Below are 72,089 nucleotides of genomic sequence, written 5' to 3'. Positions count from 1 at the left end.
CTTTTGGAGGGGACTTTAAAAAGTCTGAAAATTAAATTTCACACAAAAAAGCTTGCCATAAGTAAGAAAAACATTTGTCCATGTCTTTCTTTGTTAGAAAGATCTTTCCAGCCACTGCTTTTTTCCTTCTCCAACTCTTCTCTTTCCTCTGCTGCACTATTACCAGTGCAATGCAGCAATGCTCTACAGATGACAGGAGGGTTTTTGTTGTTGTCAGGTATGAGTCCCCAGGGTGCACATTTCTAGGTTTTCACAACACTGCCAAGGACAGTGGTTTCTTTGCTTTTCCAACAGCCCAGCAGGAGCACGGTGTGGTGCTGGTTTCCTGGGCATTTGCCTGTGCCAAGAGGGAGTGGAGTCACCTGGGTTTACAGTGCCGGGCGGCGTCTGAGACTAGGCCAGCTTGTCCTTGCCCTGTCTCCGAGCCAGCCCTCAGTTGTGTACGTAACTGCCCTTCGAGTGCTGTTTGCATAAGGCTTTGCATGTGCTTGATACCGGGTTTGAGGAACAGCCCTTAGCTTTTCAGAGGAAATCAGAGAGCAGTTTGCAGAGTTCCCAGTGCTGGGCTGCCTTTCCAGCCTCTCAGCCAGGAAGAGCATCCTTGCTCCCCTGCCATTGCCAACCCAGGTGGGCTTCGCTGGTGGAGTCCTTTGATATCTTGGTTGTAAAGAACATATTAAACCTGCTCAGAGGGAGGAACTGTTTGCTTATGGGTGTGAGGCAAACTGGTTAAGTCTCTAAGTTCGTGTGCAACATACCAAGATGACAGGTTTTCACTGAGATTGGATTTAAGTAATGTATGTATGTAAATGTATGTAAATCCAAACTTTTGCAGCAAACTCCTGTTATGATTTTTGATGTTAAAGATGACTCACTTATTACAAAAGGGGAACAATTTTAAATCACCTTTGCTATCCACAAACAAACAGTACATAAATTCCCTGAGCCCCAGCTCCTTATACAAGTAACAGTGCATCCTATCAGTCATACACAACAGCTGCTACCTGTGTTCCCTCTAACCACAGGAATGCAGAAAGAAGTTCTTAGAGCAAACAGCATACAGTTCTGCACTCCTTTCAATAAAAAAGCAGGGTCCATTTGAAGACAGTGTGCTTCAAAATCCATGAGCAAGACAAACCTGATCTTCTGCTTTTTGTCGCAAAATAGCATTATAAGTCACTCCAGTGTGGAAGGTGCTTTGTCCAGCTAGCTGCTGTGATAGGCTTCACCACCAGGAAGGCTTTGAATGGATGGCACTGCAGGTGTGGGGGAAGGGGACCTGCCCCAGCTGAGTAATGAATGTCCTATGGTTTGGGCTGGAGTCCAGAGGGTGAAAGTCTGAGCAGGTCAGGTTGTTGCTTCCTGGTCTTTATGGCTGGTTTTTCTATTACAAAAATGAAGCCTGTTGGCAGGCATGGGAAAGAAAATGTGCACTGCTTGGTGCCATGCTTTCCCTACCCTGAATCAACGTGTAGGTGTCCCTGAGTCCTCTCATAAAAACCCCATACAGCTGTAAAATGAGCACATGCACAAAAAATAGCCTGATGATTGTAGAGTTTTACTGCTGATAGAATACAAAAGAGAGAAAGGTTTCATTTTGTTGCTATCTATAAAGACAGACCAGAATGGACCTTCTTAGGCTTCCATTTCTGTTTAGCTAAGTGTAAATTGGCAGACTTCAACCTCTGAAAGGTTGTAACAGAGTGAAGCACTGACCTGTGAGTGCACTGACCACAGACATGCACTCACAGGTCAGTTCCTCATATGTGTACTTTAAATACAACTCCCCAGACTACTCAGTTCATGGCCCTGAAGCCTGAAATTAAGTAATCGGATATAAGGTTTTGTGTTTGTCAGCCTGGCCTCCTCCAGCTGAGCCTTGCAGTAAATACATTGGATTTCTCTACATTTGAGAATTCCAGAAGCGAGACTGCCAGCCGCCAGCTGTGAGTGTAGGAAACTACTTATCCCTAAGATGGTAACAAGACAAACTGGCTCCCTTTTTTTTTCTTGCAGGATTGTCTAGCCTCATCAATCACATCTCATACTTGTAAACGAATTAACGGTTTTCCATGTCAACTGAGTTTTTGTTGCCCAAGTTCAGTGGTGATCACAAAGAACCAACGGAAAAGTTTGCACACATAAACACTGGGCACCTTGGAAACAAAACACAGGAACCTGACCTGCTTGTGCAGGATGTGAAACCAGATACTCCAGGGAGGGCAGAGACATGGTGGAGCAGCTACAGTCACTAGAACACACATATTCAAGGGTAGGCATTGCTCAGAAATGGAGGTATAATCCAAGTGACATTCATGGCTGCCAATGAATTCCTGAGAGTGGAAGGAGCAAGAGATGTTGTAGTTAATAGAAAGTTCATTTTGGTCCAAATAGTTTGGGGGAAGGAAGTAAAATCTCTGTTGGAACAGTGCTGAGAACTGGTTAAAGCACTTCCTTTCCTCTCTCAGCCATCACATAACTAAACCTGCAGCCTTAAAGCTTCCTTAGCCACCATGCTATTTCCTTTCTCTTTTCTTGCTGCTTCATGAATCTCCACCCAAACTCATCTTCTCAGGACTCTAACAGGATTTCTCCATGCCTTTCACTGGCTGGACTGAGCAACCTCTCATTACAGTCTGCAGATTTTAAATAATGCATTGGTAAGCTTCGCTTTTTGTTTGCACAATGTTTGAGCCATCTGTGCATTTCCCTTAGTTGGTGTAATTGTCCTCTTTGTTAAAAAGTATGCTTAACCTTTATATTTCAGGAAGACTAATCTTGGGAGGCAGCTCTAGCAAGAACAAGATGTCATCTCTGCCTAATATGAAACGTTTTCATTGTGAGAGCAGGAAAGCCTGGCTCTTACTGGAGGGCCTTAATGCCATCTTCCAAGTGACCCTCCAAGCACCCATCCCTCTCCACTGCATTGCCAGCACTGGTGTGGGGTCTCATCATGCATGTCCAGTTGTGCCTCATGCCCTTGAGGGGAGTGTCCTGCAAGGGCTGCCACAGAAAGAGCTTGGCCACCACCTTGGGCAAGTTCCATGGCTTTCTCTGTGCTCCATGGTCCTCCAGACAGCACAGAGCTGAGAGGATGAGGATCACAGTATCCTGCCTCATAGATAGACAGGAATTTTATCCCAGTATTGATATGCTTGTTTATGGTTGTAAGAAGTCTCAGGTCATATGAAGGAGTAGAAGAAGAATTTTTTTAAAAACTGAAAATCTTCCAGACTCAGAATAACTGAGGGATTAAGACATCCTAAATATATATTCCTGAGGGATTATACAGGTTGATAATGGTCTAATCCCTCTTGTCTGGAAACACAGATGGCTTTATAGTTAATGTGGCTCATTTGCCTTTACACTCTCTGTAAGTCTCTGACGTATGAAAGTTATCTGCCAAGCTCCACATCCATGTGGCAGGACCCTTTCTTACATCCAACACTGACCAAGGCATGCTTTTGGTGTCATTGTAGGAAAGTCCATACAAATAGATTTTTAATTTAGATTATATCGCTGTAATTGAAGGTTGAGGATTTAAAAGAGAAATGGACCAAAGACAGTGTTCACCTAACGCTGAAGAAGATAAAATTTCTAGGAGGTAAGCCAGGAGGCCAGTAAGAACCAAGGAGCACTCTATGTTTTGAAGAATAATAATGTGATTGCAAGTGTCTGTATGATGCAGGGCAAATGAGTGGGTTTAAAATGTCATCGTGTAGATTGAATTGAGACGAATCACTGTGATTTTCAAGGACCGTGTGTTTCTGGTGTGGAAAAAGCCAGCCAGTACTTCCAAATGCATGAATGTAGGAGTTTGTGTATTCAATTCTTCTCTCCACCAGGGACTCCTCTGCAGGATGCCTTTTATGTCTCAGATGTAGAGATTAAATGGAATTAAAAGGTCAAAATATTCATCAGTTTCACTAACAACAGCCCAGTGCTCATCTTTCTTGCAATGGCCTCATGGAGAGCTTCCCAATTCAACCTTGATGTTGTGGACTGAAGAGCTTGGGAAGGTGGGTAAAACATCAGGTGCTTAGGTAGTGTTAAGCTGTGTGCTTCTCTGCCTACACTGGTGCCAAGATCTGCTTTATGTTGGATATGGATGTGTGAGGGGAACTGGGGGCTGTAGGTAAGTACATTTAGGAGAAAGAGAGAACTGTGGACACCTTGGTCTGCTGTGGGTGAGAACTGCAGGTGTCTACAGAAGTATGCTTAAGCAACCCCCATCTTGACCTCACCTTAAATGTCTTGATCAGTCTCCAATTGCTCTGTTGCCTCAGCACAAGGTTTCCTGTTTCTCACAGTTTGAAGCTGGCTAAGCGCCAGGCACCCACAAAAAACCCCCCCATCTACTTATTTTCCTCTGCTATAGCTGAGCAGAGGAGGGGGAATTGAAAACTTCATTTTTCATGAGTTAAGGATTATTGAAAAAAAAAACCCAAAACTTGAAGGCAAAACAGGTTCAAAACTTAAACAGTATAAAGAAAATTTATTATTAACAGAATTAAAAGTAAAAAGGAAAATGAGAACCAAAGCAGATCTTCAGAACACCTTTCTTTCCCAGTCCTTCCCTCTTTCCACTGACCATGCAAGGAGACAAAACATGGGGTTTTGGTCAGTATTTCACTTCTTAAAAATCTTTCTTCAGTATGCTTAAGGAAAAGAGTTTCTTCTGCTGTGCTTTGGGATCCTTCCCATGGGAGATACTTCTCTGCAAACTTTTCTAGCATGGTTTTAACTTCCACAAGCAACAGTCCTGCCTGAACCTGCTGCAACATGAGTCCCTCCCACGGGCCAAGCAGTCTTCCCAGAACTGCCTAGCATGGGTCATTCATGGGTTTAGTCTTTTAAGGACGAGCTGTTCTAGTTTGGAAGCAAAGGTCCTCTCTCTTTGTTCAAGTTCCTCACTAGATTACAGCTTTTCAGGATCCACATGCTCCAGGATGAGCACTCTTCTTCATTGGCTGCCCGTGGATCTCTGCACCTCCCCATGCACCTCATGAATTACAGGGAAACAGTTTGTTGTATTATAGTCCTCACCACGGCTTGTAGAAAAACCTCAGCTCCGACGCCCGGAACACCTCCTCCCTCTCCTTTTTTCACTGACCTTGGTGTCACCATGTTGGTTTTCCTCACCTGTCCTCACTTTTCCTTTTTCTCTGACTTGGAAGGAAGTTGGTGTCTGTAAGTTGCAGTTAAGAGGTTGATCTCATCTGGGCTCTGCATTGGGGAATTGCTCACCATGTCTCTTGCTGCTGGCCACGTGGTCCCTGCTGGCACCGCATGGCCAGGCCCGGCCGCATGGTCCTTGCCGGCACCGCACGGCAGCTCCGGCCTCAGGACGGCCCCGGCTGTGCCATCCCAGCCTTGGGAGGGCTCCGGCCGTGTGGTCCCAGCCTCGAGAAGGCCCTCGCTGTGCAGCCCCCAGCAAGATGGGCCCCAGCGGCCTCCCACCAGGATGGACCCCAGTGGCCACCTCACTGCCCCTTGGGAGAAGAAAGAGAGCTTCCCGCGGTTTTTCCCTTTCTTAAATATGTCATCACAGAGGCGTTACCAACTTGAAACCTGCCCATTGTCAGAGGCTTCAGCGATTGGCTCTGTGTCGGACATAGAAGTTTCAAGCAGCTTTTCTCCCACCCCCACTAAAAACCAGGCTGTGTTAAACCAACACACTGCTTGAGAGAGGCTGTGAAACCAGAGCACTGCTCAGGGCTCAGCTGCTGCTTCTATCCTCCCCCAATCACATTAAGGACTTAGAAGTGTTACTGCTCTCTGAGCAGGTCTTCTTGCTACAAATGATAGATTAAGTCAAAATGTCATTGCTAACTTTGCTTCATTCTGCCAGCATCTTTGAATGAAGCTGATCAGAAAGTCACAATTCCTCTACTGACAGGATCTGGCAAGAATTAATCATTAGCTCAGTTTTTCCCTTGTCAGTAAACTTAGAGGTGCGTCCCACCAGACCCACTCTGTCACAGCTCCTGCTGAGTGCTCACACGGCAGCTGTGGTTTGGCTGCTGGGCCATAAGTGTGCCAGTGACATTCTGCTCCGTGACTTTTTTAAGCAGATCCAGATGGTATAATTTCCCTTTTTCCCTGAACCTGGCCAAGACAGATGTCTGGATGAGAATCAGCTGGCAGACAACCTGGCAAGAGGAGGTGTGAGGTGCAAGGTGTGAGGAGATGGGCAAGACGAGCAACCCAAGACGTAGTTGCAAGTTGTGACTGCACTGTCACAGCCCAACTGTGACCACCTTTGCCAACAAGTTTGGCCATTTTTTAGTATTTCCCAGAATCTGCTGTCTTTTGGATTCCCAGCTGATGAACTTTCCAGGCTATACAACATCTCAAGCAACAGGAGGACCCTGAATTTTCTTGGTCTGATTTTCGGGTTAGAGTATTGGAAGGTGCTGCCCTGGCAGTTGCCTGTGACAAGCCTGGTGAAGCATCCTCTTGGAGAGAAGCTAGGGTGCTGCCTGACCATGATGAGGGCATCAGCAGTGTCTCATTTATTTCTAGCTGCTTCTGTAATCTGTTCTACGTAGTCTACCTCATCAGCTTTGTCATGGCATTTGGGCAGCTCCCAGTAACTATTTGAAGTGCTTACCAGCCTAAGTCTGGGACATGGAAACAATCATAGCAGACTTTCTACTTTTCTGCAGAAAGTTTGGATTTGGCACCACCACCTTATTTCCTCACTTTTGTTTGTTTAGGTTTGAGTATTTTTTGCCCCTGCCCTCCATCCCACTTTTTTTAAATATAACTGCCTAACTTTTGTTTTGGGGAAGAAAGAATAAAAAAGAAATGCTTGGACACTCAGAGTTTCTGCTTAAACATTCCAAAATAGGTTGAATTGAAGTTTGTGTTTGTGGAGATCTTATCTGAAGAAGATAAACATTCAAGAAGCAACAAACTGGTTTTTTGAGATGAAATTATGTATTATATGTAGTTTTGATAGATATACAAAATCAAGGTTTTCCTGAGTAAACAGGCATTTGAATCAAAAGATTAATGATGTACAGCACAAGTCAGCTGCAATGGTGATTAATAAACACCTCCAGTGTGAGGGGATGTTTGTACTTTCTAGCTCTGAATTGCTTAAGTGCATGCCTAAAGTATATTGAAGAAGATGAGATGATTATCTTCCCTCAATGAGCATTTTAAAGAGCCGCTGGTAGAGCATTTCGTTTCAGAGGAATACCTCCAATCTGTACCTTTTTTTCTGGTGGCCCACTACTGTTTACCTTATGATGACAGGTATTTTAGATCACACTTTTAATTTACTGTTGATGAACACTAGCTGGTAGGTTAGATCAATGTATAAGGAGGAGTTTGCTGCATTGAGGCTTAACAAGGTGGTGTAGGACAATCTATTTATTCAATTTATAGTGCTAGAAACACACAGTAGCTACTGGCTTCTTCTGACTATAAAAAATATGTAGTTGTCACTCTCAGTACTGAGGGAACCTGAGCGACAGGAACCTCTATTTATTTTCAGTTTTAGCTTCCTTCATGCATCGCTGATAGTGGAAATGAAACACAGGAAAAAAAAAAAGGTGAAAACTCTCCTATAAGCTTCAGTGGAGCTTTAACATATTGCAAGAAGTTCCTGCAGGGATTTTCCATCTGCCTTTACCTACCGGGGTTACAGGAGCTTATCCAACCACAGCAACCACAAAGAAATGTTTTCAATATATAAAAACTTCCCTGAGCATTAGACCCTGCTAGACATGTCCTTTATCCTAAGATTTTAGAATTTGGGATGTTTGGTCTCCTACCTTGCAATCTTAATAAATTAATTTGATTTTCTGTGCGTTGTTTCATCTCCCTCCCACCAGTAAAAAGCAAGGAATGGTTTTCACAACCATTTAAGAATGGATGCAATGTACTATAAATTATATATTTTTAAAGAATACATTTTGTGTCAAAGAAGTTTTTTGTTCTTCTCCTCCCCACTTTTGTGCTGGTTACGCTGGTTACACTTTGTTGCAGCTTTAAAGTTTCCTTCACAGTGCCTTTTCCATAACGAATTCTGTTTCATCTGGCCTTTGCGCAGCACTGATTTACAATGAATATTTCCTTATAAACCTCCAAAGGGATGGAGGTGTCTAAATGAATACTTCTGTTGTATGCCCAGAGGGTACTTTTATGGTTTGGAAAACCTCAGCCTGCAGCTCAAAGTCCCAAATGGTGCATTCTCAGAGCATCCTGGTGTTTACAGAATGATGGTGAAAGGAGCAGAGATGTTTAATAAGACAGAGATGATTGAGATTTTGGAGCAAAAATAGTCATTGTGAGGTTGAGGGGAAGAAGAAGGCCTGTGCCATATTTGTAGCTTCTTTTCATGCAAACCTGCTGACATTCTGCAGGGAGGCAAATTTCTTCAATGTAGCTCTGCCAGCTGATTTTCAGGATCTGTGTTTTCAGGGACTCCTGTGAAACTCATACAATCACGCAGGAAAGGTTTTTAAATTAGTAATACAAACATTGGCAAATAGTTGTAGATTAAATCAGCTATTGCTCTCTGCAATAATCTCTTGGGCTCTATCTCCGTGGCCTCCACAGCACAATGCCCTGCAGACATGGCTCACATGCCAGCACTGCATATGAGCTTTATCTTGATCATAAAACTAGGGTGGGAAGGGTGACTAAAATGAGTCCCATGTTGCTTTACATGTCCATTTATGAGCCTAAAACATATTCACAATGAACATTGTCTGCATTTTGTCCCTTTTTGCCCTAGCCAGATGTTTCTGTAACCTGGTTGGCTGCTGTTAGAGATGGAGGGGCCAAGTGGGAATTCTCAGTGCTGGTGTCAACTGGAGGTTGGCGTCACTCGCTATTGCACAGCCGTGCCCTTTCGTGAGAAGTCAGTCGGCTTCACTGACAGCTGATCTGGAGCCAAGACACCAAAAGGTTAAGTCACATCTTCTCTGTGCCTGCTGCTGCTCAGTTTCCCATGGCATGGGGAGGGATGATCCTGTGGTCCCAGTTTACCCTCTTGAGTCCTTCCTGAGCATTCGCTTGGCTGCAGCGCTCTACCATATTAGGAATGTATGGAGCAAAGCCCAGGAGCCTGGATCAGGAACTCTCCTGTCAATCTGGAGAGCTGCTGCTATATTTAGTAACAGGCTCATGGGAATAGCAGCTTTAATGTGGGAGGGGGCTGCTGGAATGCCAAAGTGTGTTTGAATCCACTTGACTCTTGATGGAAACTCTCACACTTTGCTATCTTTAGAGGGTTTTGTACAGAAATAAATTACATTTCCCTATTTTTTTTCAATAAAAAGAAAAGCAATTTAGCTGCTGTATACCTCCACCACAATAGTTTTGATGAACACCAATTACAGCAGAGCAAAATAAAGCCCTTGTTAAATGTTTATTTACCCTCGTTTCACTCGCATGCAAACTAATCAGCAGAAGTGTATTGCATTTAAATGCAATTATGGCAGCCATTATAATGTGCACAACTTAGTCGTAGTGGTTATTTTTTTGTTTTTTCTTATTTTCATGTAATCATGAAGATGAGCAAAAGATGCACCTTGTGTTTGAAATGCCCAAATAGGAAAGTCAGATATTACTGTTAGGAGCAGGAAGATTTTAATTTGCAATTAGCACAATTTCCTCACTGTAAACAAATGAACCCCCTTACATCTAGTGACCACAGAACAAGAGAGACCCTCCTAAAATATTAAATTCATACAGGATTTAGTGTGGTAGCAGTCTGATGAATCTCATGTACCACACTTTAAGAGAAGTATACAGCTATTCTTCACCCAGAAAAGCAGCAAAGGGCAGCGTTTTGTGGTTTTCTTTCCACTGTCTACCTAGGCTAAGTGCTGTCTTGTGAAGGTCAAGTGACTCCTCTATGGTCTGATACTGAGTCAACAGCTAAACATGGAACCAGGATTCCCCTAGTTCCCACTCATCTATGAGTCACTCATCTACATAATCTCTAGGAAAAGCTTGTGGGGCCAAATGACCATCAGGAAGGCTGAGGGAGGAAATTCAGTTAAATCCCCTTGTAGAAATTTATTTCCTTAATGTATCCAGGCAACGGTAGAAGTTTGGCACTAACTGACCCATGGAGGGGTTGATTTTTCTTTTTTTTTTCCCCCTGAACTAGTTAAAAAGGAGAGTTTAGAGAGCTCTGTGATCCTGCTGGGGGTTTTGAACACCTGAACCCATTGCCCTGCCTCTCTGCAACACTGCAGTGTTACACCCATTCTGCCACAGCTCCACTCTCCAGCTCTGTAGGCAGTGAGCATGGCAGAGGCTGGAAAACCTGATGCAGCTCATGGCAGATACTATTCCTTGTTTTTCTTCTGGGGCTGGTCAGCTTCTCTCCACACATGAATATGACTGGATGCTCTTTCTCCAAAAAAAGACTATCTGCCTTTGTTTAGCATTTGTCTACTGCTACCTAGCCCATCCAAATATGCAAGATATACTTGGTGGATACATAGAGATTTATATATATATATATTTTGAAGGTATACACACACATCCACGTATGTAGTTGCTTTAAAGCCACTAGTGATCTTTGATAAGATTTGCTTATTTTTGTGTTTTCTTCATTCTTCATTTAGGAAAAAATACTTCTTAATGAGCATATGATTGGATAACAATATTGTCTGAGCAGTATTTCCATGATGACATTGTGACCCAAGCCTGCAATGCCAAGAAACACTCCTGCTCAGCCTCCTGCAGGCAGAAATGTACAGCCCAGGTTAGGTAATGCATGATAACCTGCCTCCTCCTGAGGCATACAGCATTACAGTAATTTGGAAATTACTGGAAATGATGGTACTTCCCATCCACTCTTGGAAGTGCAATGATTAACTCCCGGGTCCAGAACCACCATAGAAGAAGTTCCTGCTTTTTTATTGCACTTTTTTTGTCCCTCTAGTTATGACAGATGCTCCAGCTTTATGATGGAAACTGTTTTTATTCTAATGAAAATTCCTTTCTCTGGTTTCCTCCACTGACATTTCATGTGCATGCTTCTCTATCAGCATGGAGTTTTTCTAAAAATGAGAAGGTAAATACAGCAAAACAATGAGGAGACACCACAGCTTCAAAGGGAGTTACCTCAATTGCTGGCCTTTGACCTGGCATGTCAGTATCTAAGGAGTTTCATTAATGTTTCATTTTCCTTACAAGAAGTCATCCAATTTCTTTCTGTCTGAGCTGCTGCTGAGGAAAACAGCAAAGAAAATGATGCTTTTTTCCATTAAATTAGTTTGGGTTTTTTTCAAATCACACAGCGCTCTGTGAACAACCGGATGCGTATTGTGTGTATAGATAAACAATCATTAGTATGGTTTGTAAATATGCAATATATACCCAGAATGTGTCCTGAAATTTTTCATACTGTTGCCAACTGAGTGTGTCTCTGTCTGGAATATGAACAGCATTGGCCGACATGGGGAATCTGGGGATTCTGGATCTCCCTGCCTCAAAATAGAGGTTGTGATGAACTAAAGCACTCAGTAAACACTGCCATCTCCATCCACAGGTCTCCAACACGTGCATCATTGTAGGCAAGCAGGTGTTTATCTTTGGCTTATGGTAATTTAGCAAGTATCAAGTACAGTTGTTAACAGCCAGACCTCTAGAATGAATGTACGGCAGGGGTAGGAAGTGGGTGGATGCAGAGGGTTAGTCATGCTTACATCCTGAGTCTTTGAAGTCCAGGAATAATTAGTAGCTCTTGCCCATGGGTGTGTATCACAGAGATGCACTTGCACACTCTGGCAGGGTTCACTACTGCTCAAGAGCCACCTCCCCACAATGGGGGCTCACCCTTAGGAGTCAACACATCTGGGGAGACAGATGGATCCTGAGTAAGCTGTCTCTGGCAGAACACAGTGCCACACAGAGGATTAGTACAGCTATATTCAGTGCAGTGAAAGGCAGATGTATAGGTGCAGCCGCTTCTCTTCACCTCCTCTGTACTGCAGGTGACTTTAAAACAGAGTCTGAATGCAGCTGTTATGCACTATAAGAACAAATGCTTAAAATAACCTAAAAGCAAGGAGCAAATCACTTTGTGAAGAAAATCACTATGGATAAGCATCTTTCTGTTTTCCTGTGAAATGGTCATTCTGCTTAGCTCATAGTTGGTGTGCCGTATCTGTTGATTGCCTGTAAAACTGATGGAATGATGAATGCCTCTAGCAGTGTAGAAAGTCTAACCATCATGTTAAGCTGACTTTCAAAATAACTGTGTTGATCTACCTGACTGAACAGAGGCACAACAATTTCCTGAGCAGGAAGATCTTTAAGTTGGCACAGGGTGATTTACTAGTTCAGAGGCCTTGGTCAGTGGGATATGAAAGAGAAGTTAGGGAGGGATGCTTCAGAGGTGTTAGAAATGTTTCCTTCCTTTGTCACTGTTCAGCTCTCCTTTTTCTCAGAGTATCAACTCAACAGATCAGGAATTGCACTGTTCAGAGGCATTTGTTTGTGTCAAGTATCCAGCTTTGCTTCTGATCTTCATCTGCATCTGTCTGGGTTCCTGTATCACTTCCATTGATATTATCCATACCAGTAAATGAAGAAATGCGATCACAACTTCCACTTCTCTCCCAAGGAAATAAAATCTAGAATTTCTCCCTTTGTCCGATGACTGCAACTGGAAGAACTGTTGGAAAGGGCCATCCTGAACAATGCTCTCTTCCACTTCAGGCAGGGATGTTTTTTAGCTCTGAGAGAATTGTACATCACTGATCTGTTCTCCTCTGACTTTTCTCAATTGATGTTAGTCTTACTTTGCTCAAAATGGCATAGGATCCTTAAAACCAGGCTTCATTTAGTACATTTTATTGTATTTGTGACTGAGAAGATAGATAATGGAAATACTTGCTGAGAAAATAGGAGCCTTTGAGATACTATTCTTGGCCATTTATTTTAAAAGTTATCATTTCCAGTGAGCTTCAGATACAGCTGTAAGTTTCATACTGGAAAAGATGGGATTTTCCCATCCAGATATCTAGAACTGATCTGAGCTGAAAGAGACAATAAACACACCTTTCATCAGCAACCAAGAGGGTACTCAAGGTTTACCATCCCTTGTTTCAGTGATGAATGATGCCTCCAGTAATCAGTCCCAGAGAGTGTGAAGAGTAAAGTGAATAAACCCAGCTGCTCTAGCAGGCACAGGAAGTCTTTAGGTTTGGACAAAACACTAAAAACATTGTATTTTTTTTCCTATGTTGGGTTCTCCATTCTTGAGCAAACACCCGTCTCTAGGGTGGCAGGGAGGGATGTCCTCACCTTAGTCCCCCTCTACATCAGTCTTCCTCATGCCTGGATTGGTATGGCACTTATGTAGTCTTTGCTCCTGGCATTTAACCATGCCTTGGCACCCTGACAAAGTCTTCTTTGCTTTGCAGTCCTATTCCAGCTGTTCCAGGGTTTCTAGGCCAGGCCTGAACCCTGGAGTCCACAGACATCTCATTAGACAGCCTGCAACTCCATTGTTTCCCCTACCGCATTTAAATTAAGGCTGCTCAGAAGTTTTGCATGTGAAAGTATGAGAAACACTCAATAGCTCTTCTGTGTTTGTCTTCTGTCAAGTTAAATAATCTCTTTCACAGCCTCCCATGGGCTTTCCTTGAGACCAATGATCCCTACTGCTCCCCTTGCTGAACAGGGGTGTGTAGAATGGCACAGGCACCTGCTTACAGAATCACCGGAGCGAAAGTTTTCTTCAACTGCCAGCAAAAACTGCCTCACCCAGAACTTGGTCTGGCTCCAGACTGGATTTTCATTTGTTCAGCCATGGGCTGCTTGTCTTGTGTCGAGCAGCAACAGGTTGAAAAGTCAAATTGGTGTGGAAAATTCAAACTGGCAAGTATTAAGGTGGGATCTGGACTCCATACCAAAATTAAGGGCTTTGAGAAACTAGTGATCTGTAAAAAACATGGACAAGGGGGACAAGGGGGAGAGAGGCAGGACTTTCCAGAGAAAAGAGGTGATTTTATGTCTTACACACTTGAATGGATGTGAACTGTTCGGTCTCAGAGATGACAAATGAGGCTAAAAGTTCTGTTGTTTCCTGTGGAGGTTCACTGGGAGTCTTCAATACCCTGCATGTTGAGATGGGAAATTTTAGGATTTAAAATGTAGAGGGATCATCCAGGGGGAAAGATCTTTTTTTTGAGAGGCATGATTGATAGCTGAAATCCTAGGAACTACAGTCATCTGTTTGCAGAAAGCTTCCCCACAGCACACAGCCAGATTGTTGCCTTCATAAATATTGTTCTTTAAGGACATATTTGCTATATCATGTCCAGTTCACTATCATTTGCCAGCCTCATTTAACTTCATTAGTGCTGTGGCCCTGTTCATATTGTTTAAAATGCATAGTGTTTCTTGGGAATGGCACATATGAAATTATGCAAACTGTGTAGAATAGCTTCACCTCAAGCATTCAGCATGGATGAGTTAAACGGAATTTGAGAGAACTGCATTGTACTGACATGTTACATTAAGGTCAGTAATTAAGTAATGTGTGTGCACTAATACATGTAAGACAGTAAGAGAAATGGATGGTAGCAAGCACCCTTGCTCCCAGGGGTGTGTGGCCATGTAGGGCCATATTCCTCTCTGCAGCACTGCCTGCTTTGGCAAAATTAGAACAGAGCTACCTTTTTTTTGTTTCCTGTAGTGATGGCAGATATATATGCTTATACTGAGCACACTGCCATACTGCAACATTGACCAGCCATCTGCAATTTGGGTGAAATCAGCAGTGTCTGTTGATCTGAGATTTGATCTGACCAGATATCCAATAGATGCTTCAGATTAACACGAGTGTGTGTGTATATACTTATTTTTTAATCTTTCCAAACTGTAACTGTACCCTGACATTGCCCTCCCCCTAGCAGCATCAGAATGGTACTGATAAAGTATATCCATTTTACCAATGCAAACCAAACAAAATTTATCAAAAAAAGTGTGGGCAAAAAAGTGCATGCCAGCTAATAATTTTGATGGACTGTGGGCATTGCCCTTTGCTGCACAGAGAAGACTGGGTGTTCCAGGCTGTCCTTGCACATAGTCAGGGCTGGAGCAGATCTCAGGCCATATGAGTTGCATTAACTGGCTCTTATCCCACTCCTGGGTACAGGGAATAAGCGTTGTGGTGGTCTGTTCCCTTTCTTGCAGTTACAAATACAGCAGGGCATTGTGCTTGGCTTTAAAACACTGCAAGTGCTTCCTTGTCCCTCCTGAGGTGCAGATCACACCATCACTTCTGTGAGGTGAAATGCCTTCTGTGTCAGCGGCTTCTACTGAACCTGCTAATTGTTAAATATCTCTAATTGCCTTCTAACCTCTCTCTCCCTCCTTTTCCCCCCTTCCTTTAGTACATTGTCTGCTACTGTCCTGCTAATCCAGGGACCTACCCACATGGGAGTCACTCAGTTTGCTCCTGGATTGAGCACCTCCCTGTAACTTGCATTAGGTGGTTCAGAAGGGTAGGGCCTACAGTAACAGTCTGTATTCTTCCAGAAAGGGTGTGGTTTAGGTCAAAGGATAAGCATGTTGTTGTAAAGACTGTTGAATAGTAATTAAAACCATCGGGAAATTAATTGTTTATTCAATGAAGTGGAAGGCTGTGCTGGATTCCCTGGCAACAGACTGAGGCACTGTGTTGTGATGCAATTGCTCTCTTTCTCCTAAAGCCTAAGCACCAGCCAGGGCTGTGGTGTGAAACTGTCCCAGGCTCCCACAGCCAAGGTGGGTTGGGCTGCCTTCACTGAATCGTGGACTGTCACAGAGGGGTGGGCAGTGCCATAGCATCTCCAGGCTGTTTTGCCCTTCTGAGAGTTTTTCTCCCCAGGAAACCCCTGGTTGAAACAGTGTGATTCCCACTGCAAAGCTGCACAGTCTGACATTCAGAGTAGGGGACTTCCCTTCTCCAAAGTGCATCTTAGCCCTAAATAATGTCATATTCCATTAACTTTCCCTACCTTCCCCCCTTTTTATTTAAATGCTCTGATTCTGTGAATTTCAGCTGGGGAGGTGCTGGTTACTGGGTTAAATTTTGCAGTTTACCACTTCTGCTCATCCCATTGTGTTTAGGAAGATGCTGACAGTACTGGTCAAAAGGCCCCACTTAAATTTCAGTCATCTGCTGACACATGAAATGTTTTGGATGCCTTCTGTTGGTGATTTACAAAGCAATAAATGAAATAAAACTGAAGAAGGAACCATCACAAATGGCCATTTCACGTCTCCCTCTCTCTGTCTGTCTCTCACGCTTTATTGGTATAATTACAGCTCATCTCCCCATGTTCCCTTAGCAACAGATGAGGAGGTGGATGGCTGCCTGTCCGCACCACTGCCTTGCTCAGAGAACATGGCAAGTGGTGCTGCTCTGCCTTCTGCCCCAAGGTGGGATGCTGCCAGGAGGGGAGCTTCTGCAGAATGACCCATGGCCATAAGTACTCAAGACATGCTGTTTTGAAGTACCAGACAGGTTTCTCAGATGATCTCTTGGGGATTTTTTTGAGTTTTATAAGAAATATGCACACCATGTTGCTGGGTCTTGCACATTTTTTTGTATAACTATGTCCTTGATCAGAATGATTTGTTTTTAAAACTGCCACCCTAGCACAAGGGCCTGGCTTAGGTCAGCTGGAGAAGGGCCAGAAGCTTCCTGCACCTCTTCTCAACAGAAGGTAACAGCTGAACTCAATTCTTGGGCCTCCTAGGCTACCAAAGGAGGCAATCCCATTTCTAGGTCCTCAGACACCTCCTTCCTGGCAGGTGCTTGGTCTGGGGCCAGAGCTTCTTGCCTCTTCCACATCCCTACCTGGCAGAGGTTCTGACTCCTGTCCCCCAGGGGTCACAAAGATTGAATTGTCTCACTGTCTTTGTGGTATAACAAATAAAGTTTTCTACATCTTGTTATGCAGGAGTGGATTAGAAATCTCAATGGCAGCACCCACTTGTATTTCTTGAAGTCCCATCTTCAGATGTGTGCTTCCCCAGAAGTCCTGGCAGAGCACGACATGGGTCAGTTCTTTGATACTGATGGGCAGGAAAATTGTGAAGTAACAAATGATTGAATGCCATCTAAGCTGTCCAAGCAAAAGGGAGACAGAAAAAGGCTAGCAGAGTAGGCAGACACCAGCCATTTTATCACCTTTCTAAGCCCCTTGCCTGCATGTTTCTGTCCATCTGTTGTCATCTTCAGAGGAGGAGCTTGGTCACCACAGCTATGCTGTCATAGCTGCATCTGCTGTAGAGATATGAGGGTCAGGGAGAAAGCTGTTAGGCTCAGGAACAGGGAGCAGATGGGAACCATTGTACTCCATAGCCGCATACCCAGGACAATACATAGGTGTCATGGTGTGAACCGACGAGACACAGAATCAAAGTGTTCCTGCCCTAGGGGAGAAGCTTCCTACAGGGGACTGCCTTCTTAAAACATCTTACATGTAATTGATACCATATCACACATGCCAGTCCCTGGGCCCAAAGCCCAGCATCTGCCTGTGGCTGAGTCCTGCTCAGAAAAGGAGAGGAGGGGGTCACCTGAGAGTCTGTGCCCCCAGTATGGCCATGGTCTGCATTGCCTGAGGGCCCCATGGAAGCTGAGGGGAGAGGAACAGGACCTGTGTCCTACAGGTCCCATCATCCCCCAGAGCCCTGGATGGTCCTGGCACTTGGGGTGGCTGGCTAGAGCTGAAATCTGGCTTCTCTGCAGCTCCACAAGGCTGGGCTGAGGCTTGACCACTCCCTACCTGCTATTCCCTTGGCTAGAGCTCCTGTATTTACTTGCAGAACAAAGTTTCTTGTTTGGCAAGGAAGCACGATAGAAATAAAGGCCCAGATGTTCTCAGAAAACCCTAGTTCAGGCATTGTCAGTCTCATTCTGTTAAGTTTAAAAAGATAAAGCCACTGGTATTGAAAAGAGCCTTGTCAAATTAAATAAAACCTATCCCTCTCTGGAAATGAATCACCCCAGTTTAGACTGGAACAACTGTGTGTGCTGCCTGAGACTTACTTCATGTTCCCCTCTCAGATTTTAAGGTGCTCATACAGCCAAAGCAAGCTGCAGCTGTCTACTGTAATTCCGTGCAAACTGCAGGCTTGGGCTTCATTCCTGCCTGTACAAGGGCTTGTTAAAGGTGCAAGAGTTCAAAACATGCAGAGCTGAAAGGAGAAGACCAGATCTCAAATAGACAGGTCTCTGACTAAACAAGTTTAAAATTACTCACAGATATGCTTTATCTTTTTCAGAAATGTCAGAATAGTTCTTGTTTTTGAAGGATTGAGCATCAACCCTGCTTTCTCATCGTGTGGCAGCATGTGGGCTGTACTGGGGCATGCCTTTTCTGTTTGGTGTGTGTCTCTGGGTCTCCAAAACAGGAAAGTCTCTTGTTCTTGAGAAGGTAACATCGTTATATGGTTGTGTGAGGCTGGAGGAAGGTTTTCCATACTTCTACTATGGACAAAGTGACCTTAATACAAAATCTTATCATTTTACAATGCAGGGTATGCTGCAGTGCTACTCCATCCACATCTCTTCTCTGAGTCTGCTCAGTGTCATTACTGCCAGCTAAAGCCAACATAAAATCACAGGGAGGGAGTTCACTGGCAGACCAGAGTGGAAAGGAAGGGGAAAGTTCAGTCAAGTCTTGTTTCTGAGGTGAAATTTATAACACTTAAATTCTGCTGAGTTTTTCAGACATGAACAAACAAGCTCCAAGTACAGGTCCTGAAAACAAGACAGGGCTCAGAGACAACCCTGGGGAACCTCCAGGTGGTTGTTTTGAGGGAAGTGCAGTGCACATGGAAGACTATTCTGTTTGACTACTTGCTCCATTTCCTGGGTGGTTTGGAAATATGTTTCTCCTGACCTCAAAGACATGTAGGCAGAACTGAACTCCCTGTTTGTGGGTCTACCAGAGTTAGACTAGGGGCAAATAAAGACCTGAAATAGACCAGCTGTGGCAGCCTGACTGTGAACAGAAACCACCAGCTGTTGACAGTACAAAAACGATTCAAAAAATCTGTACTGCCTGGTGCAAGTTGGCTCCTTCCATCCAACATGAGTGACAGCTGTAGAGAAGTCTTTGGAGAAGCAGAGCATGCCTTTCCCATTTCCAGAACCAGAACCTGTCTTGGCTGACCCTGGCTGAGGGCTGCATTGGTTTATAAGCCAAATGCTCAGAGAGATGGCATAAGAATATACAGGATTGCTTAGGATGAGATGTGATTCCAAATCTCTTTCTAGTTCAGCTCTTTCAAGAGACATGTCAAGTGTGTCCATTCATCTTCCTGCCTTCTCACCACCAGCTCTTCTAGACTCGACACCAGAAGTGTCGCTGGTGCTGAGTAACTAGATCCCACAGAGTCAACACAAACACCATGGAACTTTCTTCCTTTGGAATAACACAAACACCATCAAGCTTTCTTCCTTTGGAACAACCTCCCTGCTCCCCGGGGAGTTTCAGAGACCTGATGAGAGGCACTGTTGGCTTTCACTGGCCAGCTTGCTGACAGAGGAGTCAGTTTGCAGTGCTTAGCCTTGGAGATGTGTTGAAATCATGGGATCTCCTAAAGAGCTGCACCATCTGCCCCTTGATGCTAAATAGCCTCACTTTTTGTGGTCCACAGGCACAAAAAGATAGTCCTCATCCCTTTCTAGGCTGCATCAGTGTTGACGCAAACTGTTTGTCTACATTTTGGAAGATAAAATATTTCCTAGGGTCAGCCACAATTCTTCCCATCTTCAGGTCTTCTGAAAGACTGGGACCATAGAGTTAGGAAGTATTTGAACATGTCTTTTTAATTGATCTAAGTGGTAGCAAAATTTACTTCAGGGGCTTAATTTGGGAGTAGTGTAAAATCCTGTGGTAGCCCCAACCCTAAGTAAATTGTAGTGAAATGTAGCTATTTCCACACCTGCAGAAGTGTGTCCATCTTCTTAGAAGAACATTGATCTCTTAGACATCTCAAATGCAGTGCAACGTTGCAAACTTTGGTCCTGCGATTTCAAGCCTCATATTGGCTCAAGAAGTGGCTGACTGCTTAGGCTGAAAGATATTTTAGTGAAAGGATCACCTTGGCCAAGCTGGTTTTTAAACTCTTTTCTAAATATCCACATACAACCCGTCCTGGCTATAACCCCTGGTTTTGATGCACTTTGCTCTTTTCTGCTATTACCTTCCTTATGCATGTTTAGCCAAAGTCACTGACCTGGCTTGTGCTGAATAAACTGTCTCAACAGGATTTTATGCAGCATCAGGCAGACCTAATTTGACTAAATAAAGCACATGCTGCCCCACAGTTATCTCAGGCACTGTCAACAGTGCCTGAAGCAACACCTATTTTCAATACAGTAACCAGAAGTACCATGGCTTATCTTGTATTATAGGTCCAAATTACATACCACAGAAGGAGACAGGAGAAAACCTGAGAGTGTGACATTCTTCAGCACAAGGAAGCCTGGATAAATCTGGACATCTCTACTGAACCTCTTCATGTAAACTACATCCCATTACAGAGCAAGTGGATCTGTAATAGTCTCCTTTGATCTCTGCCAATACATGTACTTAAGCATTGTACAAGCAACAAAAGAAATACATGTTGTTTTCTAACCTCCATCTGTACATGTCAAGGTCTGTAGACCTTCTAAAACCCACTTTCATTATGTGTGGGGTCCCAGCCTACACCTGTGTGTGATAATTAGAAAGTGACCCTTCCAGGCTGCCTTCTCCCATTCCTTGTTATTTGATCAGGTAAAGAAATACCAGAAAAGAAGAAGTCATAAGGATTGGCTTTTAAAATGGTTTTAAAGTGCCTCTTTGTTACTATGACTGGACCTGGGACAATGGTAGATGTGCCTCAAAAGTCTGCTAAAAATTAAAATGTGTATTGCATGTATCATAGGTTGTGATTGTAAATAGCTGGCCTTCAGATGAAAAGGCCAGCTCTCTGGGCATCTCAAATCTCTGAGATGGCTAAAAAAATAATTGGTTATATTAGTCAATGCAAAATACAAGCTCTAATTTCTACCTTTGTACATCGTTTATACCAGAGGATCTACATGTTTACACTAAGGGTATTAGATTTGTTGTAGGGCTTGCCTCTTCTCAGCATCTTCTTTGCTTTCTGGTGTGCTGGCTGCTCCTACCCAGAGAGCACTTGTTTGTGCAGTGCATGCTTGGACAAAGGAAAACAAAGGCAGACTAATTTTTCCTTGGCTGACTGTTCACTTATTTTATTTCGATATTTTCATTTCAATGATAGACTGGAATCATACTTCTGTCAAAAAAATCTTAGTGGTAAACACACAAAGCCCCTAAGTTTTTTAATTACATATGCTTAAATCTGGGGACGAAGTATCATCTTGCTGAATTCCACAGTCTCCTACAAGGCATGGACCCACTTTAAAAAAGTCATTCTAATCTTTTTTCTTCCCCTCTGGAATAAGCAAAGGTCCCTATTTTAACCACTCCTCTCAAAAACTGTTTTCAGCACAGTTTTCAGCCAGACTGTTTTCAGCAGATGTTATAAAACAAGAGGCTGTGTGGTTTGAGACACAAACCTACATGGAAAACTTCAGCTAAAAACCCAGGTGAGGTTCATAAACTAGTAAGAGCACATGGTCTAATGCTACAGTAATGAGTTTTCAAGGGCAGGATCTGATTAAATAGTTAAGATTTCAGAAGACAAATTGCTGGACACTTGTTGGAGTTAGGGGAATTAGTGTGGGGCAGATTCCATGGTCAACGTCCAGTCTTTTGTGAATGAAGGATTCCTCCTTTTTTTTTTCTTGAAATGATGGTACAATTAATATTTTACCGATAGACTGAATCTCTCCACAATCAAACCTAAATAATCTGCAGAGTCATGCACTGCACATATCAGTTTGTGTTGGTGTATTAACTACTGTGTATACTTCTATGTGTTACACCTTCTTACTAGCAATGTATGCTGTAATTAGCCTCCCTGGAGTCTTAATTCCGGAAGTAAAGTTGTAATTTCAGCTCATCTCTTTTCCAGTGTATGTACACATGTGCAAACACACATACACAAGCAAAATGTTCGGCTGCCAGAACTGTGTGTCTGAGGTGACAACTGTTTTAAGAGCAGACCACGATAACCATTAAGCTCAAGAACAAGATCAACTAGTATTTCTGAGCTGCTCTTTAACTTCTCACTCTGTAATTTGTCTAGTAATTTTTAAAATGATCATAGTGTGTGTCTGTCTCACTAAGGATATATGGGATTTCTCATGCTTACCAGGGAATAAGCAGCTCTTTGTCCCGTCAATGTGAATTCCTTCAGAGCAACTATGGAATCCCCATGTACTCGGCATGAGCTGATGGACTGTGGATAATGGATTTCTCCCTACCAAATTGGTGGCTTTTAAATTCAGGCTGCATGTGATGAAAGTCGTGCCATGTCCTGTCTTTAGGCTTAATTCCCTCTTCAACCTACTTTCTCAGTCTATACTTGTGAGAGATCAATTTTCCAACTGTCTTCTGGAAGATTAGAACTCCGTGATTAATATGTAAATTATTTTTGTTCTTTTTATTAGCTTTATGTGAATTATGTTTAACCTACTGGTTCTCCATATTTCCAAACATGTCATACTCATCCATTTCAAGGAAATAGGGTATTTGCTGACAGAATAATCAAATCCATACCACAAGTATCATAAGAGTAAGTGAGGGGAAGGATGTGATTATATGACCGGGGTGAGCTATCATGGCTTCAGTCTCACAGAAGTGTTCTCCTAGATTTGGCAGTGCAATGCAAGGTTTTCCTATGCAATTCCCAAGCAGCCCTTGGGAAGTAGCCCACTGTTGTCATTGCAGCTGTTTCATGGATAGTTCCAGTTGTTCCACTATTTATTTTGTAATCTCTTCTCCAACAATGAAGGTAGCCTAACATGTCTAGGGTAGAGGGAGACAAACATGACAAGTCTGAATTTCTAGGGAAAAACATAAGGTAGACACCATCAGCTTGTTTCTCCTTCACTCACCACCTCCCCTGCCTCTCATTTTAGCTAATCATCTCTCCATCCAAACCATTTTTCTGGTTAGCAGAAAATGGATCAAGTAACACATGCTGTGTCTCTGTCATGAGTCCATGCTTGAGGTCCCTGCCCAGATGCCACCCAAAAGATAGGAATGTCCCTTCTGCATCAGACCTAAGGGGACCTTACCCAAGACTGGGGATTTTCACAGCAGCGGATGCCAACAGAGAGAAATAACTGCATCCAGCATAGACATTTCCATCAGAGTTTGTCATTTAGGTTCCCTCTGGAGAAAAACTGCCACCCATGTGAATGTTTGATTCATGTACCCTAAAGCAAATGCTTAAAATAGGGCTAATGAATAGCTCCCCAAAATGTGTCTCTTTCTGTCACTGGAGCATGAAGGAGCCAGGTTGAGAAAGTCAGCTGTCCACATCTTGATTATCAGTGTCTGAAGTCAGGCAGTGTAAGTCCCACTCACACAATTTTTTAAGACAAAACCTTAGGTTTTCTCAAGGGTCTGTCACAAGGGAGGGAATAAAGGAAGGAAAACAGGAATATTATTTGAGTAAAAAGAGTAAATGCATAAAAAATTTTGAAATTAGCATTGTTGCCATGACTGTGCTGGTTATTCTACTTACGCTCTCTGAAATCCCTTGTCTTAAATATTTAAGGTGTATATTTTGGAGGCCTTTGCTGCATACTGCTGTGTCTATGCACTGACAACCAACAGAGGTTCATTTTTATTGGTCTTGTTTTAGGGCTTATGGAATGTGTATATTTTATTCCAGCAAGCTACTCTACAGAGAGGGTTGTTATTCAATAAACAAACATAGCCTGAAAGAAATAAGGCTTTCCAATGATGATTCTCTATCCAAGGTATTTTTTGGCATTCTGGTCTATACATAGAGAATATATAATGGCCCATCTCTGTTTTAGACCCTTGTCTTCCTGATGGAAGGCAGAAGGGATAATTCAAGCCTGATGTCTGGTTTGTATTAATTGAATTAAAAATGATGAGCTAAAAATGCTGTTTTCTGCCAGCTCTCCCTGGAGGATCAGCCAACATATGCATAACTATCTAGGTACTGAAGTTCAACAAATACGCACAATAAAAAAAATGGAAAACAAAAAAGCGAAAAAAGAAGAATTTGAAACTTTTTAAAATCCAAGTTGTTCTGGTTTTTTTTTAACAAACTTTCATGTGATAGTACATAGGATGGGATATTCAGGGATTTTCGTTTCAATGGGGGAATTCTGAATTGACACTTTTATGTTACTAGCCTAAGCAGGAGATGATAAGGTGCTTCTGTCACCAGTAAGTAGTAGTTGATGCAGAATTCATGTGGGAAAACTTCTTCTAATTCTGTTTCTGGCACTGAAGCAAGTCTTTCGTGAAAATGATGGGCAAAAACTTTGAAGGATAAGTCTTGGTTGTTCCTTGTTAGTCTCTTCTTTTCACATACAGGAGGACAGGACAAACTGAAAACCACAGGTCACTGTGAGAACCACTGCAATTCTTAAACCACCACGTGATTGCAACTGGTATAAAAAATAGGAATTTAATAAATTAATTTCATTGTATTTCCATATGAGTCAGCAGTGTGCCCTAGCAGCCAGTCAAGGGAGGTGATTGTCCCACTCTGCTCTGCATTGGTGCGGCCTCACCCGGAGTCCTGGGGTTTTGGGAGCCGCAATATCAAAAAGATATAAAACTGTTAGAGAGCTTCCGAAGGAGGGCCATGAGGACGGTGAAGGGCCTTGAGGGGAAGCTATATGAGAAGCAGCTGAGGTCACTTGGTCTGTTGAGCCTGGAGAAGAGGAGACTGAAGGGAGACCTCATTGTGGTCTTTAACATCCTCATGAAAGGGAACAGAGGGGCAGGTACTGATCTCCTCACTCTTGTGACCAGGGATAGAACTCAAGGAAACAGTATGAAACTGTGTCAGGGGAGGTTTAGGTTGGATATCAGTAAAGGGTTTTTCACCCAGAGGGTGAAACAGAGGGTGGAACAGGCTCCTCAGGGAAGTGGTCACAGCACCAAGCCTGATAGAAGCCAAGAAGCATTTGAACAATGCTCTTGGGCACATGGTGTGACTCTTGGGGTGCCATGTGTAGGGCCAAGGGTTGGATTTGATGATCCTGATGGGTCTCTTCTAACTCAGCATGTTCTATGATTCTATGATTTTTCATTTCCTGTCATTTCTTTTTTCTTAGAGTAATCTTGGATTATGAAAGCAAGTATGACTTGGAATACATGGTCTGTCTGGCTTCCTTGCAGAAGTGCTTTGCAGCAGCCACCACTGAGATGTGTTTGAAGTGGTGTGTAAGATACAGCATCTTTGTCATAGTTCCAGGAAGTAGACATAGGGAAAGGTATTTGTCTACAACATGTTACAGGCCAACCAATAAAGAAAGAAAGTCAGTCCTTGGAAGACAGTCCTATGGCTGAGGATTTTTAAATTAACTTGTTCCAAGACAGCAAAGCCAAGTATTTTCTCTTATGTCTAGTTTCCTGAATTAATGATCACCAGGGGGCTTTTGAAGGAGCATGAGTCAGTGGTTTCACTTGAGGGCACCAGATACACTCAAAGTAGAAATGAAGGCAAACTCTTTTAATGTGCTTTGGGGATAAATACAAACTAAAAAGAAAAAATCATGCTCATCCAGCCATCAGCTTTAAAATGAAGTATAAACAAGAAATGTCAGCCTTTACGCTCTTCAACTTTATTATGAATCTTTAATATTATCCTGTTCTTTACAGTCATAAAAATGCATGCACACATAAATAAATCACAAATATATAAAAATGTACTTCTTGTATATATGTGTACACATGTGTGTGAAAATTGGGAGTTTCAAACTGCATTGGGCACTTCTGACATGCTAACATATAAATAATCCCCACTGAGTGTACCAAGATTCCACCTAAAGCATTCATCAAGTTTCCTTTGAATCAGCGTAAGGAGACCAGAAATCTAGAAGAGTAAATGGCCACTTGTCACTAAATGATAACTCTCTTGTGATCTATGACAACTGGATGAAATTAATGTAAGACCAAAGACCCGTTAATTCAGATGGAAATTTTTAAGAAGCTTCATGGAGACTGCAAGCTGCTTAATCAGGGTGTTGCTCCTAAAGTCTGTCTGCACTTTTATAAAATAATCCTGTTAGCATAGCACATCTGGAATACATCTTTCAGGACTTTAATGCAATCAGAGGTAGAAACAGTATTTCATCCAGCTCAAATCTCTAAATCTGCTTGTTGTCTAGAAACACCTGGACGCCACATAATACTTACGGTCTATGCCACACTAGTAACAAGAGTTAGTTAGATCTTATTATTGCTGAGTGGTGAACCTTTTCATAGCAATAAAATATTGGGCAAGCTATTAAAAAGGAAATAATGGCTTATAGAAAGATTATGTATGGTAATGCTTTGCAGTGGCTATAAAGCTATCCACCTCCCATTTATCAGTGAGTCTGGTGATTACTTATCAATAGCAATTGAGCTGCAAAGCTCTTTCTGGGGATGAATAAAAACCTGCAGAGACCCAGTGATCCACACAGCCTATTTATTGTGGTCAGCCAATAGATTTTTGGAACCAGGGCTCACTAAAGCCAACACTGGTTACAAAAAGGGAGAAGGGAGAAAGAGAGGTGCAGGAACGTGTGCCACATAGACAACCGTTTTTACGTTCCAGGCAATATTGAGTCGATGCTATTTAGGCCTCCATTTGGCAAGGACTTAAGCATGTGCTTAAGTACAAGCAAATGAATAGCTTCAGCCTGTCACATGATGCTACTGGAAAGCCCCATAAACATCTGAGTATTAAGAATCATCTTGGCAGAATTTCTTTACATTTTCTATATTTTCTTTATGTATACTTTCCTTACATAATGCCTATCTCTTAAATGTAAGCAAGAGTTTTGTGAAACCAAGACCTCTGTAGCTGGATGTCCCCATGCACTAATTATTGCTAATTTGTCAGCCTTATGAATTATTTTGTTGACACTCAACAAGCACTTGAATTTACAGTCCTGTTCCAGCTTTTAGGAGAAGTTGGGTAGCCTTCTTTTTGCTTTCATTGTAACATATTCTCTCTTTCTGTATAAGCATATATAGTTTCATATGGTCTTCTCCTCAATTATTTAGTAGAAACTTTTATACTTCAAAATTTCAGATGGGAAAGCCTGGGGGAAATTGCCCAGCAAAAATAAGTATCTTTTTGACCCAATTGTTTTTGAATATGATGGTCTTCTGTTGACAGTAGTTCCTGGGCATCATTATGAGCCATGCTTTCAAGTCACTGATGATTTCCTAAATTAATCTGATACAAATAAATTCCCCATTACTGTTAGCCATATCTCTTTTCCTCATGACTAGGTCAGAAAGAGGAAAAAAGTGCCCATTGTGAAGTCCATAAAAAAATGTCCATCTATGAGAATTTCCACATCTTTCTATTCTCCTTATGATCACTCCTGTGTGGTACTACTCCTAGTCATTCCTCATTTTGGAATAACAAGCCTCTGATGAAACACAAGAGTCAGGATGGCTGATACAAATACTTTTTCGCCACCCCCTTTATGCTTCCCTGTGTGTCTGTGGAAAGAGGCTCTTCTGAGAAGGGCCAATGCAGGGGAATGAAAAAGCAGAGAGGAAAGCAGAGACCTGGGGACTAAGCAGTGCTGTGGTAGTCTCTCACTGTGCCATCAAGACAATGTGGATATCTTCTCTTTCTAGCACAAATGGGTGCTGAGTGTGTGTGTTGCTGGCACTGGCTCCGTGCATGCAGCCTTCATTTTCTAGAGCTTTGCAGTTCCACCTGTTCTTCAGAAAAGATATGTGTTGGTTGCATTGGCACTTTCCTTAATAAACCCAAGGCTTGCAGGAACATGGCAAAGATTACAGTCCAGTCCTCCCTGACCTGCCCAGGAGCCCAAGATGGGGAAAGACTGGACAAGGGCAGGGAGACCACAGACACAGTCCACAGTCAAAATCACAAACAGCTAATAAACTGGTAAGTTTGTCCCTATAATCACATACCCTTGATTTACACAGATAACACATTTCCAGGGTTCTGGTTGCCAGGGTACTCAGAAACTGGATTCATTGAAATGGAATGAAAACTCTAAATGGAATTTTTTTTTTTTTTTTTTTTTAAATTACACCCATATGAATGCATTTGGTAATACTTATTGCAAGTGACTAAGCAATCTTTTTTTTTGCAAATACCCAACATATTCTCTGTTGCATATAAAATTTCACTCCATATTTTTTGCAAAAGGGCAGGAAAAATCATAATATTTCTTTTTTTGTTGTTTCCTACAGCAAAAGAGTCCCTCTTTTCTCTCCATCTTTCTGTTGTAGGCAGAATCTCATTTCCCAGAGGAGTTAAAGCAAAGATACAATAATGAATATGTTATAAATTCCACCTTAGGACATGTTCTACTTCTAGAAAAGGAGTTAAAATTAGAAGTGTTCCTTCAAATAAAAGTGTGTGTCACTTCGTTTTAGAGGTCCTCAGAGTTTTGAACAGCTGTATGAACTGGGGAAGTGCTGAAGCATAAAGCATCCTAAAAACCTCTTCTGTGTGAGCTTGTGTGAGTGGAACCTGTAGGTACCTGTGGGTGTGCATGGGGAAATAGTCACCAGAAAACAGCAGGTCTAGGAGAGAAAAAATGTGGGCTCAGAAGGGTATGAACACACTGGACACTGGTGGACCTGCTTAATCTCTGAGAGCTGAGAAACTCAGGACAGCCAGAGTTGCCTGACGGTGTCCAAGGCCACCCCACTCTCAGGACGCCGCCATGAAGGTGCAAAGACCATATATACACATTATATGAGTAGGCAGCCCCGGGGGGGTTGCTCAAACACCCATCCAGAAGCTGTTGCACATCAGGATGATTGCCCACTCCTGAGTAAAATGTTGGGGCTAGAGCCTCCCTGCTTGGGCCCCCACCTGGGGGTGTGAAAATTGAGTGTACTGCCTAAATAAGTGCCTGCTATTAAAACTAGTAGTTTGGATTCCATTAATGATAAGAGTTTCATTGGTAAGAGTTGTTCTACAGCTATTTGTAGATCGTATTGGGATCTGCCTCCCCGGACTTGATTCCCGGAGGGACAATGAAAGTAGAGTGCATGCAACACCTACATGGTCCTTTACTGTGTCCTGATAAACTCCCCCACCAGAATCCATGTCTCTCCCTTCATACCAGGAAGGAGCCCTGGAAAGGTCACGCACACAATTGTTGGCAGAGCTAAGAAAAGAAGGAGTTTAGAGGAGCTTTAGTAATACATCTCTTTTTCCTAGTGAAGACAGTGGGATGGGTTGATAGGAGAACTTAACTTTGAGATGAGCAAAACCTATCTTTTAATTTTGGCAGCAAATTTATACCTTGACATGAGGCTTTCACAGGCAGAGATCCAATGCTGAACTCAAGCAAAAGTAAAGGCACTTATTGGCACTTAAAAATGTAGTGCTATGTACAAACAAATGACAAGAGAGAGCCCCAGCTCCAGGGGATGTACAGAATAGACAAGACAGTGTGATGCTGTCAAGGAAACCATAGCAGGCAGGGAAGGATTTGCTCAACATCACAAACATGGCAGGTCCTTTGCAGGGCAAGTGCACTGACCCAACTCTGGGGCCATGCCCAGTAAAATGTACTTACCTGTTTCTGTAGTTTTCTGATGAAAAAATCAGGTTTACCAGCATTTCTTCTTCATTTCTACCTTATCTTCATCTGACTTAATTTAAAATAAACTTAAAAAAAAAAAAAGTAATCTGAGTAAGAGCAAAAAGTTATCCAGTCTTGTCTCTCTATCTTGGTGTGGGTTGTATAAAATATAATTCCTGTTTCTTAAAGGGTGAATAGTAGTAGTGAAGAAAAGCATTCATGCACCAGGCTTCAATTTATAATGAATGTGTTTTAATGGGAAAGCAGTTTACTGCTTTGGAGTACATTCAGTTGAAAGTACAATGGGACAGCTTCTGTGATGGCTTTCTTGAAGAGCACAGTTGAGAACATGAATCATTCATGATTTATCATCTGCAATTGATGTCTTATTTATTCCCTCCTTTTAATTTAATTTACTTGTATATATGGGAGATTAAATCACACTTCTCCTGCTTAGGCAAAACATAATGTGAATGAAAGCCTAATCAGAGAGATGGCAGCAGCCTAAAACTGTTGTGCTGGGTAAAACACAAACAAGCAAGGTGTAAAAATGAAGAGGCGTGGTAGAAACCATCACACCCATAGAAAATGAGTGGTAGAATTATTTTAGGTAACAGTAGTTCACAGTTCAGTTGGGCTGGGTGCTGAGCTGCCTTGATAAAAGGTTGCTTAAGAAATGCTCAGATAAAGTCATGGTCTTGATATCACTATCTTTAAGGATATCCAGAACTTAAGAACTTGCATAATGTTCTCCTTATTACTGTCTGGATTAAGTGCCAGGAAACAGAGGCTCGAAATATTTACTTTCTCTGTGGTGTCTGCAGCTCTCATTCTGCAGGAGACTCCATGAGGATGGTGGTTCTCAAGAAACAGTCCATGGGTTTTGGTACTTTCAGTTTTAACACTTTGTTGCCCATTCATGGGCACGTATGTCCCACTTCCAGCCCCCTAAGCTCCTCCAAAGTCCATTCTGCAATTTGGCAATCACCATCCTTTTTGGCCTTGGCAAACTCAGCAATTCATGCCAGGAGAAGGGCTTCTTGCCATCTCTCAGCCAGCTCCAGCTACTCCCACACTACTGTGTTGGTCCCCTACTCCAACACCTCTTAAAACACCTTGCACTTGAGCTGTGCCCAGGACCTGCCCCTTCTTACCCTCACACAAATGCCAAAATGTCTGAGAATTGGGAGCAGGGAGAGAAGGGAAGATGGAGAGGGGCCAATCAAAGACCCCTTGGCTGCTAGCTCCCATCTTTCCCCAGGCAGGTGTTTCCTGTGCCCAGAAAGAGATTTACTACTAGAAAGGGATCCAGATCTGCAAAAAATATGCCTTCTGGCATGTAGCTAAAGGACAGACTTGTTTGCACTTATTTGGAATAGAGGTAATTTCTTTTCCTGGTATTTATAACTAGGTAGGATGTGGCTGCACCTGATTTTTCCTTGTCTAGATCCTGCTTTCACGTGGGCTTGTGTTATACTAAAAATGATCCAGACATGTTTTCTGATTGTCAGCCTGTTTGCTTGAATTTTAATTTCCCAACCAAGATAAGAAGCTTGAAAACTGATATCCCAGAGGGAAATTGGCTGAAATGCTGTAAACTACAGACTGTGCTAAAAGAAAGCCACCTACAGAGAAATATATCAGCACTGAACATATGTTTAAAATTGACTTTTAAAATAGATGTAACTGGGGATTAACTACTATCACTGTACTGGCAACTCAGCACTAGTGTGTGCAAAGAGAGCGTGGGGATTTTAATCAACTCATTCATTCATGTCAAATCTTTGTAGCTTACGTAAAAAAAAAAATTCAACTCTTTTGTATGTCCCTAAGTGCCCCTGACAGCTGACTATGATTTGATCAAAACACCTCTTTTTCTGAGTGCAACTTCCTCCTCCTTTAAAAATGAGCGGTTTTAAAGCATCAGACCTCTAGATTACTTCAATTGCCTTTTTGAAAGAAAAGTTTAACTTAAATATTAATGCTCTGGCTGAAGATGATTTATCTTCAGTGCTTTATTACTTACTAAACTCTCCATTGGTGAGGAAAAAATTTATTACAAGCAGAACCTACTCAATCAGCTGTTCAGGATTTTTGACACTCAGTGGAAAACATTCACAGAATCACTGATTAGTCCTTTTGCATGAGCACTGACTATTCAGAGGGAGACAATTGGGTCAGGCTTCCTGGAAGAACAACATTCATTGTAAGCAGGGTTTGCAAAGGAATGCAAAGGAGTCTTCTTTGGAGTCAATAGGGGTCTGGCAAATTCAGCTCACAAAGAGAAAAAAAAAGATATTTGGAAGAAATGCTCTTTGTGGTTATGTGGATTTAACCCCCCCAGTAATCAGGACATCTAATGAGCCCAGGGCTTGTGCCTGCAGGAGTTTTGCCAGTTCAGCTGTGCGTGGCTGGAGTCACATTGAACACAGGTGAGAGCTTGGCATAAGCCTTATGTATCCCTCCAGAGACCACCAATCCAGTTATGCCATAGACCAAAACACTGCTGTAGGAAAGGGCTCATATTCCGTTGTGTAATGCATTTTAGGGAGGTAAGTTCTTTGAATGGCTTTCTATTGTAACAAGGAAACCACCACAGTTTCCTCACTGTAGAGGAGAGAGGTAGTACCTCTGATCACACAGATACTTCAAAATATATGTATATTTACTATCCTCATCTGGATGTAAGTGGAAAAATCAATATGATTCTCTTACTTGTAATACTAAATATTGCCCCCAAAAATGCATGACCAAGTGAGACATATGAGATACAGCACTTAGCACTGAAGTGATCAAATTGCCAGGACACCCGTCTGCACGGGCAGTGTAACATCTCAATCCCAGTGATTTGTGTCTTTTAATACAAGTACAATATTTGGTGCCTAATACATTCCTCTGCTTTTGTTATGCTTGCCAACATTGATAGTGACTCACATTAAAACAAAGTTAACTCTTGACATCCTTCGCGAACTCCCACTCATCAATTAGAGACCATAAAGCTTCAATGTTTCAATGTGGAAATCAGTGAGTTTGAATGCTGGCTTGTGTGGCTAATGCTTAGCCTTCAGCACATAATCGGCTCAGTGCTAATGAGTTAGAATGGCTTGGATATGGCAAATCAAGCTCAGGCAGTGGCTTATTCCAGAAAGCTTCTATTTTTGGAGCAGCTGAACCATATAAAGACTTCACTGGTTATTCCAAATGAGTCTTGTTGATGCATTTCCCAAATGCCATGGGAGGTGGTTTTGCAGGAGGACAGTAAGAAGAGTAAGCAACCTGGTCTAGTGGAAGGTGACTCTGCCCATGGCAGGGGCTGAAAGCAGATGATCTTTAAAGTCCTTTCCAACTCAAACCATTCTATGATGTTATGACTCTAAGACTGCGTCAAAGTTGGCCAGGCAGGCAAGTCAGGCAGAGAACAGGTGACAGATGTTTTCCTCATGTCCTCTGCAATGTAAGGAAGTGTAAAGAGTGAGAAATATGGGCTCAGGAGGATAAGAAGAAGTACCTTAAACTTGCAAGGTGTGAGTTAAGAGAAGAAGTGGAGATCAGGGGAGCGGGGGCAGAGTGCATGTGTTTGTAGCTGAATGAAGAGCCTGGTTTAGCTGTTGAACAATCAAGGGTTCAGGACAGCATCTGTAAATGAGACAGAGAGATCCTCTGCCTCCAAAAGGAAACATAATGTGTTCCTGCTGCTGCATAGGTGGTAGAGTCCCAAGAGCCCAAGTCCAGCAAGTCTGGATATGCTTGGGACCACTGACAGAGCATCTCAGCACTGATCCAGCCACCTTGGTGGTGACTTCTGATGTGGACACAGGGCCCACAGAGCTGCTTTGCATTGCCTGGCACATACTGAGCCAGATCCTGTGTGTTCACAGGATGTTTTTGCTCTGCAGCAGCTGGGAGCAAGTCAGAGGGAGGTTTCTACACCTGTGGCATGGGTGTATTATATGCGTGCAAGAGCATTTCTAATGCTTAGCAGTGGCCCAGCAGATGCTGTGCCCTGTGGTGGCATGAGCCATGCTGGCGGAGGAGCAGGGGCTACGGGCTACGGGTCAGTGTGTGTCTGTCTGTGTGAGGTCTCAATTGAGGAGCTCACCTCCTTGGAGTTAGACATACTTGCCATTTTGGTCTCCTATCTGCTGGCTGTGTCTGAGATGAAACACAAGTTTAAACAGGAAACCATTGCGAAAATTCAGCTGCGGCACTGCCAGGCCTTTGGGGGTTGCCTTTACCCCACCTGTAGGACTCTTTGCACAGCCCAGCACTGTCTTGCTCATGGCCCCTGCTGGTCAGTGCCATCATAAAGCCATAAGGGAGCCTGCATTTCTGTGCCCATCCTCTGGGAGCTTCTCATGTCTCCTGCCTTTCTCTGGAGGCTGAGTGGAGGAGGGCCATGGCACCGTGCTGCTGGCAGAGAGCGAGCTGGCAGGGAACAGATCTCCTGAAAAATCACACTCCCTGTGCACACTTGTAGAAAGGCGTGTTGATCCCTCAACTGCATGCAAGACAGAACACGACTGTTTTCCAGGACACCTCCTAAAAGCCAACATCTGGCTAGCAGGGCTGCAGCACAGCAGATGCCACCTGGGTAAATGGAGCTGCTGGTCGGAGCTGGTTGTGAAGGCATGGAAAAGCAGCTGAGAGCCTGGCACATCCTTCAGGCCTCAGAAGCACATACAGACAGGGTTGTGCCTGCTGAGGTGAATCTGCTGCCTATTCTCACATGAGGGAACTCTCCTGGGTTGCCTCCACAGAGGGAGTTGCACACAGTGGCATGGCTCTTTTCATGTCAATGTAACCAGGTGGCACCAGTGTAGTTCCCTGTGGGGACATGGTCCTGGTCCCTGCCTCCAGGCTCCAGCTCTTCCATTCAGAAAGCGGTCTCCACATCAGCATCATGCCTTCTTGCCCTCTCCTCCCTCATTCATTGCTGTACAGCAGCCTCTCTGCCAGGCAGCTTGAGCATGGCACAACGAGGCACATGGTCAGCCCAGGAAAATGAGCAGGCACCATAAACCCCTTGCTGCTTTTTTCCCAAAATATTTCTGTTTTGTCTCTGAATAGTACCCCTTGGTGTTGTACTGCTGCACAAGATACCCTCCACTACGGGATCAACAAGTATTACTGGAGCAAGAAGAAAGCTTCCACTATTTTACAATGCCTCTCACTCAAAATGAAGGAAGATACTGTCATCTAAAATGATTCTGCTTCCATCAGGAGATTTCCCTCCTCGTGCTGTCCTCCATTTACAGAGTTGTTTCAATAAAAATTGAGCCATTGGCCATGTTTTCCACGGAAAGCAGGGTGTAAAACCATGAATAATGAAGCTGCTGAGGTTCCACAGGATAACATTTAATTTACACTCTTTATCCTGCTGTCTCTTTTCTTTCAATTGAATGAAGGAATAACTGATTTCATTAGAAGAGCAGAAAGAAAATCTTCCAGCCTGTCTTTTGTGCTAGATGCAGAAGAGTTTGGGCTTTTCTCTGGTCAAAGGCTACTGTGTAACACCATCCTGTATTTTCATCTTCTCATGTCTTCTCCTGGTAAAGTCTGCCCCTTCACTCTTCTCCCCAACTTTCATTGATGCTCTTCCCAGCTTTGCAACTCCGCCCCCGGCAGCTGCCAGCTGCCTCTTTTGCTGTTGTTGTTCTTCCTTACCCTACTTGTCCAAAAATCCATAATGAGTAGCTAAATTTCTAAGAAGATACTTAAAAAGCTAGTCTTAATAGTACATTTTTATTTCACATACCCTTCACTCAGCAGCGGATAAATCCAAAGTATAAAGAAATGCTTTACAGAACAGCTACAAGTAATTTGTGCTGTACAGATATTTTTGAATGAACCCATGCAAAAGTCACTTGGTTTCAAGTTTCACAATAAAATTTATTAACTTTGGTTGAAACTCTGTTCAGTCATGAATTAGAAATTTGGGTTATGCTTTTTCTTTTTTTTTTTTCTGACGAAGTTCAGCACTTTCACATGGTTTTGACATGAGATCAGGTAACCCTTTGAAGCCAATAGGTTCAGAGCAGTTGCAGTTTGAGGTTTTGAAGCTGTAAAAACAGTCTATACCAACTGGCAAGTAGATTTCTGGAGGTGTGAGGTGTGTTAACTGAAACAAGAAAGGTTTCAGCTGCACCTGAGTGCTGATGGCAGGCTGCACTGCAGTGCCCTGCTGCCTGCCAGCTGAGAGGGGGAGAGGTGTCTGGTCTGGCACAGGGCTGGTGTGCTGGCGGGAGAGCAGCTGTCACCAAACTTCACACCTGGGAGCTGCACCAATGATCTGTTGCTCTGACATCTCAAGTGCCATGCTAGGGGCTAAATAACCTGAGCATCATCAGCATCTTGTTCTTTGAGCTCTTTTAGGAGCTGCACAGGATAGGCAGGCAGGAGTGAAGCCCTAGGACAGGCTGGGGTCTCCAGTCCCCTCCAGTGCTCCCATTTGGCTTCACGTGCCCCGAAGCAAAGTGTGTCTGAGCTAATATTGTTCTTCTGCATGTCTTTTTCCTCGTGCTGACCAATCCCAGTGTACCTGTGGCACTTTGGTCTTGCTGGAGGGATAGGCATTGGGAACAGAGTTACACGGAAAAGAGCTTTTTCTTGCTCTAAGTACCGGCTAAGTGCTTGGTACCTGAACTTTTTGCTCACTGCCGCCATCAAGTCTCTGGAAACCAGTGTGCTGTGCAGTGAGCAGTTATCTGTGGCTCTACAGTTCCCTCCCCAGGGCATAGGAGAAAGAGGTTTTAGTTGTGAGAGGTGTGCTCTTCTCTTTTCCCTTGGATTGCTGCTGCCCATATTCAGCAAGACCTAGGCAAGGTGGGCAAGTTACTTTGTGTGGGTTTATGTGGGAAGATCAGCTGAGTTTAATTTAGGGGCGTAATTTTGTCTGCCCTTGTCATTTCCTTAGTTTATCAGAATATATTTTAGGCAAAATGAGCAATAAGAATAAATAAAGTTAGATTAATTGAACATTATGACTAGAAACACCTTGAAGCACATGCCAAAAAGTGTTCCCATGTTGACTCTACTTCAGCATAGCTTCAGCTGCGTGCCATGACCACAGCAGTACCACCATCAGCTGCTGCTGTTTCTTCTCCTCACCAACATCCTGCTCAAGAAAAGCAGAGGGAAGCCGAAACCCTGAGGCACAAGCAGCAGCTCCCACCTACCCTTCAAGTAGTATCAAGACCAGGAGGAACCTATGGTCACTTGGGTTTGTGTTTAAGGAATGAAATTTAACTTGAAAATCTTCCAGAAAGGGACTGCTACCAAAGTGGTAAGGAAGACTGAGGAGAAACACATGAAAAAGGAAAGAAAAGGAATGAAAATGTAATGCAGGAATAAGTAGGTAAATAAAAAAGCAAACCAGAACAAAAAATTAGTTGCCAAACAAGCAAAATTCCTTTCTTTATTTCATCTGTGCTCACTCCAGTCTAAGAGTTCTCAGAAGATGAGCTCTTCTGTTTAAGTGGGCTGTAAATTTTAGCAGCAGAAAAAAAGCAGTATAACATCTCTTGTTTGCAAGGAGAGATATGAGAGATCACTCCTGCAGCCGCGATACCGCTGCATCCAGTGGCTGAGATGTGTTTGTAGTTGGAATGGGCAAAAGGGCTGACACCTTCTCTGCATGCAATCTGAGTAAATACACTCTCCCTTTTTCAATCTGAGAGGTTTCAAGGCCCCCCTGATGTAGTGCCTCTGCTATGCAGTATCAGGAAGATGTTTATCTATCGTGGTTTCGGGACATGTGCAAATGATGCATCCGGCTCCAAGTTTCAAGCCTGAGCAGGACTGGAAGCGGTATGTGGTCCTGAACTGCTCACCGTGGGGCAGAGAAGTCTGAGCTTCACCTTTGTTCATCACTAAATAGCAGCTTGAGAGGAAGCTGGGTTGGGCTGGATTCCTCAAAGATGAGTGACTTTCATGTTGTACATAATACACATTTTCAACCGAAATGCCCTTGGGGTTGGACCAGTGCCACCTTCCATGAAAAGCCCCTGGAATACTCACTGAAGCTCAGCAGGGGAAGACCAAATCCTCCTGATGTGGAGGCAAGAGGGAGAACACTCTTGGCAAAGCTGTTGCTTGTTTCAGGTAAGAAACACGGTAAACAAGGCTCTGAATAATTGCACCTCTGAAAAGGGATTTGAGATGAAAATATGAGGAGCTTCATCAAAAGAGAAACAAAATTTATTTGCATGCAAAGAAATACATCTAGCTTTACCAAGACTAAGGTCTGGGCTGCCCAGCGCAGAAGAGATTACTTGTTTCATATAGTAATCATAATTAACATCCTAATGGATTAAAAATACCTCTTTCACCTCCACAATGGAAATTTCTTTTTTGATTAACCTGACTTGCCCTGGAATAACTCAACCCGGGGCCCTTGCGTTGCTCTGTCAGACATGCAACACACCCTTCAAGGGGCAAAACTTGCCTCTGCCTCCTACCTCCAAGAATGATTAAACAAAAATAACACAGTTTTTAAGAGGGAGAACTGAATCAAAGCAGCCCTTTGAAATATCTGCCAACTCAGAAGTCAGCTCTCCAAAGAAATTACTCTAAATTGAGTTAGTGTGAGTAGGTAGTGTGATAGCTGGGGCAATTTGCAAGCATGATGCTCATCAGGCATATAATGCTGTTGAAAGTAAAGTTGACAGGGTACTTACACACCTGTAGACCAGGGTTAAGGAGATTCAACCTGCCCCTCCCAAAAGTCCTGTCACGCTTCCCTTCAGAGTCAGAATCTCTTTTCTGATGGATGTGTCTGATGCCATGTTAATATTGTACATTTAGTGAAGTGAAAAATAAATGAAAACTTGAAATGGAAATTAGAGCCAGGCATAAGGTAATAATTCAATGTGATCCAGACATTATTAGTAGTAGTAATGCATTGCACTTCTTACCATACAACACAGAACAAAAGCCTTCCTTTTTTTTCGCCACTGAGTTTGCTATCAGAGCTGCAGAGCTGCACTGCTTTTAAAAGGCATTTCTTGTCACCACAAAATAGCTATTGAGACCCTGGGATCAAAGCCCTTCCTGGTCATCCAAGATCACAGGCAGCAACAGCTGTGCCACAACCAAAGGGCCTGTGGATATCTGTGCACTGCCATAGAGTTATTTGAAATCAGCTGGTTTCCTATGCAGAAAGACTCACACTGGGCATCAAGATGAGCCTCAGTACTGGCACAGTCTGCTCAGGCTCCTTGGATCAGCATCACTGCTGGACAGCACAGAACCACACTTCACATGTGACCCAGATATCCAGCATTCCTTTCTCCTGTGCTCCACAGTTGCACTGATCCCTCTAATGGAGGTAAAAAGGTAATGTCTACACAAGTAAAATGAATAAACACGTATTTCTAAATTGCATTTTGTTGTATTCATACTTCTGTATCCGTCTCTCCCTCATGTTCTGTTTGGTGAGATTTTGGTTAAGTTTACTGTCCTCTTTCTCCAGCTCTCCAAACACATTCAATCAATTTTATAGCTCTGCAGAGGGGTTTCTAGGGTATCTGCTTGCCAGCATAGAGCAGCAGCTTATAACTGGTTTACTTTTTGGCAAGCTGCATTCTTTGGTGTCTGGCCAGAGGGTTTTACATCAGCTGCACACAGATTTTTGGAAGGCACCTGGTGTGATTTTCTGCTGGAGAGCACCTGGGAAAGCAGAGTTCAACTCAGGAGAGAAATCACACTCATCAGGTTCAGCCTCCCCAGGCCAATTGTCTGACTAGGAATATGCTTCATTTCTCAGCTGCTCACATATGCTACAATTTTGATTTCAGCCTTAAAAATACCTCTCAGGTTTCTCCGTCTAAGAAGAAAATGGCTATATGACAGGTAAGATTTTGAGTGACAATGAGAGGAGATTTTTCTGTTGTCACTCTCTCGGTCTGGTTGGGCTTTGTCTCATGTTAAACAAGGGTCGAATAAAAGCCCTGTACTTCAAAGTCTGATTTCAAGTCAGTGAAAAGACTTTGAGGTGCTCTGGCACAGGTTTTAAATACTAGTTTTGTCCTCTGAATGAGTTTATGTTGCAGATATGCAAAAAGCTTCATGTCTGTAAGTTTCAAAATGTTTGAGACATGTTCCTGGTAGAATAATGCCCTGAGTTTAGAGCTGACAGTCTGCAAATATAGATTATCTCCATGGATTAATATTGCTCACTGTTTTGAGGGCACATGGGGAACTGTTTTTCTGGTTATGTACTTGACATGTAGCACTCTTTAGTCCAGAAAATGGATTTAGAGCTTCACAGTTTAGTTTTGCAAATGCAGATTGGGTCATTTGTTTGTTTGACTGTTCGATTCATGCGTACAACTATACCAGCAATCCAGCATAAGCCTGTTTGAAATGTGTCCCTGGCAGTCAGCTGGGCATTTCTAATCAAGCCTGACTCTGGAGCTACTTTCATACTCCAAAGGGATTACACTATCACAAATCACTGGGTACCATTTCCAAATGGTGTAATTGCTGATTGACAGCTGGAGGAACTGCTGCCTGCTTCCTAATTCATAGGAAAAGTTGTTTGTTTAAATGAGAATTAGCTCTTTATCATCCGGAAAAACCAAGTATTATATGGCAGTGTAAATATGTCAGAGAAGTAGTGTGTCAATACGAAGCAAGGCAGAAAGTTCTAGAAATCTGAGGAGACTTGTATGCATTTTCAGCTTTGTGCAGATTGTCCTTTGGGTCCTAGAACAAAAATGGTCCCTCTGGTTTGCCATCTATAAAATGCCTCTGATTTTATAATTTATCTCCTTCTGACGTCTATTGGAAAGATTCATCCTTTAGTGTTTGCAAAATATTTTGAGATTCCCAGTGGAATATGTTCCATCAATGTAAAATATGCATTATTCATCTCCTTGTTAAAATTGAGTTCTGAGTAAAGGAGAAAGAGATTATCTTGCAAGCAAAATGCAGCTTAAATGAACAAAAAAATATTTATGCTTTTCACAAGACCAAAAACCTTAGGGAGTTTTTTTCTTTTGCTGGGTTTTTGGCTTTTTAAAGGTCCATTAATTCAGATTTCTCAGAAATCAGTGTACAATCTACTCTGAATGAGCTAGCTACACTGGATATAGATCCAGTGGTATGGATATTTGCCTGATCAATTTGGTATTTGACTTATCTGAAAGCATGTTAGCCCAGATTAATACATTCCGCTGACTTAAAGCAGCTCTTTGGGGTGCCAGTGGACGTATCTCTGCACAGTAATTCCACTGTGCTCTGCAAACTGATTTTGCATGGAGTCAGCTCAGGTGTGGAAGGAAGATCAAACTCATTGTCACGGTGCCTTGACTCTGTGTGTTCCAAGCTGGTTATTCCTGTTTTCTGCACATCAGTCTCGGGGAGAGTTACCAGCCCAGGTGCAGTGCAGTGGGAGTACTCAAGGTGGTTCTGCACCTCAATAAACAAGCCAGGCCAGAGCTTGCACTGTTCGGTCTGTAATATAGAGCCACTCCAGCACTGCTGCTGGAAGCAGTCTGTACCTGCCAGGGCTACTGACCCCTCGCCATCTGTGCTGGACTGTTGCTCCCTCGGGCTGCGCTAACTCCTGTCTCCTGCTGTGGGAGATGTGCCGTCCTCGGACACTGGAGAGCGGAGAGCTGACAGCTGCTGTAAACTGAGGCAGCACATTTGATGCCAGCTCACACTGCAACAGTTTGCACCAGAGAGCAACTAGCACAATGCCTCGATGTCACAAGATTTTCATTTTCACCGGTCCTAGAAAGAAGGAAAGGGTAAGAAAGAGAAAAGCTGATTATTCATATTCTCATCAGTAATGGCTCACTACACCGGAAAAGAGAGTAAAGCTGTCACGTCACAGGCAGCTTTAAAATAATTTATAAATAAGTGGCTGGGAAATTCATCATGCCACAAGTCTCGCTTAACTTGGCAGCATTACAGGTTTATCTTTTCACACACTGTTGTTTTTTAATGGCCTCACAGACAGGCTATAGTGGCCCAGCACTTGTCCTCCCAGCTGCCAACCTTTCCTAGATATTCAGGTGATCTTCTGGATAGGGGACCAGGGTTGGAGGAAGAGACATCTTCTTTCTCTCCTTGACATGCTTTCCTCCCAGCACCAAATTCTATTTTTCATCTAAAAGGCAGCCTGCTCTTCCTCCTAAAAATGCTTTTGGCTGTAGTTACAGGTAGGGTTGCAAACTTGGAGATAGATTCACTGGTAGATTTGGACCCCTTTGCAGTCCTTCAGCAGGCTAGCAGAGTTGTACACCAAGTTCATCTATCCAGGGGAGCCAGGACAACACTCTGACCCTAATCTGTTGAATTATTATGTAGAAAATGTTGTCCACTAGTTTTCCTGGCTCCCCTTCAGAGCTTCCCTGGGGATATTTGGCAGGGAAGTTGCACAGAAAGGAGAAACTCAGTCAAGTTAAGAAAGATTAATACAAGGAACAACAATAAACATCAAGTCCCAAAATTCTCTTGCAAGAGAAATAGAAGTTCAGAACAAAACAGTCTGTAAGCTGTTTGGTGGCAAGAGGGCAGTTAGGAGAAAATTGGGTTCATCACCCAACAAGCAGATGGTCTGCAGCAGAGAGGACCAAGAATGAAGAAAATAATTAAAATATCTGGCAGTCTTCACTAATCGTGATTTGAGGACAAATAAAACCATCTGAGAAAAGAGGAAGCACTTGGATTTAAAAAGATTAGCGTAATTAGCTTCTTTGAGATTGTGTTGACCTGTCAGTGTTCACCTCCAGGCCCTCAAAGTGCTTAGAGGAGGCTGTATTTCCACTTTAGTCAGGCTTTGAAGATGCTCACTGGCAGAATCTCTTGCATACTCATCCTCACCTCTCCCCCCTGTACAGCCTCCCCTTAGGTATGATCTATGAACTGGACTGGTGATATACCTTGGGTTGAAATAATCCTTTAAAGATGAAAAGGGAGAACATTATTTTCTAACTGACAAAATTACTGTACAATTTTACTTACACAGGTGGGGACTGGGGGAAAGTGGTAGTTTCAGGGCTAGGAGAAGTGATGAAGAGACAGAATGGAGAGAGATAGGGAAGGCATTAGGTACAGTGGTGGTGGGAGGCAGGAATTGCTCACAGCACTTTCTGCCAAACCTGACACAGTAAAGCGCAAGCTGGTTTCAGAGGAATTAATGTTATCGTTGAAAAGTTGTTGTGGACAGAATTCATTGCTGAAACTGGAAAGCAGAAAAATTTTTCTATACACTTAAAGGAGGAAAGGAAATCTGCACAAACTATAGATCTACCAGCCTAGATTTACCTTCTAGAGCAAAAGGAGAAACAAACTACCTATAAGCACAAAGAAGGCACAATGAATATCTATTTTTAAAGAATCAAACAACCCAAGTGACCCTATTTTTTCCCAGACAGTATCAAAAGCCCAGTGAAAATGGTAAAAGCAAAAGATGTCTGATACCATGAGTGCAGTAGGGGATTTGACCCTGTATTTCCTCTGATATTTTTAAAAGCAGACTATAGTAATATGTTCTTGGAGAAACTGGAAGGTTGCTGCTTGAAGTATTGAAAATCCACTCTCAAGAAATAATTGGCAAAGGTTTAATGTCAAGACAGAAAACATATCAAATGAGGGCCCAGAGGTCTGTCCAAGGTCCAGGGCGCATCAGTATTTTCTACAGTATTTGAGAGGCTGTAAAAAGGAGAAAGTTACAAATCAGTAGCTGGTGCAGGAGGAGCTGCAAGCAATTTGAAGGCAAGCCTTGGACTTTAATATGATCACGACAAATAGGAGAAATAGTCTAAAAAAGTAGGAAGCAATTCTGTAAGAAGTGCAAAGTCAGATGAGCATGTGCCAGCAATGTTTTATGCAGAGGTGAGTTGACTGGGGCCTTCAGGGATGTCCGGGTGATGTACCAGTGTCCTGCACAGGTTCTTCTTTTCAGTAAGAAGATATTTTTGGATGGAAAAAAACAAAGGAAATGGAAAAGCAGAATGCACAGTTCAGTGCTTGCCTGAGCTGTGTCTGATCCTAGCAACTGCAGCCAATCTCTTTGAGTACCCCTAGTAATATTGCCTAAATAGAGCAAATTTTAAGAGACCAGGAAGTGTATCCTGCACCATTTGACAGTCACTTGTTTTTTGCCATGTAGATGTACACAAAATTTGGCCCAAAGCATTTAGCATGGATTAACTCCAACTGCACTAGCCAAGAGAAAATCCAAGCATAGAGAAAGAACAAAAGATAAAACAGTTTTGATCAATATATTCCAGTAAAGCCTGAAGGAATTAGGAAATTATTTAAGTAAGGTTATGTAAAGGGCGGTTCCCTGTCACGAACTTGACTTTTCTGCATCAATTCTATACCGTAAAAATAGATTGGGTGAGTAAAGTCAGAGAAAAAAATTGACCAAATTTTCTCCTCTGCTGTACCTAAAATATATAAAGGACTACTTTCATCATGCATGGTGGAAGGACAAACACTTGCACAACTGAGATTGGGGAGAGGAGAAGAGTGTTCCAGGTGCTGTACAGACCCTTTCTAGGGATAATCCTGCCCCTAACCTGTTAGAGTTGATGCAGAAGATAGAGACAAGCAGACAAGTATGAAAATGAGCCTGCCTGAGGGCAAGGCCCAAAACATTAGCCAGGTCTCCAGACCTTTTGTCTATTGCTTCACCTGTTGATGGATTGCTTTGGACTAATGGAGGTATAAGCTGTCATTGAATTCGGTTCACACTTGGTACGTAGGTGCCTGCACCACTGAAATCTCTGCTAACTGGTTCTACAAGTGGCAACAACCACAGAAAGACCCATAAAATTATCATATAGGGATAATGCATGTCCACTCACAAAATAAGCAGCTCACACCCCGCTGTCCCAGGCTGTCCCAGGCTGTCCCAGGCTTGCTGGTTCATCCACTCACTGGTGCTGTGCACAGGGCTAGCACAGGCCCCATGGGGCTCTGGGGCACTGAGTCCTTCTCGGGCACTGAACTCTCTTGCAGACAGTTTCTGATACCCTGCAGTTTCCTAGCTTAATTCTAGCTTGTAGAATTAAATCCTGTGTAACAAATTACATTGTCAAAGCAGACTGAGAAGAAATGAATCTTTCCAGCCTCATTCAGCTAGTACAGAATAAATAATGTGATATTTCTCAGTCTGTTGCACAGGGAACAGACTGCCAACTGATTCCTTCTCCGTAATTGAGAAGAAATGGACAGTTAATACAGCTGGGAGGGAAATGGAGAGGTCTGGCATTTCCAGTGCTGCAGATGAAAGTCTCTGAAAACTCTTCTGCTTGGCAAAGTGTCAGAAAGCATCCTTCCTCTTTGATTGTAGCAAAAAGAGGGCATTTCTAAGCAGACCTTAAAAATCTCACGTGTTGTGCTGGGTGACTGCAGCAAAGAAGAGCAGCCTAGGTGTCAAAGCAAACCAGTTAATCACTGGGGTTAATTAGACCCCTGCAGTCATGAATGGCCACAAGTTCCACATTTTTCTTCTCATTCCAATGAGAATTGAACATGTCATTGCAGAGGAGTATTTGTGCTTTGTATTTTCTTTCACCACTGGCTGCAATAGAAAAGAAAATTACAGCCTGGCTACAAATGTCCATGAGACTGGAAGTGTTGGCTGTCTTGAGTGGACTGCTGATATTCTGCCTGCAAATATATGTTCCTCTCCTGATCACTGTTAGCTATCAGTGCTTTCAAAATGGTTTTATTTGTTAGGGTCCAGTAACAGTAGTTCTCTCTGCTGTCCTCTTCTCCCAGTGATGTTGGGAGGTAGGAGCCAGGGGAGCCAGGAGAACTGCAGATGCTGCTGCCCTGCTCCTTGCCACTGGGTAGGCACCTCTGGGAGGATGGGAGGTCTGGGAGGATGTCCAGGAGGAGAGCTGTCCAAAGAGCATCTTATGTAGGCCTGAGAACAGGCTTTCCACTTGTGATGGACAACCACTGCACAGCTTATCTACCTTCCAGGTGAGGACCATATATAACATCTTCTCTGATGCTACTTTTATACCGTGGATGCTGCAGAGTAAATGAATGATGACCTAAGATTAAAGTTCTGTCTTGCTGGGCACGTGCTTTTGTAAGAGACATGACATTGCCAGGCTGTTACTTCACAGTTCTTCAGAATTAGAAAAAGTTCTGTGACAGAAATGAAACCTACCGTCTTGACTTTCTCAGTGTCTACCAAGTTAGAAATATAACAAGTCCAGAATATTAGCTCTATGGTCCTGTAATTTCAAGAAATAAGAGATAAGGACAATATACTTTTTTTTTCAGTCAACTGAATTATTAATGAATAGTAATAATTTTAGAATGGTAGAAATTAGGAAGAGCTTTTAGCTACTGATAAGCACAAATGTCTATGGAAAGGAGTATTAACAATGTAGTGTGGGTGTATTTGAGACAGAAATGTGGAATAAATCCTGAGCTGATATTGTGCTGCTCAGCAGAGTTCTCTACCCCAGTATGCTCAGTGCCTGTGTTCTCACAGCTAACAAAAACACTTTAAAAGCTGTTCATACTGGGAAGGAACGTGCATCTGTAAGTATCAGTCACTGGTGCACCCTGTCAGTCATATTCCTGGCGTTTGTCTTTGTTGAGCTGCAGTTCATGCAAGGCCAAAGATAGGAGGAAGAGGCTCTCCGTTCACCTTGCATTGCCAGAACTCAGGCTGATCTGATCCTTGTATTAAAAATAACATGTGGCTATCTCCAGCTTGTGCCTGCCATCCCTAGGGTCTGTTTTGGAAGGAGGACTTTGAGTGTGGCAGCAGGGCTGGAGCCAAAGCACGCTGTCAGTGTTTGCCATGGGAGCCATCTAAAGTCTGGCAAATGTTGGGGCTCTCAACAGCTGGAAGCACAAGCATGGCCATGGCAGCAACATCACTACAGCTAAGGAACAGGGGTCTGATAAACCTAACCTGTCGGGTTTTGACTACTACACTCGTGCACATTTTCTGAAGGCAGGCACTGATGGATGTATGTTAAGTAGGCCCTGTGGTGCATGCACTCCACAGTGTGCATTTGCCTGGCCAGTACCAGCCTACAATGGGTCACTGGGCACAGTAGTGTGTGTGGTGCAGAGTCAGTACCAGCCACTCAGCGCAGGTGGAAACGTGCCCATCTGAAATGAATTCCTTGACTTGAATGCACACACAGATAAATGACTCAGTTTTGCCTGTCTCTGGCAGAGGGGGATGACTGACCTGTGTTAGCTTTTAATATCCCTATATTATGTCTTACTTTTATTGTAGTTGAAACCCACAAATATCTGTTCACCCTTCCACTTCTCTCCCCAAATTTATGACTGTCCACCCATTGCCTGTAACCATCTTTACAGAAGAAGATTCTGTCTCAGGGGAGGTTTCTGTGCACTGTGAGGCATGTATGGGTTCTGATGAGTGTATGGGACTGCTTCTTGGCAGCTTTTGCTGGCCAGGACCACCAGCTGAGCCTGGTGGTGCTCCAGCCCTCCTGGGCACTTCAGGGGAAACCTGACTGACTGGTTCTGCCAACATTGCTGCTCTCTGGGAAAAAGCCCTTTTGACAAAAACATTGTTTATTGTTTTATTCACAAAATCATACCAATCTTGAAAGATATTCCATGAAAACATTTGGTTTTTAAATTAATAAATATATTTAAAGAAAACAAAAAAGAAATTTAAGTTTAAACTATTTCTATGTTGTTGTGGCTTCTCATATTCCAGCCAAATGTTAGACTTTGTATTGCTATTTCTATATTACTTATTGATATCAGAATTACTACTGCATAATTCAATATTCTATTATAATATAATAACTAAGTCCAAATATCTGAATAATTTACTGCTGACTTCAGTTGTTTAAAAATTATTATAATCAGCTGCTGTTTTACATGGAATAAAACAACCTACTTTACATAGCATAGTGTTTTCCAATACATAGAGAAAACATGAAAATTCTTTTAAAATTTGACTAACAAATTAATAATGGCTTATTTGCATTTTTTCTTTAAAATGTTGTTCAGCTATAATATGCATGAAACATTTAATATAGAAAATAAAATAAATTATTCCACTCTGAACTAACCAGAAATTATCCATAACGATTTTTTTAAAAGTCTTGCACATTAACAAATCATCTCCAAGTTATTAAACATATAAAAATTTCATTAGAAGGTTAAAAGGCATATATGTATATATATGTGTGTGTACACGTGTGTTTGTGTGTGTGTGTTCTTTTCAGAAGGAATACTTCAATTTGATATAATTTTAAGTTTTTCTCAGACACTCCTAACAATGAACAGACTATTTTTAGGACTTTCTCTTCCAGGGGAACTTTGCAAATTATCCACAGTTACTCCAAGGCAGAGTAAACCCAGAGGTAAGGTCCCAGGGCTCCCTGTGATGCCAAGTTTTGGGGCTCTGAAGTGTGCCCATGTGTGACCCTGGATGCACAACTCATCATTAAGGGCTACAAACAGCATGTTTCTCTGGCAGTGGGGGTGTCCGCAGGACAGTGAGGAGCCTTGCAGGGAGAATCCTACTTGTGCCACATGGCTGGGGGCTCTGCACCTCAGCATGCTGTGGATGAGCCCTTGGGAGCTAAGCAGCAAAAGGCACAAACTGCTCTTGTAATGCCCTTGCTGCCATTCTTGCAGTCCATCAGTGGCCGAGGGACAGGTGGACAGAGGTGACACTGCCACCAAGAAGGCTCCTGGCCTCTCTTCCCAGGGCATCCCCACCTCACTGGAGCTGCTCCTGTGCAAAGCCCAGCTTGTGACAGCTGTGGGATTTCCAGTGTGTATTTGCCCCAAAGGTCTTTCCCAATGCCAAATAGGATCAGTGCCCAGAATTTATTTACTTGCATTTCAAGCTGAACACCACTATAAACAGCTAAATTAGAGAGGGAGGAGGGCTCAGAAGGCACACCCAAAGGATGGAGCTTTAAAGAAATTTGGCGAGACTCTAAGGTGTATTTTGATAATGAGCACAAAATGCAGATAAAAGCAAAATAAAAAGTGAATGCTGGACACCTGCACTTGGCAGGAAAAACAGACCCAGCAAAAACACAAATGCAATTCACACCCGTCTTTGGAGTCTGTTCTCTTGAAAAGCCTACAGCTTATAAAAATTTTATTGAGTCATTTCTAGAAGGCAAGTTTTGAAATGCGATCCCTCTTCTTCAAAATTAAGCTGTTTAATATTTGATTAGAAAATAATACAGTGGCCAGCTTTGAGAATTTTGCTTCACTTACAGCCATAATTAAGGATGATATTATTCTGGCTATACACTGAACTTGTATACGCATGTGCAAGTGTGTGCTTGTTTATATGTCTTCAACATAGAGGTAGAAGGGAACACACAACTTACAGCTTACAACTCATTAGGGGCACTATGTTTTGTGTACTAAACCCTTTGAAAATGTAAACAGAAACAACATTGGTCAGACCTAAGTAATATAACAAATGGAAAAGGAGAAACAAAGTTGGTCATGAAGTTGAGTTCAGAAGACTCCACAGAATGAGTCACTTCAGGAAAGGTTTGACGTGATGCTGGGCCAAACTTCATGCTCTTCAACCCATCTGGGAAGGATGCTCTAGAAAACAGGCATGAAAAGCAAAGATAAATTATGTAGCAACCCTTTTTTTTAATATGGAAAAGAAGAGAAAAATATCAGCAAGCTCACATTATTTGCAAGGTATTCAATGTTTTAAGGAGAAGCATGAACCCCAGAAAAATGAAAGATGAAGCCATCTTTTATCAAAACAAGTTTTCAGTTTCTGTGAAACAACTAATCGATTAGTGATTTTGTGTGCTGATGAAGAAACATTCATAGTTTTGATATAAAATTATAAGAAACTCACTTTTGATGGTTTGAAACAGGCTGAGTTCTCATGACAAGATAATTCAAACAAAACGTATTGAGTACACCCCAGATCTAATCAAAAGGCCTCTAATTCAGGTGTGTTTTCTTCATCTAGTGTAGTTTCCTCTGTCATATAAATCTCATTCCTCTTTGGTAGTTATTAGAATCTAACAAAAAGGTGTATTGTGAAAAACCTCTAAAATCTGCAAGGGAATAAGAGCCATAGGCTCATTTGTGTGTGGTCCTGGGATGACAGCTTCTTTGTCCTGGCTCCTGTTTGCAAGTCACAAGCACCAGTTCTGCCCATGCAGAAACACAGAGCTTTTCTCAGGAGCATTTTCTTCTTATCACTCCAGTTTTTCTTCCTACCTCCTTTTTGCTCTACCTTCACACTGACTAAAACCCATGGGAAAGGCATGTCAGCATAAAAAAAAAGCTCCCACAACTGCAACGCTGACTCCAGTAGTGACCAGTTAGAGCTATGTAAGGAAGCATGCCAGCAATGTGAGAGGAGAGGGGTACAGCCTCCCCTCTGTAAGCTCTGTCATCACCTCTCTGTCACCAGCAGCTTCAGCCAGTCTTGTTGGGTTTATTGTGACCTTGATGAACTTCCTTCTTCAACTTCATCTAAGTTCTTTCAACATTGACATCCTGTGGCAATTGCTCTGTGCTCAAAATTAAACTCAACAAGAAGACATGTTACACACATTTCTTCTTGGGTGAACAAGAGGAAGTGCTTGAATATTTTCCAGCTTCACAAGTAAATTAACAAAATCCCAAACTATAGGCTGTTTATCTCCCAAGCAACTTTTTCCAAGCAACAGGCAGAGAGGCGATTTGGAAGTAAAGTTTTCATGGGAAGTTGTAGGCATCCCTACCATAACAATATCATTGTCAGTGTACACTCTGCCATAGTCAGATGGATTTTTCTGAGTTTAAGCTCAGTATTCTACCTTAGATGACACAGGAGACTTTGTGTGCTCTGCCTCTTAACAGGAAGTTCTTAATATGCAGTTGCACAGTAAAGTGAAGTGCAGATCTTAACAGCTATTTATTAACCTGCTGACCATGGTGAACCCATTTGTATATTCCTTGTGATTATAAATTACACTGAAACTGAGAGGAGAAAAATAAAATTAGTAACATGTGAAAGTTTTGCAGAGATACAAAGGGCTAAAGGGCTTTCGAGGTCTAATTTATTTTGAGTAGTCTAAGTTGCTTTGAAAAAATCCTGAGCAAATGATTTGGCGGAGTTATCTGGGGAAACTGGGCACCAGACGAAGAGGTGTCTTGTTCAGTCTTTGTAATTTATCTTCTGCCTGTCTCTGCTCTTCACTAGACCCAGTCAAACAAATAAAAACGGACAGATGAAGATACTAACTTAAATGGCAGTTTAGAGAGACCATACAAGAAGACCAGAAGAGGGTTTGCCACAAGAATATGGCCTTGATGTTTTTCCCAAAGTGAGGCATCATGGTGGAGCAGGCACTCAAAGAGCCTCCTTTTTGCAAGCTTGAAATGCAAGTCGGGATGTTTCAGTTTTATCTAGGCTGCAACCCCATCCTTTACATACTCTCTAATCCAGAGAAAAGGTACCTTCAGTGTAAGGTAAAACATACCTTTAGCCAAAGTAACCACAGTTTTTGCACTACTGCTTTTACTTTTACCATCCTTTTCTCCCATTTAGCCACAGACTTTAGTGCCCCACTTCCACCGGGCCTAGGTCAGCAATGTTTCCTCCGTGGAGTTGAACTTACGGGGTGTCAGGACATCCCTTCCAGCCCTACATGACCTGGGAACTCTACCACCTTTTGCCCGAGGGAGTCAAGAGCTCTGTAACTGCAGGCAGGACCACACAAGTGAAGGGTTTTGGTCAAGCTGCACAAGAGTTTGCAAGGAAGTCTTCACAACCTATGGCCAAAGGACTTCTGCTAGATTTCATCTGTGTAATTTGGGATTTATAGAGATAGGCATGCTTTAAGGAAGAGCTAGCTCTATCAGATCATAGCAGAGGTAGAAAAGTTCAGCTGAAGCAAAGAGGGCTGCCTCTTTCATATATACTTTGACCAGATATTCCCTGGTAAGGTATCTTTTGTGGATCACTTTAACTAAATGGGCTGTCACACAGAAGCAGGCGTATTTTAATGCAGGCAGGTTCCTAGTGTTAATATAGAGACAAGTATGCCAGAGTGAGTAAGCCACTGGTCTAAATTCAGCTACAAGATTGGGTGAGTCGTCTGCAGGCAAGAGGTTAGTGCCAGCACAGTTCTTAGTAAAGACTGACTCTTAAAATATCATATCTGAATGTATGGTCTTCTCGAGCTACAAAAATCTGTCAGGCCCATTGCCAAGAGGAATTGAGTTGCACACACTGCAGCTTTGGTTCCTTGATGCTCCAGCAGGATGATCTACACACATACATATTTCCAAATCCAGGACAGCCTTTTTATCTTTAAATGGCAGTGGGTGCCAAGGAATTTTCCCGCAGCAATTGTACACCCTCTGGATGAACATGCTGTATTCCATAGGGGTCAAACATCTAGGAGGAAAATTCTTGATTAATAAAAGCCATGGCTAGCTCTCCTATCTCTTCTGTACAGCAGCCTACAAAGGTGTTCCATCTAAGTGCTTGTTCTGCAAGAATCCAGATTCACTGCTCTCTATGTGTAAGTTATTTTTATGTGATTTGAAAACTAAACACCTGGTATCTTCTGCAGTCAGCTGAGGTACCTGACACAGCAGCAACATCTTCCTTGGGTCCCTCTGTGACAAGGAGAGAGCAGACCCACTAGATGCTGATTAAGATCCTGTTTGCAAATATCATCCCACTTACTCAAGAAAAAATGTGCGAATGTGTGTTTCTGTGGGTGTGCAAAGAGGTGGATGTAAGTGTATTCACATCCTTACAGTTTTACAGGACAATTTGATCCTGTCTGAAAATGCAGGCTAAGGTATTTAAAAGCAGAGAGAGTAATCTGTGGAGAGAAATACAGTATCCTGCTAAAAATGTACTATGTCTGGTCTGGAAATACTTATGTTTAAAGTAGGCTATAAATGGATACTTAACCACTTTAGTGCTGTGAAGGGATGACCCTCACGTGGTCTTGGGACATGCTGCATGGTCTCCTTTAGCTGCCACTCCACTGAAAATAATGGGAGCGTGCATAACAGAGCCAGCCTGGGGCAAAGAATTGCCTCCAAGAACCACCAGACTGTCCTCTGTGTGATATAATGTGCTGGTGATTTCAAAACAATGTAATTCTGCAATCCTAGATGCAATAAATGCTATGTATGAATTCCAAATCAAAAGCACATGTGGGCTAAGCCCCACATTTTAATACCTGGAATAATGCTGTTGTTGCTATACAAACCATAAATCATTTTTGTAAGAAAGAGGGAAATATATATCACTTAGTACATAAATCATTTTAGGGTAGTAATGTTGTATGACATAAAAAAAATTACCTAAAATAAACTTCTAACCAATAAAAGTGCAAAGTTTAGCTGTTTCAATTCATTATATTTCTTACTGGAAACTATTTGGACAATCCCTGCACATTTGTTTTGCCCTTGTGAGCATTACTAATTTTAGCATGAATGATCATTCATCTAAGAATTCATGCCTGAAATGAAATTATTCACCATTTGTTATTCTCTTCCAATAGATGTTTCTTACCCAGTCACAGGAGGGAAAGCACGGAGTGACTATGCAGCTCATCAAACAGCACAAATAGTCAGCAGTAGCAAGAAGCATTGAGCCAGTTCTGGAGATGATCTGTATCAGTCCAAGGTAATATTAGATATAAATCCCTCTTCTTTCCTTTCATGCTACACCAGAGTAACAATCATTCCCAACTAAGGACAGTTCAGTTCTTACCAAGAGCATTTCAGCTTCACTGCTGAGCTTACTGGAGCTGGTGGCAGGACAAGACATCCTGGTGGCAGGATAAGTCTCTCCCTCCCCAAATTGTGAGGAAGCAGAGCCTGAAGGAGGCACTTCAGGCTGTCCTTCCTGTGTTTCAGTGGCTCTGTACTTCCCTTGCCTGGTCACATGCCATTGGTGTTGGCTTGCATCTTACTTCCAAGATGAAAAGAAAAACAGGAATTTCAGACACAGAAAAAGATGAAAACCAAATCAGGGCTTTTAATGAAGGTCCAGGTGGGCGTGATCAAGACTGAGTGTGTGCCAGGCTGTACTAAAACAGAGCACCACAGCCAGGTCTTCGTGTTCCCCGGCATTGCTCCACCACTGTTTTCCATCAAAGAGTACCTGGGCTGTCACCTGTCTCCCTATTCTTTACAGTTCAGTAAATCTGACAGTGACAGTGTCCCATTACCATGAGAGAATTCAGAAATCTGGGTTCATAGCATCCTGTGTAATGTATTGTATTACCCATTAGCTTCAACACTACAAGAACAAGTGCAAAGCAGAGGTCAGCCTGCAGCCATCAGACAGGAGCAGTTGGGAAAATGTGTTTATAAAATCATCTCAAATCAGCTGAGCTCCGATTCCTAGAGCATTTGGTATGAAGGTCATTTTCTCTATCTGATATATTGAGCCTACCTTTTTTCCCCCAGAATAAAATAATCTGTCTGGACCCTCTTGAGCAAACTGTGCATGCATGTCTTCTACAGACCAGGACTAGTACAGAAAAAAAAAAAAAAAGAGAAGAAAAAAAAAGCCAAATAAATTTGTAAAAAATTTCACAGGGGAAAAAAAAGGCTCTGGATTGTAAAGTCCCTAATTTTGGAGAAAAGGTATGTTTGTGTGTTGAGTGAGAAATAAATAACAGGAGCAGTGAATTATTCACGATTTAAGTGCAGTATTGGAATCATTGTTAATTCTGCTACCGCCCAAATAAACCATCTGCAATTAAAAGTCAGTGAAGAAAAGCAAGATACAGCTCATGCTGGGGTTGACACTGCAGCAGCCCAGTCCCCTGATCCTGGCTGGAGCCCCCCATGTCATGTAAATAATGATACACTCAAATAAATGTCCTTTGTGACTGTGCCTCACAATAAATTTCAACACGGCTAGTTCTGCTCCTACATTGAGTATCCCTGCACAGGACCTCCTGTGTTGTGCACCAGTGTCATGCTTTCCCTCTCCTTCTACCTCAACGCCATGAAGAGAGGGTCTGAAAAAAGGTCTCTCTTTTATATTAAGGTGAAGTGAATATCCCATGATTGGTCTTCAAGGCACTTTGCAAAGGTCAGAAAGCATCAAAAGACTGTGCTAATTAAATTTCTATAGCATAGGGCTTTGCTTTCTTAGAGTTCTCCTAGGCTTGTGAGCACGTCCTACTCCCACATGCTGACCAGTTCTGCTCAGCCAATTTCTCTGCTTGGTGCTTTCATCTTAGTTTTTTGGTTCATGGTTGACTTACACATACTTTGAATAATTTGTGGGCTAATCATTAGCCTTCCCTGCTAAAGGCGTATTTCTGCTAACTATCCCCTCTCCTTTTTTTCAGTACTATGTACTTCTAATTACATCTCCTGCCAAAGGTGACCTGAGCTTTTGTGTCATTCCTTGGAGAGAGCAGTTCAGAGCACAGTGGATTACACAGCACCGCACACACTGCACAGCATTTTCACCACCGCACTAGCGCTGTTCATCTGCATTTGTAAATTTGACATCAGTAAGATTTTCTCCATCTTTCAGTGTCTTACATAAGTAGACCTTAGTGGGAACCACCTCATTCTAAAACAAATCATTTGGAAAGAGCAACTCGTTAAAGAGAGCAGAGCATTCGCATTACTTTTGGTCCATCTTTACTGCTTCCAGAGGACAGTTTTCATGGCCAGATGGTCAGCTTTTCCAGCTGTTGAAATATTTTTGGAAGGACCATCATTCAGCATAAAACTGTGTGTCGCTGGGGATAGACGCTGACCTCTGCAGGAAGAGGGTGGTTTGGCTCAAGGACTGTGAGATCTCTCATTGAACCTCATTACTCAATCTAATGATCCCGCTCAAGTCCAGGCATTACATTGGCATGCAGGACAACAGAATCAGAGCCTAGCAGGGCCTGGTATTTTGAACCCTGGCAAAACAGCAATTAATTTATGTGCTGATCATTACCATATCATTAATGTCACCATTTCCTAACAAATTGGTTGTGATACCCTGGCTGGCATCAAGAAGCACCTTACACCACAGAAGCATTGCCAGATATCCTTCAATTTGAGCTGCATTGCCAAAACCCAGTCCAGCATGACAGTCTTCTCATCGCAGCTTGTGAATGGAGGGAAAGCCAATTCTGGGAGTTGCCTTTACTGCCTCAAAGCAGGCATTCAGCACCATGTGAAATCTCACCTACCCTCATATTGCTACCCCAGGAGCAGAGAGCGGCTCCTAGAAGTCTTGTGTCACATCTGCCAACCTCCTGCAATGTTCTGGGTGCTAGAAAGTGCTTTGAATAGCACTAGGTACTAGTGTATGGGCAGCTGAACCTGCTTCTGGTGGGCAGCCAGCTGAACCAGGGTGGCTGTGTGCTAGTGGAAGGATTAAATATATGAGCAGAGGTTTCTAGTTTTGCTGCGTAAACCCCAGTCCCCACACAGCAGAGGGTACACATCCTGAAGATCCTGTGTCAGAGCCACTGGTCCCATTGAGAAGTCACTGTACCCTGTGTATTCCAGACTCCTTCCTGCAGCCAAACCATCCATCTCTGCTAGGTGGAAAGACAGCCTGGACACGCAGTGCTCAGACAGGCTTCTACATACTCACACCCACAAGCAGGTTCCTTTACTTGGAGTTGAATCCCACTCCCAGTTTACCAGAGGTGAGTTCTATTAAGTGTTTCCAAACCTTAATGCCTTTGATCTGCTTCTCAGATTGAGCCAAATTAGCATGGGACACAAGAGACTCTGTGAGGAGCTGTGCCTTTAGCCGTCTAGTTAGCCATTTAGTTAGCCATTTAGTTAGCCATTGTTAAACATATCAGTACATAACTAAAAATTGCAACCTTATGGGGGCAATGTACAAAATGTCACCTGCCTGATTATAAAATCATAAGCTTTTTTATTATTCTTTGTCATCTTTGTTTTTTCTCTGGAAATAATAGGCATTTTCCAGTTAGAAGCAATCACAAACTAGATTTAGACTGAAACAGGTAATTGATTAAAATCGTAACTGTTTTTAACTATTCTTTCATTCCACTGTAATACAAAACTGAAGAAAAGCATCCAGCCCAACTAGATTAAGCTTCCACAATCAGCATGAAATGGCCTTAGTGGATGCTGACACCAAAAAACCTGATTCCAGCCCCTTGTGCCCACTCCTGCAGCAGTGTCCCTTTAGCTGTGGGATGAGTTGAGTCAGGAAATTATGATTTGAAAAGGAGTTTTGCTGTGTTTTATACCTGGTTAGTTTTCAAACAGATGTGGCTCAGCCAGGCATTTCACAGAACTTAATTCTGGCACATGAAAGACATGGGAACAAGTGAATAAAAATTAAGTCAATTATGAAACCTCAGTCTGGAAAAGTATCTAAAAAATTTTGAATTTATGGTCTGGGCAAATGAATGCATCTCTCAAAACTTGGACTAGGTAGAAACTATTAATAGCTTAAATGCTAAAGCCTTTGTTTTCTCTGCAAAGCAGCAGTGACTGATTAGCAATCACTCTTGCGTGCTGATCTTGCAAGCCTAACAGTCTTTTTCCCACTGCTGAGTGAGTCCCAGATGGTTCATAGAGCTATTTGTCCTACATACTTCTAAGGATCCATTATCTGGATAGCTGACTCGTGCAGCAAAAGATTTTCCAACCCAGAATATTTCCTCTCAGTGCTCTGTGCTACAGTTTTCAGGCATGCACGCAATATTTAAATTTATATATTTATTATTTATTATGGAGTCATTCCTTTGAAAAAGACTCCACTGCAAAAAGAAAAAAGAGCACATTTAATGCTGCAATCAGAACATAGTGAGGATTTGAGGATCGAGATCATTCCATTGCCACAGGGCCAGAAATTTTGCAGCTGAGATTGTCATAAACCAAGCACCTGCCTAGTTTATTTCTGAATGTTCATGTCAGTGATGCTAATCTTGCAGATCTAAAAAGCAGGCTGCAGGCCTGATGAAAAAATGCAGGAGTGTCTGATGGTTTGCAGGGCAGGGAGAAATTGCAGGAAAAGCTTATGCTTGGGCTGAGGAAAAAGTAGAGCTTTTTTATTTTGCAAGCAGTCCAGCAGTTTATATAGTTGATAGCCTTGTCTTACAGATGTTTTTTTGGAAAGACCAGTGGAGTGGTAGGATGAGTTTTGCTAAGACAGGAGCAACTGCCCTCTTTAAGAAATGCTCCTGTGAAGTCACAAGCTGCTAGTTTTATCTCCCAACACAGTGGTGGTTAGAACCTGTAACTGCACAGCAGGATGGCAGCAAGGCCAGAAATGTCCTCCTACAGCAAGTCAGCTCATCTCACCCCACATCTCCTCACTTCATTTCCCCTAAGCTAGCAAGTAGGCTGAACTACCCTGCACTGGGCAGTGTTTCCTTGCAGAGCTCTCTGCACTCCCTGTGTGCAAAGACCATCAAGGCAGGTGAACAAGGCAGGTGACCATCAGCTGCCTACACAGCTCCCCTCCAAGGGCTCCCCATTCTCAAAATACATCTTAGATTTGATTTTCTCATGCGGTTCATGGGGAATTTGAAACTGGGAGAGATCTGTAAAGGAAGAATAGCACATATGACCTGATTGCTTTTCACCCAAGGTTATGTTACGTGGGTGGGTACAAGCCCAGCCAGAGCACCTCTGCCTGCCAGCACAGGACTGGATGTCCCCCTTGGCGTGACACAGAGCCTCACAGGGAACAGCCCCAATATGCACTAACAGCAGCTTTACTTGTCTGCAACTGGCTCAGACATTTGACCTGGCTGGAGAAGGGCGCAGATGTGGCTGTAAACAACACATCCATTGAATGCAGAATCTGTGGGGAAAGCGTCGTATTTTTGCCCAACACATGGAGAGCACCTATAGGAAAGCATATGTGTTACAGTAGCATAAAATGTAGTAAACAACCTCCATATAGGATAAATAAACAAGGTGGCATTGCTGACATTAGGCCTGGTTGCTGGGTTGCCCTACTCCTTGCAGAACTGTTTTCACCTTAGCAAAGGGGGCTTAGACATCATTTGGAAATGTAACACAGTCAGGTTTCACTGCCTCAATCACAGGGACCTCCATCACCCCATGCAAATGTTTAGAAAGAGGCACCATGCCCCTTCTTCATGTGCGTAAGTCACAGGCCCAGCCAATATAAGAACATTATAAGGAAAAGATGCCACTGAAACAGGTGCAGCAACTGCTTAAAAATGGATTTTTCTTCTCCTTTGCTGAGCATATTCACTGTTTGCTGAACTTTATACTGGCTCTCAGAGTCAATATATAAAACTGGCAGGTTTTCTGGCTTGTCACGCCTTGGAATTATACAGAAATCCTGAACTCCCTCTCCAATCCATTTAAACCCCCTACTAGCACAGTACTTCTGCCTAGACTGGCTTGGGGATTTTTAGAAAAAAGATACCAAAACACAAAAGCAACAATAAAAATTTGCTTTGCCATGGCTCCAACAGTTTCACAGTCACTTGGCACCTGCCTTCATTAATCAGCTAACAATCCAGCCAAGACAAGTTTCTTTAAAATACCCTTTTATTACTTCATCAGGTACTAGATTTTTGCCATTGCAGACTCAAAACAAGCCTATGCTTCCTGGAACAGCTTGGATTCCATCCTCTCTTGTACTTCCAAAACAGAGACTTGTTTTAAAAAACACTGTGCTGGTTCAGACTGCAGCACCTGGGCAAGCATATAGAGAAGAAAAGGTGAGAAGTAGCTGAGCTGAGGGTAGAAGAAGGATACAATCTAGTTCCTGAAGTGGAAGGAAGTCAGCATGTCCAGAAATCCTAGGCTAAGAGGAGGGAGTTGTCCTTCAGAAAATACTTTAGTGATAGAGTTGGTGTGCACAAAACACATCTGGAGTGAGATGTGCTTTGGCCAACAAGGCATGGACAGAATCCCAGAGCATCATGTGCTTTCTGCAATCAGCACAAGAACTGGATTAGGAGCAGTACCGAGCCCCTTTGTGACACACTCAGATGGTTCACCGGGACTGGGTCCTGCTGGAGGAGGTCTACAGCCACCCAAAATCAATCTCTTTTATCGACCTCCTCATGCAGTGCTTGGGGCCTACTGAAAAAAGACTAGCTCTGCACATTCAAGAAGACCAGTCCAGGTCTATTGTTTGCAGGGAGTTAATTTCCCTTGATTATTCCTTTGATTTGAATTTTAAATGCCCTGGTAAGAACCTGCCTGTGGGGCACAATGGAGTCAACATCAACCCTAGTTAACTTCAGGACATTTTCGGCCTTGCTGCTGCAGAGGAGGCTACTATCAATAGCTTAGCTTGAGGTGGCAGTGTGCTTTTGACATGTGCAGATTTTTCTTTTTTCAATATTTTTTCTTTCCTTGGTTGAAGACTGGAACACTAAAGTATCTACATTTGGTCATCGTCATGTGAGGTGGGTACGTATGGTCCCCATAATGGAGATCTTATCAGTGCAGTCAGCCTGGCCATGACATTAAGAGTCTAGTTCTTGCCAAATCAAATTATTTCCTAGAATCTTTTGACTGTATTGAGAAGTTAAATAACCTTGGACATGGCCAGGCTGCTCACAGTGCTGAGTGCCAAACTGGATGCTTCAGGATGTTATTCCAAGTCTCAATGTGCTGTACTGGGAGGTCCTGTGTTGCATCTGCCACCTCCTTGTAGATGTCTCCGATTTCCTGTAGCATCTCAGGCAACATGAGAAGTCTCTGTGGAGGCAATTGAATCACCCTTTTGAGCTCAGGTGTTGACATCTCTGTGCAAGCACTTCAGCGTAGGTACTCCAGTCCTGAGCTGAATCTTACATAAGGCAGCTGTGTGGCAGATAACACAGCCAGTCATCACAAGAAGGCTTTGCTGCACCTCCCCATACTTGTGTGTGGTGGGAGAGCCACCCCCCACAGCACTACACTCAGCATTTTTGTTCCTGCATCCATTCTGCTCAGTAGGGAAGTTCTCCCTCTTTTGTTCTGTGCAAGAATCTTGCCCATGGAGTTCTGGGCCTTTCTGCTGGTCCAGGTGAGTGGAGTTTGTTGCAGAGCACCCCAGACTAGCCTTGCATACTAGGCTGATTTGGTCTTTAGTGGTGTTCATATTGATGATGCTATTAAGTGTTGTGACCTTTGGTAGGAAATGGAAATGTTTCTCCTGTAGTTGACAATCGTCTCACTGCTGATACCGCAACTCTATGCTTTGACTGTTTTACCAAAAACGCTTGGGCCCCTACCACACTCCCCCAGTCCCCTCCCTTCCTCCTGCAGCTCTGCAGGAGTTGTGCTGACAGCATTTTCTGAAAATGTCTACACCCAGCATCCCCCCAAAAGGGGAATTTCCCAAGACAAAGAAGAAACCACAGTAGGAGGATCTGCTCAGGGCTGGTCAGAAGAAAGCAGGTATAATTCTTGGGATCTCCTCTCATTCTACTTATTCACACTGTTTCATTCAATGAAATGTTAGGAAAAAGTGTTGCAGCCAGAATATTTTAGAAGAAAAATAAATGGTCAAGAATATAAGGAAATGGCCAACTTAGAGTAAGGAACCTGTTGAATTATTGCATTCCTGAAAGATTTCAGCTAAACGCTAGGTAAAACTCCAGCACCAGAGAGTGGGTGTAAACATGAAAGGCATTGGTGAGTTTGAGTCAAGTTACCTTCTTTTTTATCCATTTATAAAAGTGATGGATCAATGGACAACCATCAAATCTCCAGGTTTTTGCCAACCACCATGCAGCCTCACCGTGATACCTCTCTTTTCCCTGACAATCTTATTAAAAGTCTCATGTAAACATGCTTCCAAGGATGTGCTGCCAGCGCCTCCTGTAGTTTCTCAGGCAATAAGTGGACTGTGGCTCATGAGCCAGCAGTGCCAGCAAGCTCAGTCCCTGCAGATGGCTGAAGTGAGGAGGTCTCAGCACCCGCAAACCACTGGTACAAGTAACCCACAGTGCCTGTACAGGAGGTGAGCACTGGGAAGAGTGAAGCTGTGGGGCAGTGTCACTCCTCCCTCTGCACTGCTGAGCCAGGCAGGGCCTGGTGGCACACCAAAATGTCCAGGCAGATGTTGCACCCATGTGAGTCATGGCACCTGGCACTTGTACCCTCTGCATGAAGCAGCACAGGCAGGAATGCCTCCTCCACTGTCACACACAAATACCCTGCATTAACAGCACCTTCTTCTATTTTATTTCATCACAGTGCTTCTCAGAGTATTTTCTGTTTGGTTTTGTTTTAATTGATTTAAAATGCAGAAAAGGGAAAGTAAAGTAGATTTTTGATCAGCAACAGTCCAGATGAAGCAAGTTTTCAAAAAAAAAATCCATTTAAATAACCAAGCTGTGGCTTGCTGTTCAGAATGAAACCAAATATATAAAATATATAATTACTGTCATATGTAACGGGTTTTTGTAACTTGAATAAAATCAAAGACAAAATAAAATGCTTACTTGCATTGTTTTTTTCCAGTTGACTGCCCAGAAGCCTGTAGTGCTTGAAGAGGATGTAAACACAAGAGCTGGATGGGAACTTTTCAATTAAATGTTTTGCACCAGAAAATGCTGTTTCATTGAAACCAAAACTATTCAAGGAAATATAACAGTAGTTGAAACTTTTGTTAGCAACATCTTGGGGTTCAGAGTTACATTTCTGATCAAATGGAGAAAGAGACAAACAGACTGATAATCTCAATGCACAGGACTGAGCATTACCTGAGTTTGATTCCTCTCACCAGGTGAGTAAATACATTACTGCCTTAACAAACAGTTTCTCTCTTTTCCCTGATTTTTTTTTTTCTAAAAAATTTCAACAGCCTTTTAATCATCAGTGTAACTAAAATAACTGCTAACATCTCAAAACATTTTGCAAGCTAAAATTCTTATTTCCAGCTAGTCCAACTAAGAGCCAAATGTATGAGTGTTCTTGGGACACCTGTTCAACTCCCACTCCAGAAAGCTTCAAGCCTATGAGAGATTAGAACAAAAGTATGCACTGAAGAAATTACCACAGAGAACACCAATATAGGTTCTTGAAACAGGTCTCTGTGACTCAGAGTGGCTAAACATTGTCATCCTTTGTTTTTGGAAATGTCCAAAACTGACCTTCGTCAAGTAGTTACCCAGTGGTGGTTTTGGGCAGATAATCTAAAGTAATCTCTTCAGGGCATTCAAGTATGAGATATACCACACTTGGGAGTCAGAAAGTATCCAGTGTAGTGCACGAGTTGTTAGCAAGCAAACTCAAGGGGATCTTCCTGATCCTAGGAAGAAAGCACCACTGATGGGTGGTATTGAACACCCAGTCACCAGAGCCTGGCGCCCTTAGCACTGAAAGGCATCCCACCACCCATGAAAAGCCATGCCACCACAACCATGCTCATTTTAAAAGAGTTTGGGGATACACTTGACTGTGCATCTTCCCTCATTAGCTTTGTAGGTTGTGTTCTCTCTTCCTAAATAAATAAAATGAGAAAGCATGCACAACAAAAGCAGAAGGTTTAAGATACCAAAAAAAAACTTCTATAATACTTAAGCCAGTTACTTGTAGATTCATGATCTGACAAATCTCTTTTCCCAGACTGGGAATCCTGACTTAGGAAGTACTGTGACTAGGGTGATATGGATTTTGAAGACCACTGGTGAATAAGTCTGACTCTTACAAACATAGTGATGTTTTCAGAAAATACAACAGCTTTACCTATTATCAAAACAACAGAGCTTTGTTAAGTTTTAGCCAAATTTCTCAGTTTACATTTGCAAGGAAGTTGCATCTTCTGCAGCTGAGAAAGTGTGACCCAACACTCCTGTATTGCCTTTGGTCAGCTCTTGCATAAGGAGAGCCGAATGGCACATCTCTGCAGAACCCAGGTCATGGAGGATCTACCAACAGGAAATTAACCATCAGTTTAATGCAAGCCCCTTGTGGCTTGTCAGTGGAAGTAGGCAGGTAGAATATGATTGGTGATCACAATGGCTGATGATAGACTGGGGAGACCCAACATTGACACCCGGCCGTTATCCATCATAGCTCTGACTGCTGCCTTCTGATTACTAGGGGGCTGAATTATTGAGCAGATCTAATTCATGGCAAGCTGCCACTTGTGTTCCTGGGAAGGGCGAATATAATGAGAAACAAATGCCTTGGCTACAATTTTGTACTGTCTCCAAGTCTCCCCCATTGTGCTTCCCTGCTGGGTAAGAAAAGGCAGAGGGGAGATTTAGCTGCATGGCGAATGGCTTTGCATGGCAGAGACAGGTATTCAGAGGCAGTAAGACTTTCTGTCATCAAAGAACCAGCACCAAAAAAATCTTAAGCATGTGGAAAGGCAGCACCTTTGAAAAGGAGAAGGTGCACTTAAAAATTTGGCAGGATCAAACCCTCTATTATAGTCCTCTCTTTACGTCCCAAAACCCTCAGACAATGAATGTGAACTTCTGGGACTATAACTAAATGTAAAATCATCTGCAAAAGCATGCTTCAGTTTGTACTAGTTTGAAAACAAACCAGTGGGAGGCACTAAGTCAGAATAACAATTTAATGGAAATTAAAGAAAAGGGGGAAAAAAAAGGTAAAAGAAAACACTGTCAAACTGACAGAGTCAAGGTACAACCTGACACCCTGTTAGGCAGGGTGGTGGTAGCAGTCTGGTAGAATGGTGGCTGCAGTCCTCTGAAGCGGTGATCCTGTAGTAAAACAGTCTGCTCTTCCTCAGGAAGTCCAATGGTGGCTGTGTAGCTCCTGTCCTCTGGAAATCCAGTGGGAAGCCGGTGTCTCTGGTGTTCAGCCTCAGATTATATCCACGATGGGATGCTTGGTTCCTCCCTCTGGGCGGAGCATCTCACAATGGGGTAACGAGTCATGAAGCAGAGTGTTGATTAGGCTCATTAACAGGAGAATAGTCCGGAGGGAGTTATCTCTGAGTCAGGCGGCAGGACAATGATGGGCAATTAACAGAAAGATAGTCTGGGGGGAGGAGGCAAGGAAACACTGCCCCACCTGGTTTCAACGGCTCCTGAGGATGGTAATAGAATACACTGCAACCCAGGACACAGTTATATAATTTATTTGCATGTGCATCAGTGTAGAAAGTGGCACATGGCCCATTTATGTTCATAGTCCAACTTCTCTGCCACAGAGAGCCAGGATCTATGATTTTCAGTCCAAAGGTGTTCCTGACACTTCAACATTCATTTTCACTACAAAATCAAAAAAAAAGTTCAGGCTTTCAAGGTGTCCCCCATAGAAGATCATGGTTGGACAGCAACAGAAGGTGGAGGAGGCAATGCTGCTGTCAGGAAATGCAGCTGCCTGTGGGATGTGAAGCAGCACTTGCCTCCAGCTCCAAGCCACATGTCAGGCACTGCCACAATGGCAGGGACTCTGAGGAGGATGGAACTGCAAATTCAGTGCCAGGGAGGAAAGCACAGCCATGCTGTACCATCCCACAGCCTGACTCCTGCCTTTGGGGTCTTTTCCAGTTAAATGAATCAAGCATGATCAGGAGTCAATGTGATCAAATAAGTGATTCATATTCACCTGATCTTTTAAGAGAGGGTGAACTAAAACTCTCTTTATCAAATTTGTGTAAGTTAAGTACCAATGGGGTAATACTGTCTCTGAGTCAGCACGGAAAGAAATATTTATCTCTATTATTTCTTGCTATAAAATGGACTCCATTCTGGTTCCTTTTTATGAAAAGTGCCTATAAATTTGCTTTGCATAAAGAAGGAAGCAATAGCAAAACCAGCTACAGACTATGAAGTAATACTTTTATATCAAAAATAGATTCTAGTGAAAAATCCCCTTTCCTTCTCTTCAGAGATGTTTCCAATTATCTTCAAAAATGAGATTCCTAAATGGTGCAAACTCTGCCCTCAACAATGACAATACAGTGCAATTAAAGTCATTGAGATTACACATGTTTGAATGATGGCAGAATACAGCCCTACATGTTTATTGCATTTGTCAAACACATTCCAAAGGCTAAAAAGTGTATAAATAAATGCAACCTCTGTAAGTATAGGTATTTTTACTGTATGGTTGTATATGGTTTTAAATAAGTTCATACAAAAGTGGATTTCTGGCTTTTTCCTTCAAGTGGCCTTTCACACTTCATAAATTTGCCTGTCCAGGCCTTATGTCCCAGGCCTCAACCTGTAACATCAGTAAAATACATGAAGAAAACTCCTGTGAAATTTCAGTGATACAACTGTCACATTAACTGTGTATGCATTTTTATTTTGGGAAGAAAATCTTATTGTATTTTGATTAATTGTCTTTGACAGACTAACCTAGGAGCATGAATAGATTCTATTATAGACTATTAACTCCCTAACAGTGCTGGGGTTGGGAGTGTTTCCAGGAGGCAGGTCTCCTTTTGATCGTACCAGACCTTAATGATACTGTTTGTATTAACCTTAGCAGTGGCATTTTTAAAAATTCAATATTAATTGAATACTCATTTCTTCATTATTTCCTATACACACTATATACATTCTTTCCTATATGTGCTTTTCCATGAGAACCATGACTCATGCCAACAAATATCTTCACCTTGTAAGCTGCAAAATACATTCTACCACCCATTTAATTTATGGCAGCAATTTGGAAGTCTGCTGAGCTGGACACAGCTAGATGTCAATGGATACATTGTTGTTAAATATGAGCAACATGTCCCAGTAATATCAAATTAATTTTTGAGACAAAATGCATGCAAATTGCTATCACCTGTAATAAAGAAATGAAAGGAAATGGTGCTCTATATATTTGCAGAAGTTCATTTCTGTGGTTCTTTTATACATATTAATTGATTATTCCTAATTTTATTAAGTGATTGAAGCAGAGATGGCACAAATGGACTATTGAATGTACCAGGGCTGAAGCCTTTGGCTTGGAGTTGACCAGAGGGGTAGGATAACCCTGATAACAACTCCATTTAGCAGAAACGCCTTCAAGGTGATAAGGCAGATTGTTGAAGTCGAAGGTGTCGCTTTGTAAGGCTGCTAACTCACACGAAAACCACAAACTGTCAGGTCTGTGCCAGGCTTCACCTTGAATAATCCCATGTGAAGGCTGGATCTCTGCAAAGTGCTGGCTGGGGTTTTCTAACACACTCTCCCAGCAGGGGAATACAGAGATTGCGACATCTAGGAAAGAGAGAGTTTCTGCGGACTGGTCTGACAAAAAATGAACATCACTTTAATTAGAATTTTCTATAGGAAACACTGCCTTTTGATGAAAAGCTCCATTCAAAATGTTAAAAAGCTATTTGTTTTTTTAGCAGCTGGTAACTACTCTCCCTCACCAAAAACTGCTGGAAATTTGGGGACTTTCTAGCATCACTGTTTCAAGGAAAAACAGCAATGTTCAAAGAAAAGATGTATTTTTTGGAAGATTTCATTTAAATAAAGTTCCAGTTTATCTTCAAAAACCAATGCTTTTGCGGGAAATATTTTGGTCTGCCCTTTGCAAAGAATAAATCTCACTGGAAGTTGTCAGAGTAAATCCCCCCAAGTCATTTACAGCAAACCCCTACAAAATATTTTTAAGAACTGGAAACCCCATAGACATCACTCCAAGTCAGTCTCTAAATATTTGTAAGGTTTTCTGTGTGTCATTCTTTTGAAAGCCCTACCAAGAGCACCACAAAATTTTGATAAGGGCTGCACATCTGACAGTCCAAAACATAAAACAGTACCTTGAAACCTGCATGGGTACCAGAGTGGAGATGGGCTCTGTGGGATGCATTTTTTCTTCAATACTGGCTGTAGGAGAGTGAGTGGTCTGCAAGACAGGTGTTGCTTTTTAATTTACCAAAATCCATAGCACAAACTCAGAGGAGAGGTATGTTTTCCTTTGAGAGCTACCATGTCCAGTTACTGTAAATCACTGGTTTTCCAGCTACAGTCCCCAAAATTTGCCTGAACGCAGTATCCTCTGGGCACACTAAACACAGCCTTATCTGAAATTAAAATGCTGCATATTATGCAGACACTGACTTCATGGCCCCCTGTCCTGCAGCACTGGGATGACCATGAGAAGAACAGTCTGAGTGCCTTAGGTGTTCAGACTCATGGACTTCCATGTCCAGTTCATTCTGTTCACATGCAAAATGTGGGTTTGTCCCCATCATTTGGGCTGCCTAGCCCACAGGCAGTTTGCAGATATTTGCATTCACCCTAGATTTTACCCAAATCTGGGCCAGTGTGTGCTTCAGCAGTCTGCCCTGAGTGTTGGCCTCTCGCTTAGCCTCGGCAGCTCTGGGCAGACGTGTTTGAGAAGGTGTGAAATGGTTTAGGATAAAGACAACGACAAGAAAACCCAGCTCATTCCCTCTGGCTGCTTGAGATAAACACAATGGTTGCTTAAGATGTGCCAGCATTGCAGTCTGCAGACAGAGAAGACTTTGTTTATGGAATTAATAATGAAAGGCTATTTATCATTGCAATTATTTATTGACTAAACATAAATCGACCATCTCTATAGGCTAATCTTCAGCTCCTCAGATCAGAGATGTGTGTAACTTGCACTGCCTAAGGGTCATTTGGGTGCATTTTGCCTAGCATGTCCCTCCCTGGCTCTTCATTCCTGAAGTCCCCTTGTTTTGAAAGGAGCTATTTTCCTCCTAATCTGTATCCAACGGTCGATCATGATCTTCTCACTCAAAGCCTGGCTGCATTTGCATGTAAGCTGTGTAAGCAACACACTCCCATGCTCCCCATTCAGGAGTGTGCACAGAGCCTTTCCTGGTCCCTACAGTAATCTCTTATGGAGAAATGAGGTTTATTTCCACTGGGCATCAGGTCTGGTGACAATTTTGAGCTCAGAGAAGCACAGAGCAGACACATAGGGGATAAATAACAGCCTGCAATGAGCCCAGGAATGAAGGATGGAGCTCTTCGCCCAGAGCCTCAAGCCCTATCTTTCGGCATCTTGCAGCACACAGAACTCACAACATTCCACTAGGAACAATTTAAGTCATGAAAAAAAGGCACAGAACAAAATGCTGATGTGGTTTGTTGAAATTCAGGGAAGCCTCAATTACAGAGTGCTGTATTTTTGTCATCATTGTAATTTTAAAATTAAAGACTGTTTTCCACCATTAAGCATGTCAGGCATAGTTCCTGCTCTATTCCTAAATTCACTTTCCTAGGGAAACAAAGCTTACATCCATCCCATTTTTCAGTTTCTCATTTTTGGTCTCAGAGTAATTTTAGCACTCATGGTCAATTTCATCCAGATTTGAAGGGAGGGCAGGACCTTTGTGAAACACAGGGGCTTGGAAGAGAAGAGAAACACTATTAGGCCCCACTAAAGAGGAGCTGGGTATCAGGGAGAGCCATGCTGGCCTCCAGACTTCATTAGTAGTGCTGCTGGTGTGAAATGGCTCAGGGTATTTCTTATACCATGTCCAGCTTGCTTGGCAGGTACCTCACAGCCTGGCAAGCATTTCAGTCTTCTCCCAGTCCAGCACTGTAATGTGAGCAATCATAAAGGTGGCCTGGTTAGAAGGGGAAAATTACTGAAGAGAAGAAATCATCTGCTGAAAAGGACTGACAGAGAAAGGACAGCCAGCCTGGGACTGCTGATGAATGGGATCCCCTCGAGGATGGGGCTTGTAGACTAGAAGCATCCTTGAAAAGTGCAGCCAGGGTACCTAGAAACTGAAGACATCCTGAAATATTGCAAATAAGCAGAAAAATGAGGGAGTGTAAGAGCAACTTATCATCTGAGAAAAACAGTCTGGGAAAAAAACAGTGGAAAACAGTCTGGGAAAATAAAGTTGCTCTGAAAGAATGGAACACATCATAATATATTTGTTGTTACAGGTGAAACCAGACATTAACATCATCTATTGACTGCTTGAGGTAGGATGCCCTACGCCCTCTTATGTCCATATGTGATAAAAAAAATGTGTTTATTTTATCCAAAACTGAACTCCTGTCTCACTCAGAGCTTTCCAATTGAATCCCACACAAACTTTCTGCAGGATCTTGGGTTGTCATCTCAGAAGTCTTGCTGAGCCCTGGCTGACCCCAGGAAGCCAGTGTCTCTGTTATCCTTTCAGTTCAGTCTGTCATCCCCTCTTTTGGGGATGGCCGGGTGTGTAGTCCCCACCTCAGATTGGTTGGTCCTTCCCCTTTTGTGATTTCCTTCTGAAATCTAATTTGCTTTCTTATTGACATTGTATATACTCATTGTTTTGCTAGTGACAAGTGGTGGTAATAGGTAAGAATACACGACTACTTGGTTGTGCTTGCTATTGATTGTACTACAATACTAATTGGTGCTATCACTGATTGCCACCATACTATTGATTGAGACTGTAATTGATTGATGCTAGTAATACATAATAGCTTGAGACACATATATATATATATTCATTCATATTTGCTTTTATTAATCATAGGTATATTTGCTGGTGGTAAATCTTGTGGTATTTGTGGTCATCTGTAACTAAGCAGAGAGATTGACAGGAAAAGGCCTTCACGTCCTCGGGTACTGTGAAATCCTATGACCCCATGGTCATGATCTCTTCACTAACCCATAGGTCATGACACCCCTCAGGACCCCATGTTCTCTCACCACAGGGGGAAGCGATTGTGCCGCAGGTGATGTTTTTCTAAGGGCAAAAGCACACTGCATGGTGAGGCAGAGGGAAATGTCTATGTTATATTCTTTTTGAAAAGGATCCTATTTTACGTGAGAGCAGTGGTGGAGGTAGATTAAAGCAAACTCTGTGATATGCTGCAGGTGATGGATCATCCTCTGAAATACACCTGCTTGGAACGAGCGCTGCTGGACACACCATGATTAGATTCCCTTCAGGTGCTATAGAAATCAGTCAATTAATAACAACAATTATTTTTTCCCTAGACTTTCATTGCAGCTTCCTGACATTATGAGTGGCTGGGGAGCTTTGCTCCTGAAAACCCAAAGCAGAGGCTCTGGTTGCTGTTCGCAGGAGACCAGTGTGCTCCATGCAGAAACACATGTGAGCCGGACTCTGCTCCCATTGCTTGCTTTTCAGATCACCTCTTGCAGGACTCCTATGGAAACGCCATAAGCCAGAGCGATCATGTGTGGGTTTTCTTCTCTGTGCTCTGTCCTTTTATGAATCTTGCTAGTTGGCAATAGTAGCATGTAAATATTGAAGCCAATGATATGGCAAGAAGGTAGATTTTCCCCCCAGTTTACTCTATTCATATGCTTTTCACAGGAAATCAGAAATCTTTCTTGCATGATCACAGACTCAAAGAGAAAAATAGCTGTGTGGTTAGAAAGGCAAAACTGCCTGAAAGGAAAAATATTCTTAATTCTTCTATCCTGGGAGTTTGATATCAAAAGTAAATTAGTGGCTGGCCAAGTTGGGCTGATTTTAGGAAGCTGCAAACATATAACGTTCCAGAGAAGAACATTCTTGAACGAATTGTAGATAAATGAATTTCCGATGACTACACATGTGAGCTTGCTAACCTACATGAAAATGCCTTAAGATGGTCTGTAGTGGGATCATCAAGGCTAGGCACATCCCGATGAAAAACAACATGATGGAGTCCTGTGCTGTGGGAGGTTTTTGCCTTGGGCTACACAATGGAGACATAGTGGCTGCTGAGGAGCCAATGGCTCTGTCCTCTCTGGGCTTGTGCCCAGAAGGGCAGTGGAGGCCCAGCACTGGCACTGTGGCCCTGTGGCACAAGGGGATGAAAACCCAGTCCCTTTGTGGCATCACACTGAACTAACTTGCTTTCACAGCACCTCCAGACCATGATCCATCTACAACCTTCAAGGATGCACCAAAGCACAGTTAGCTGTGAGTGGGACAGAAGAGCAGCTTGGAGAGGCGGTGTCTGACATTGGAGTGGCTGCTGCAGCACATGAAGCCTTGGGAGCTCCAACAGGGACCTTAAATTTGACCTGAAAGATCTGAACTCATGCCTCAACAGAAAGAGGACTTCAGCAGGGAAGCATAGAGAGGCAAACAGCTTTGTGATATCATTTCCAGAGGCTGAAGAGTAGCTGCAAGGATCTATGCCAGGCTTTCACCTTGGCTCTCTCTTACCTCTTCCCACCTTTTCTCCTTTCCTCCACCATCCTTCCTGCTCTTTTCATCCATGTGGTTTGTAATAGCACTGTTGCTTTCTCTTGCATTTTTGGGTAGACCTTTACATGCATTTAAATCACTATAAATCAAACCTCATTTTCAATATCAATATCAATGCATGTTGATAATACAGTAATGGCAGTATATGTCTGTTGTATGAGATATGCATGGTTCATGCTACATGAATGTTAAATATATAACATACTGATATTTATTACATATCAGTATATATATTCTAGGTGTGTATATATGTGCGTGCACACACACACACACACACATATATATATATATATATGCTTACATTTTTTTAAGGTCCACAGCTTTACTAGCTTTGCTTGCAAAGCTTAACAAAAACAGATAATTCTT

The 72,089-nt window shown here is 42.7% G+C and overlaps 2 long non-coding RNA genes across 2 annotated transcripts; one reads left to right on the top strand and one right to left on the bottom strand.

Moving 5' to 3' along the window:
• Positions 1 to 39,210: 39,210 nt before the first annotated feature.
• LOC121659587 lies at positions 39,211 to 64,094 on the top strand. The gene is made up of 4 exons (XR_006014379.1): positions 39,211 to 39,544; positions 53,203 to 53,312; positions 56,165 to 56,307; positions 62,090 to 64,094. It is a non-coding gene; the product is annotated as an uncharacterized LOC121659587 (long non-coding RNA).
• On the bottom strand, positions 47,044 to 53,657 carry LOC121659586. Its single transcript, XR_006014378.1, has 3 exons — positions 53,400 to 53,657; positions 53,199 to 53,297; positions 47,044 to 49,252 (listed from the first exon to the last, which is right to left on the bottom strand). It is a non-coding gene; the product is annotated as an uncharacterized LOC121659586 (long non-coding RNA).
• Positions 64,095 to 72,089: the final 7,995 nt, after the last annotated feature.

This window comes from Corvus kubaryi, unplaced genomic scaffold (genome assembly GCF_017639235.1).
Source record: "Corvus kubaryi isolate FWS band 111438036 unplaced genomic scaffold, C.kubaryi_AGA036_p1.0 137, whole genome shotgun sequence".
NCBI lineage: Eukaryota > Metazoa > Chordata > Aves > Passeriformes > Corvidae > Corvus > Corvus kubaryi.
The sequence above is the reverse complement of the archived record's forward strand: the minus strand, read 5'-3'. Positions and strand labels throughout refer to the sequence as shown.